The 72,089-nt window shown below is 45.8% G+C and overlaps 1 long non-coding RNA gene across 1 annotated transcript; it reads right to left on the bottom strand.

Moving 5' to 3' along the window:
- Nucleotides 1–39,919: 39,919 nt before the first annotated feature.
- Nucleotides 39,920–66,442, bottom strand: LOC123331417. Its single transcript, XR_006548047.2, has 2 exons — nt 65,830–66,442; nt 39,920–40,217 (listed from the first exon to the last, which is right to left on the bottom strand). It is a non-coding gene; the product is annotated as an uncharacterized LOC123331417 (long non-coding RNA).
- Nucleotides 66,443–72,089: the final 5,647 nt, after the last annotated feature.

Genomic DNA, 72,089 nt, shown 5'->3' with positions numbered 1-72,089 from the left:
CCAACCATCTCATCCTCTGTTGCCCCCTTCTCCTCCTGCCTTCAATCTTTCCCAGCATCAGGGTCTTTTCCCATGAATTGGAATTTGCTCACAAACAAATCACAAGGGGAAAAAAATGAGACAGGGAGGAACCTATAGATTAACAAAAACTTAAAAGATATATCAAAAATGAGACAAAACTAAATGAGATTCTAGGATGCACACTCAAGTAATAAAGCAAAGAAGGAGGAATACTAAAAACAAGGAAGAGATGCATCAATGTTAAGAGGCAGGAGGCACCCTCTGCAGAGCATCAGGGTTGGCTGGCAACATTCTATTCCTTGAGCTGAGTGGTGCTGTCAATGTTATTCATCTTACAATCATCCTTGAAACTACACTTTGTGTGTAGTTTTATGCATCTACATTTTACAGAGCAAAAAAATTTTAAAAGCTTAACTATATACATTTTTTAAACATCCCAATTGATATAAATGGTCCAAGGAGAAGTTTCAGGGACTGAAAGACTTTTCCTAGTATGGCAGAGACAGCTAAGCAAGGAGATAAAAGAAGACTTTCACGCAGACCAGACGGCAAGAGCAAAGGCCCTGAGGTGGGAAGGGGCATTGATAAACACAGTACCTGCTATAGAACTGGAGATAAATGGTAGGTCTTTCAGCAAATGCTTATTACACTGAGGTTCATACACAAGGGACATGCACATCTAGTGTTAATGGGAGAGTTCACCACAATCTTAGTCACTCAAAGCAACACAAATTTATTACCTTATGGTCCTATAAGGTTAGAAGTTCAACCCAGGCCCCACGAGGTTAAAATTAAGGCACTGGCAGGGCTCTGCTCCTTCTGAAAGTTTTAGCAGACAGTGCATTCCCTTGCCTTTCCTGGCTTCTGGGGGTCCCTACATTCCTTGACCCTCTTCCTCTGTCTCCAAAGTGAGCAGAAGAGGATTGAGGCCTCTTCACACAGCATCAGAGGAGAGGACCTTCTCCTCCACCTCTGTCTTCCACGTTGGAAGACACTTGTGATCACACGGGGCCCATTCAGATAATCCAGGGTAATCTCTCTGGTTTGAGGTCAGCGGTCTAGCAAAGCTAATTACCATGTGGAACTGTAGGTCCCCTTGGCCATGTCACAGAATACAGTCACAGGTTCTCGGGATTAGGACTTAGACATTTTTTATTATTCTGCCACCACACTGAGCCAACGTTTATTGGGAAACTATTATGTAAGAAGAGCTTCCCCAATGGCTCAGTAGGTAAAGAATCCACCTGTAATGCAGGAGATGCAGGAGACACAGGTTCAATCCCTGGGTCAGGAAGATGTTCCCTGGAGGAGAAAATGGCAACCCACTCCAGTATTCTTGCCTGAAAAATCCCATGGACAGAGGAGCCTGGTGGGTTACAGTCCAAAGGGACACAAAGAGTCAGACACACACTGAACAACTGCGCACTGATATTATGTACCAAACTCTCCCTGGGTGCTGAAGATGTGGAAGAGGAGGAATGGATAAGCTTAGAGAGCTTGCAACTCAGAATTACAAGCATATACAGATTATCCCCAGTGACTTGAATACAAATGGGAAGAAGAGGGATAAAACCAATCCTGCTGTTGCCTTTAAAAATGTGAGTGCGTGCTAAGTCACTTCAGCCATGTCTGACTCTGGGACTCTATGGCCTGTAGCCCAACAGACTCCTCTGTCCATGGGATTCTCCAGGCAACAATACTAGAGTGGGTTGCCATGCTGTCCTCCAGAGGATCTTCCCAACCCAGGGAGCGAACCGGAGTCTCTTATGTCTCCTGCATTGGTTGGTAGATTGGTTCTCTGCCACTAGTGCCACCGAGATACTGTTTGTTAACTTTCAACCTTGCAACAATTGGAACCAAAGCCCAGTATCTCCATTTATCTGACCCATAGCATTATTCTGTTTCTAGTGGGGTTTTTTTCATTAAAAAAAAAAAATCTAAAAATTAAGAGGTTTTTTTTTAATCCCCTTATGCTTATCTCTGGAATCCAATTTGGTCTGAGTTTAAAAACATATTCTAAAGCATTCCTAATGTAAAACTTTTCTGCTTCTGGATTCCAATGGAAATTTATTATTTGAGGGCAGACTTTTAAACATGTCACTCTTTGCCAGCATGCCTCAGGGTACAAGCACAGTGAATAAAGGGTATATTGAAATAGAATATTTCACATAACCAGCAGCATCATTAAAACATCAAATTAAGTGAACAAAAAACAAGCAGATTCTAGTTTCCTCGTATAATCAAATAGTCTTCATTAAAGGATCTCAAGTGGATTGCAGTACCAGCTATGCCAGCTGTGACTTCCCAGTTAAGTACTCATCTTACTGGGCAAAAAAGAAATAGTGGAGGAAAAGGAAAAACACTTCAGCCCCACCAGACACCCAAAATGTATGTTAGTTTGTCCAAGGTTTTACAAAATCTCTGAAGGTGAAGGTGAATCTTCAACCCAAATGCTAAATCAGGAATCGTGTGGTGAGCACCGTCAACAGTCATCAATACTTTCTGGCCTCTTTTAAGAAAAGAAGTGCTTCCCACTCAGTATCTGGAGTTCAGAGACTCACCCAGTGGTCCAAGGTCTCAATAGCACTCTTGACATTCCCAGTGGGACAGTTCATCTCTGCATGCCAGGAACTCTAGCATTCTTGCTCCCTCTCCTCATGCATGCACATGCTAAATGTCAGGCACTGCGTTAAGCAAAAATGCCTCCAAACATTTTCAAATTCTCTGCTGGAGTGAGACATCCAACCCTATTTCTAGCAAAAGACTTTCCCAGCAACCTCCATTCATAGTGAATTCTCCTTGACCTTGTCACACCGTAGTACACTCTGTTCATGAGAGACTGAGCATAAGCATCGCTGTAGATGGTCAACATGGTGGAGATGCCTCTGGCTGCCTGTGATCAGACTTTATGATGACAGTCTTAGCCTAGCCCTGGCCCTGAGTGGGATCTCAGCCAATGGTCCAAAGGGAAACAAAGAGTGAGGCCCTTAGGAGAACAGGCCAGAAATCAAGGGACCTGGATTTAAATCCAGGCTCTGCCACTTCCTTCTATGACCTTGAGCCCTTACTTTATCCCCATGCCTCAATTTGTCCATCTGTAAGTAGAGTAAAACCTCCATCTTACCTCCTAGGTCATGAGAAAACTGAATGGCATAATATGTGTAAAGCACTTGGAACCACACCTAATGCTTAGCAAACACACTGAAGAACATCACTGTTTTTATTGTCAGTGACGATGAAAGTAAAACGGTGCTTCAAAAGTGCATCTTAGGCAAGTTCCTGTTCATTCTACACATGGTACTCAATGTGTTGGGTTTTTTTCTTGGTGTTACTTTCTTCCTAGGAAGGAAGTCATTTCTGAGTCCCTAGTCATTGCTTCTTATTGTTTACTGGAATTTTGTTCCCATGCTGATGAATGTGAGACAAAAAGGATCACGTATCATTGGCCAGGAAAAGCAACATACGGAGGTAGCAGCAGTGCCCAGAGACATGATGCACACAGCAGGTTCTCTGTGGTCCCCCGAATCTCTGTGGATGGCAATGCCATTCACCGCTTTCTTCAAGCCGAAAACCTGAGACTCAGTCTTGATTTTTCCCTTGCCCCTTCTCCTAGCCATACACCCAGAATATGATCCATCAGCAACTGCTGCCTCCCAAATATATCTTGTGTCTGTCAACTGGTCTCCTGCTCTACTGCCACGGATCCAAACCACCATCATTTCTCACCTAGACTTTTATAGTATTTCTCTATAAAAGTCTACCTTTGTTGCCCTACAACCCATTCTTCCATAAGGTAACCAGAGTAATCCTTTAAAAATCCAGAGAGGCCCTTCATTCTATTCGGACATTTTTAGTGCCTCGTCACTAGGAGAAGGCAATGGCACCCCACTCCAATACTCTTGCCTGGAAAATCCCATGGACAGAGGAGCCTGGTGTGCTGCAGTCCATGGGGTCACTAAGAGTCGGACACGACTGAGTGACTTCACTTTGACTTTTCACTTTCATGCATTGGAGGAGGAAATGGCAACCCACTCCAGTGTTCTTGCCTGGAGAATCCCAGGGATAGGGGAGCCTGGGGGGCTGCCATCTATGTGGTCACACAGAGTTGGACACAACTGAAGTGACTTAGCAGCTTAGCAGCACTAAGGACAAAGTGCCTCGTCACTAAGGACAAGGAATAAACTTGTCCTTAGAATAAACTCCCCAAGTCATCTAGTTCCTGTCTGTCTCTCTGGACCTCATCATTACATACCGCGTCCCCCCATGCTTACTGTGTTCCAGTCACACTGTCCTTCTCTTTGATCCTCAGACAGCCAAGCTCTTTGTCTCCTTAGGGGCTTGTGCTGGCTGTTCCCTCTCCCTGGAACATTCTGCACCCAGACCCTTGTGTGTCTGGCACCTTCATATCACTTGGATCTCCACTCAAATGTCACCTCCTCAGAATGGCTTGTTCCCTGCTGTCTTCCCAGCATTTAGAAGGGTGCCTGGCACATAGTAAGGCCTCCATTGATGTTTATGGAAGAATGAATGAATGAAGAGCCAAAACAACTGGACCCAGTTTTTTATGGATGACAAACACCCCACCCTAAGCAAAGGGTGACAAAGATCTTTCTCTCTATGAGGCTTTGCATGTACTTTAGGAGTGATCAATCCCCCTCAAAACACCCATCCAACTATGCCAGAGAAAAACCAGAAAGCATGACTCCTGAGAAAAACAATGAGCTGAGAGGCATGCTTCTTCGAGCAGATGAGGATCCACGCCAAATGCCTTAGATAGCTTTTAAAGTTAAGCAACCACACCATTGACAACAGCCAAAGAAAATGCTAAAGCTCATACCAAAAGAGCTTGGGCTGACATTTCAACACAAATCAGATTACTTTGTACTTCCTGGAAGTGCATGATCTGGTCACATAATGGGACACTATTCGATTAGCAAGGTTCCTGGCTGTTCTGAAATGTATAAGAAAAGGGACTGACTTTTAGAGAGAGCCTTGTGACACAGTGGAATCTGGCTCCTGCCACCCAAACTCACCCTAAGCTCATCTGGCCCAAAAAAGCAATTAGATGACAGTCTTGACAACCAGACAGAAACTCTTCTCTCTTCAGTCAACATAGTACCCCCTGCAGGAGGAATTTTCCTGGGAAATCTATTTGGGATCAGAATGTTTCTCACTGAATATACATAATTTGTTGTCGTTGAGTCACTAAGTCCTGTCCAACTCTTTGCGATCCCGTGGACTGTAGGCTGCCAGACTCCTCTGTCCATGAGATTTCCCAGGCAAGAAAACTGGAGTGGGTTGCCATTTCCTTCTCCAGGGGAATCTTTTCAACCCAGGGATCAAACACGTGTCTCCTGCATTGGCAGGCAAGTTTTTACCACTGAGCCACCAGGGAAGCCCATATACATAACTGGCATTCAATTAATCTAGTTCTTTTAACCATGGCTTTAATACATGGCTCTGTATAGAGGTGATAATTGCAGACATGGAAGACAGTTAGGTCAGAGTGGGAAGAAAAAATGGCAGAAAAGGAGGTGGAGGATGCATGGGGAGATGGGCAGGCGGTAGCAGAGGAATTAAAAGAGAAAGCAAAGGCAGGGGTGAAGTGGGTATACTGTAAAGACCCAAGACCCAAGTAGGTCATTGTTTTCCTAATGTCCCTTCAACCTCATGAGCACCACCAGACCATCAGCTCTTCAAAAGCCAGACAATACCTAATTTACCATTTTATCTTTTCTTGGAGAAAGCAATGGCACCCCCTTCAGTACTCTTGCCTGGAAAATCCCATGGACGGAGGAGCCTGGTAGGCTGCAGACCATGGGGTCGCTAGAGTCGGACACGACTGAGCGACTTCACTTTCACTTTTCACTTTCATGCATTGGAGAAGGAAATGGCGACCCACTCCAGTGTTCTTGCCTGGAGAATCCCAGGGACGGGGGAGCCTGGTGGGCTGCCATCTATGGGGTCACGCAGAGTCGGACACGACTGAAGTGACTTAGCAGCAGCAGCTCTGAGTGTAGTGAATGAATCAGAAATCTAAAGAATGGAGATAAGAATTTAACAGTTTCTGAACTTGAGATTGCAACAGCATAGTCATTATGCAGCAGAAAATCGAATGCATGAAAATCACCAGCATGAAGGTGCTGTGTGCACTGGGACTGCTTTTATCCTACTCATTTTAGGGTGGAGGATGGGTACAGGTCTGAGACATGGAATGGCAGAAGGGTGATCAACTCATCCCATTTGCCTGAGACAGTCTTAGCTTTAAAAGTAAAAACCCCATGTCCTGGGAACCCCCTCAGTTACCCTAGACAGAGCTTTCAGCCAGTATGTGTTCAATGATTGAAAGATGTAACTACCTCACAGAGCTGTCAGAGGATCAAAGAAATTATGCCTGAAAAATGATTTGAGAATTCTAGTGATAGTCGCTCAATCGTGTCCGACTCTTTATGAGCCCATGGACTATACAGTCCATGGAATTCTCCAGGCCAGAATACTGGAGTGGGTAGCCTTTCCCTTCTCCAGGGGATCTTCCCAACTCAGGGACTGAACCCAGGTCTCCCACATTGCAGGTGGGTTCTTTACCATTGAGTCTCCAGGGAATCCCTATAGTGTTGGTAGTGTGGCTTAATTGATCCCCTCACTGCCCCTTTACAAAACCCTTCTCAGAGATTATTCCTTGAGGTCTTTGGATTAGAAATCGTGCTTCTTCTGACTGCCCAGCCAGGGTTAAGTGCAGGGAAACATGGCACAGTTTGATTTGGGAGACACTTTCCTTACACTTGGCCAGTGCGAGAGAGAGAGCTGGGATTCCTCCTCGGATAGATGACAGACTGCGGCCAAAGGAGGAGAGAGACAGGAAGAACTCAGGAATTGGGTCTGCAGCCTTCAAGAGGAGGAAAAAGAGCCCATGATGGGAACTGAACATGTTCCAAGACCTCAAGCAGGGAGTGCAACGTGGAGCACGCCACTGGGAGCACGGTGGCAAATTGTCCTTTTCAGGGAACACACTGTGGGCATGCATGTGTCCTCCAAATCTGATCCCTGTTTTATTTTCTTCTACCCATAAGCCCTCTGAGCACACTGATGCAGACACAGAAATTGACTGAAAGCCATCAGCATGCCTAACTGCAGGGCCTCTCATCAATAACATAAGAGCTGAAATTCTGAGTGTGCCTTTGTGTTCCCTGGCATTCCAAGGGCTCCAAGCACATGATCCTACTGTTTGTGACTGTAGCCTAGCAAAAGGAGGCAGATAGGATCCTCCCCATTCAGCTGATGAAGAACATGAACCCCAAAGAAATCAGCCTGAAGTGACCCAAGCTGACCTGCGCAAAGCTGAGATGAAATCTCAGCCTCCTGATGGCCCCTTTCTGCAAACCAATGCCTCTGGTTTCCAGATAGAAGGAACCAAGGCAAAGGGCGTGGCCACAGGGTCTGGGAATCTGGCTGGGCTCCTGGAGCCGATCTCAGCTCAAGGTGGACACTGATTCCAAACAGGCTAGTAAATATGACCTTGGGGCTTGATTTCTCCTGGTAGTCTAATCAGAAGTTTCCATCAACTCTTTCAACCACAGTTTTTGTGAGTGTGAAGGTTGGAATCTGGCCCTTCAGAGGGTTACTGGTGAACTGTCAGCAGGGTCCTTTGGAGCCTTCTGTGCAAAAGCCCAAAATACCTTACCATAATACCCCAAATTCCTCAGGGGCACAGGAGAATCAAAAGGCTGACAACCAGCCAACTGAGGAGCCTGGTGAAAACCGCTAGGTCATATTTTTGTATAGGCATTGTCACCTACTTAAAAGTCTGAGTCATTTTGCTGGTCCTGGGGGGTGCGGGTGTGTGTGTGTGTGTGTGTGGATGAGTCACATTGATGAGAAGGATACCTTTTTTTCTTTAACCTAGTTCTCTAACCTTTTACATGAACACTCATTGGTTCTGCCCTGCTCTTAAAATATCCAGATGGGTTGTGTAAGATCCAGCATCAGGATTGTTTGTGCAAGGTCACTTCATTTGTGAATTTGAGCCTTTTATTGCTCAGAACTTATGTTCTTATTTTTAAAAAGCTCAACCCACGTTATAATAGCAAAAATAATTTTATATCCTCCCACAGAGCTGGAAACTTAAACTCAATTATGGAGGAATTGGGCCTCGGAATCAGAACTGAAAATGACTAGTTTAGTTTCCCAGTCCAAACTAAGCAAAGAATTGGAAGAAAGAATAGGAAAAAATGAATGAAATTTAAGGCGTTCTATCATTTCCAGAAAACAAAAGTTACCCGAGTGATTTAGGCTAGGGTTGTGCTTTCTCAAATTTTATTTTTAATTGAAGAAATCCTTTGGAATTTGTTGACACAGTTTAGAGGAGAGACCTCAAATTCTTTTCCTTTTTGTGAAGTACAAACACCAGCTGAAAGAGGAATAAGGAAGCCCAAGAGGAAGTAAAGACTTCCCTGTGAAGGTCATCCTGAGTCACATGATGCTTTGACACCAGGGTGACTGAATTCAAGATGCTGCTTGGGGAGTCTTTCATAGGTTGATAGCTTGATAGACTATCTTTATTCCTTCAACACTGAAATCTTTGAGCCATCCATGTTAAATTCCCAGAGTTTACAGAGTTGTCCAAAATTCCATAACAAGAATATATTTTCAGCCTGTAAAAGGTCTTTAACATGTTTTTGCCCTTTTAATAAGAACAAATAGGGTGAGGAATCAGGATAGTGTCTGCATAATTCTAACTTAAAACCTTCCCATTTGGAAAAGAGTATTTATTCACTTGATCAGAATTATACAAATGTATGAGTTACGTGGATCATATGTATCAGTTTTTGCTGCAGTAACAAACATCCTCAGCATCTCAGTGACTCAAACAACACTTATTTCTTGCTCAGAGACACTGAGTGCTGTGGATTAACTGTGGCTCTGCTGAGTTCTGTTGGGTTTTGCTGCCATTAGCTTAGCTCGGCAACTTGAGTCTTCTCATTCAGCAACCTTGGTGGAAAGAGCCTCAGGGCTTTATGGTGGAGAGCAAAAGCACAAAGAGACAAGCAGAAACTTGTGATACCTTTTAAAGTCTCTACTCAGAACCAGAACACTGTCACTTCTGCTCATATCCATTGATCAAAGCAAGCCAAATGGCCAGGACCAAAGACAATGAGACAGGGATACAGGATGCAAAGAGTGAAAAAGAGTGAATATAATTGAGTTGTTGTTGTTCGGTTGCCCAGTCGTGTCGGACTCTTTGCGACCCCATGGACTGCAGCACCCCAGGCCGCTCTGTCCCTCACCATCTCCTATAGTTTGCCCAAGTTCATGTCCATTGCATTGGTGATGCCATCCAGCCATCTCATCCTCTGATACCCTCTTCTTCTGCCCTCCCTCTTTCCCAGCATCAGGGACTTTTCCAATGAGTCAGGTGTTTGCATCAGATGACCAAAATACTGGAGTTTCAGCTTCAATATCAGTCCTTCCAATGAGTATTTAGGGTTGATTTCCCTTAAGATTGTCTGGTTTGATCTTTTTGCTGTCCAAAGGACTCTCAGAAGTCTTCTCCAGCACCATAGAGTGAAGGCATAAATTCTTCAGCACTCTGCCTTTTTTGACGGTCCGGCACTCTATAGTTGAGTATCATCATCCAATCTACTACAGTCTGCCCTCTTGGCCACAGATACTTACTTTCCTACCTCTTCTCCCTAAGACAGCCCAAAACCCTCACTCAGTCAAACTTAAAAGCCAAGGACCTCATGACCTATATCAGATTCAGATGTGGCTCTTCCTGCTTTGGAGACCTATGAACTGAAAGACAAATTATTGATACCCCATCACCTACACACACACACACACACACACACACACACTCACTCACACACACACACACTCCAATACAACAAACACTCCCAGTTGGAAAGGGAAGAAGAGAAACACATAGTCAGTGAGTAGTTGCAATGGTTAATTTGATGTGTCAACTTGTCTGGGCTGTGGTGCCCAAATATTTGGGCAGAATCCACCTGCAATGCAGGAGGCACAGGAGATGTGAGTTTGATCCTGGGTCAGGAAGACTCCCTAGAGGTGGAAATAGTGACCCATTCCAGTATTCTTGCTGGGAAAATCCCAGGGACATAGGAGCCTGGCCAGCTACAGTCCATAGGGTTGCAAAAGTCAGACATGACTGAATGTGCACGTTTTAGACCCTTTAACCTGAAATATGTGTGGAAATGCAAGAACCTGAAGGGGGAACACAGCCAATCAGAGGTCATAACAAACACGTGATGGCCAGGCTTCCACTTTGGTCTTTGTCCTCAGGTTGTATCTCAATTTGAAAGTATCTTGCTGGCTGGAAAGACATCCTTTAACTCTACAAGTCTGAAAACTTCTGGATTCTCCTGTGTCTCTTTCATCCCTGCAGGGAGGGAGGGCTTTGTTATAGATGCCTTCCAGGGCAGACAACCCTAAGTTGAGTGTGAAGAATGAGTAAGTGTTCAGCCACTGAATACAGCAGGAGGGCAGGCATCTCCGCCAAGAACCCACCAGGAAGAAGGCATGAGTGAGTCAGCCAGGAGGGCATCGTGACTCAAACTGGGCACATAAGAGCTGGGCAGGTGAGGAAAGATGAGGCTAAGAGTCTGCAGGCTGTTCTGAAAGGTCCAGAGGCAACTTGGATGTATCCATAGGGCATCTGAGTCTCCCTGTAAATACTCATGTTGCCTGGTCAGACGCAGCTCAAGGCAGGCTGCCTTGCCTTTGCACAGTGCGTGTGTACAAGACAGAGTCGTGCCTCATCAGAACTCTACAAGACCTTTTCATTCTATTTTTAAACCTTTAAAACAAAGTGCATGGAGCTGGCTGGAAAGGACAATCTGCTGTTGCAGGCAGCAAGCAAGGACGACTTTTCATGTGAAGGCAAGCAAACCAAGGCCCCCGCAGTGGCCTGCTACTCATTTTTATGTTTTCCAAAGACCACGCTTTCCTCTAAAAGCTTCCATCTTTCTTAGGCATTTCCACAGGCCCTGCGTTCAGACCAGCAGGCACAGGCAGGCTGCTTCTAAAAAAACCTTGTGATGCTATCTCCAAGCAATCGCCACAACTTTGCAGTTCTGCCTTGAGTGTCAGGAGCAGGCTGTGTCTAATTCATCCTGGGGATTAGGAACTGTGTGAGGCAGTGGGATTCTCTTGTTTGTTTCTCTCTGTTCTTTGTGTTTCTTCTTCCACTGCACACCTAGAAGCCTGGGGAAGAATGCCCCCACCTGGCTTCCCAGCCCTAGTCTCAGCACAACAGAACTGGCCCAGTTGGATTTTAGCCACAAACACAGAACTGAGCACAGGGGTGAAGTCAGGTCCTGGGTCCTGCAAACCAGGGTTCTGGTCTCAGCTTTGCTATTTTCTTGCTGTGCATCCTAAGGACACTCTCTTAATCTCTCATGAGGAAAATGAGGTAGGCTTCATGCCCCCTGGAAATGCTGAGATTTCCAAAGTCTGTTTCTTCTTATTTTTTCAATATAATATAAACTCTTAATTTTTCATTGAGGTGTAACCAATTAACAATATTGTGATAGTTTCAGGTGGCCAGTGAAGGGACTCAGGCATACATACACATGGATCCATTCTCCCCCAAATTCCCCGCCATCCAGGCTGCCACATAACATCGAGCAGTGTTCCCTGTGCCATGCAGTAGGTCCTTCGCCATCTTTCCAATGATGTCCACTCAGGGTCCTTCAGACAGCGGCTCTGAGCTGTCTACATTGATTGCCCCTTGCTTCAAGTTCTGCCTTGTATTTTTTAAATCGATGTATAGTTGAGTTACAATATGATAGTAGCTTCATGTGTGCAATATAGTAATTCCACATTTTCATAGATTATACTCCATGTAAATTAATCACGGTATAATGGCTATATTCGCCTGTGCTCGTACAGCCTTGCTGCTTGTTATTTGTACGTGGTAGTTCATATGTCTTAATCCTATACACCTATCTTGCCCCTCCTCTCTCTCCTCTCCCTTCTGGTAACTGCTAGTTTGATCTCTGCATCTGTCAGTCTGTTTCGTTATATGCATATTCGAGTATTTTATTTTTTAGATTCCACATATAAGTGATAACATAGAGTATTTGTCTTTCTCTGACTTATTTCACTATGCCTAATATCCTTCACGTCCACCCATGTTGCTGCAAATGGCAGAATTTCATTCTTTTTTATAGCTGAATAATATTCCATTTTGCATATATGTCATATCTTCTTTTTCCATTCATCTGTTGAGGGACACTTGGGTTGCATCCATACCTTGGCTATTGTGAATAGTGCTGCTGTTGAACACTGGGGTGCATATATCTTTTTGAGTTAGAGTTTTTGTTTTCTTTTGATATATACCTGGCAGTGGAATTGATGGATCAAATGGTAGTTCTACTTTTTGCCTTTTATTTTTAAAGAGTAGCTCTTGATTCCTGAAAATGTCAACCCAGAGAAAAAAGCATGGGGACACTGGAATGCTGCTATGGCTGGAGAAATGGGTTGGATTGGCAAAAACCCTAATGAGGTGTCATATAACAATCTGGAGAACCTAAGAAAAAGGTGTTCAGTGACTTTTTTGTCAAATGCAGCCATATATGCATATGGAAACTCTAATGGTGACAAAAAACATACATCACAGAAAATACATACCTCGGCCAAAAAAAAAAAATGAAGCATTATAAGGCTTCAAAATAATAACTGCCAGATTTCCTAGAGATTTGCTATTAGTTTATTTATAATAGCCATTGCCTGTTGAAAATTTAACATAATGTGAATCATTGTCACAGCTTAAAAAAAATAACAATTTTCTTTTCTTTTCTTTTCCCTTGGAATGACATCTGTTAATGTTGAAGAGTCAGCCTTTGAAACTCTAACAATCGCGCTGCTGCAAAAATAGAATTCATGTGTCCTCAGTTATGAAATTAAAGGTTATTCAAGACTTGATTTGTCAGGATGTTGTCTTTTAGGAGAGGAAGGTGTAAACATATAATTATTAATTCAATTTCACTTTCGTAATATACAAATAATTCTAGCCTCAGAGTTTTTCTTGACTTTAGTCAAGCAATATGGTCTTGTCATCAATATATTTTATCTTAGTAATTACCTTGGTTTTTTTTAATACCAAATGAAAAATGAAAGTAGTTATCATCACTTGTAGGAAGTGAAACTTTTGATGGACTTGCTGAATTTTCTAACTTCTCTTTTATTACTGTCCCCTCCGTGCCATCCTGAAAGGAAAGTCAAAACCAGTGATACCAAAGAGTCTAAAGTTCTATCCAGAGGAATACAGAGAACAAGGATGCTGAGTGAGACTGAGTGGCAGATGTCAGTGATTTAATTTCATTCTCTTCACTTAAAAAAAAAAACAAACCTTCATGGGTGACCTGGGGGACAGAAAGGCAAAATGAAAAAAACAGACAGCAACAAAGGAACTGCTGTGAGTTTTAATTACATATACAATCATAGTCGATGGTAAGAACCTGTCAGCTTTAACAAGGAGAAGAATTCAGCAGTAGTTGGTATTATTATGAGTCTTGATGCCTCCAGCACATCAGGATCTAGCCTGATGTTTTCCTCTATAAAAGACTGGGAAGATGAAATGATGGAGAAGCCAACAGCTTGGTTAATCCCAGAGCAAGGGGAAGAGACCCAGAATGAGAGTCCTGCCTCTTTTACCAACTAACCACATGCCCGAGGTTTGGGGTGCAAATAAAACAAACCAATCAATGAACTTCCAGGCTGGGAACAAGATGACCTTTGATTGCCATGAAGCAACCCTCAGCTCAACTGCCCTCCACAGCTCTTCTGAAAGTGGTTCAGCACTCAACCATGGAACTTCAAGATGCTTGTCCACCACAGGCTTGAACCACAAGACTCATTGCAAATGGCAAATGCAACATTTTTTTACTTGCTCTCTGGGCTGTCTGTGGTCTTGCCTACTATGCTGTTGGCCTTGGTAGGTTAGATGGATAGTCAGCCAGTCAGCAACCTCTTAGCTCACATGCACATGCACCCTACATGCAACAGGCTCCCCAGAGGCAGATATTATAGCTCAGGGCATCACCTCCCCTGCTACTTCCCAGACTCAAAGACAGGTGGGCGGCTTGCAGGAGCCAGTGAAGAACATGGTGCGCCAAAGAAAGGATGCATGATACAGGATGCTCGGGGCTGGTGCACTGGGATGACCCAGAGGGATGGTTTGGGGAGGGAGGTGGGAGGGGGATTCAGGATGGAGAACACATGTACACCCGTGGCGGATTTGTGTTGATGTGTGGCAAAACCAATACAATATTGTATAGTAATTAGCCCCCAATTAAAATAAATACATTTATATTAAAATAAAAAATGAAAAAAAAAAAAAAGGAAAGGAAGTCCGAAGAGGCTCTTCCCAAAGACCCAGCTGGAGAAGCAGCATTGTCCCTCTGACACAGCGCGGTTTGTCTGCTGTGTTAGCACAGCGTCCCATGCTGCGAACAATGGCTGTGACAGCGCTGTGGAGTGGAGGGCAATCCGACCCAGCGACCCCTGCAGCCAGCAGCTCAGGGCTGAGCCAGCCCTGCAAGGTGGAGGGCAATCCGACCCAGCGACCCCTGCAGCCAGCAGCTCAGGGCTGAGCCAGCCCTGCAAGGTGGAGGGCAATCCGACCCAGCGACCCCTGCAGCCAGCAGCTCAGGGCTGAGCCAGCCCTGCAAGGTGGAGGGCAATCCGACCCAGCGACCCCTGCAGCCAGCAGCTCAGGGCTGAGCCAGCCCTGCAAGGTGGAGGGCAATCCGACCCAGCGACCCCTGCAGCCAGCAGCTCAGGGCTGAGCCAGCCCTGCAAGGTGGAGGGCAATCCGACCCAGCGACCCCTGCAGCCAGCAGCTCAGGGCTGAGCCAGCCCTGCAAGGTGGAGGGCAATCCGACCCAGCGACCCCTGCAGCCAGCAGCTCAGGGCTGAGCCAGCCCTGCAAGGTGGAGGGCAATCCGACCCAGCGACCCCTGCAGCCAGCAGCTCAGGGCTGAGCCAGCCCTGCAAGGTGGAGGGCAATCCGACCCAGCGACCCCTGCAGCCAGCAGCTCAGGGCTGAGCCAGCCCTGCAAGGTGGAGGGCAATCCGACCCAGCGACCCCTGCAGCCAGCAGCTCAGGGCTGAGCCAGCCCTGCAAGGTGGAGGGCAATCCGACCCAGCGACCCCTGCAGCCAGCAGCTCAGGGCTGAGCCAGCCCTGCAAGGTGGAGGGCAATCCGACCCAGCGACCCCTGCAGCCAGCAGCTCAGGGCTGAGCCAGCCCTGCAAGGTGGAGGGCAATCCGACCCAGCGACCCCTGCAGCCAGCAGCTCAGGGCTGAGCCAGCCCTGCAAGGTGGAGGGCAATCCGACCCAGCGACCCCTGCAGCCAGCAGCTCAGGGCTGAGCCAGCCCTGCAAGGTGGAGGGCAATCCGACCCAGCGACCCCTGCAGCCAGCAGCTCAGGGCTGAGCCAGCCCTGCAAGGTGGAGGGCAATCCGACCCAGCGACCCCTGCAGCCAGCAGCTCAGGGCTGAGCCAGCCCTGCAAGGTGGAGGGCAATCCGACCCAGCGACCCCTGCAGCCAGCAGCTCAGGGCTGAGCCAGCCCTGCAAGGTGGAGGGCAATCCGACCCAGCGACCCCTGCAGCCAGCAGCTCAGGGCTGAGCCAGCCCTGCAAGGTGGAGGGCAATCCGACCCAGCGACCCCTGCAGCCAGCAGCTCAGGGCTGAGCCAGCCCTGCAAGGTGGAGGGCAATCCGACCCAGCGACCCCTGCAGCCAGCAGCTCAGGGCTGAGCCAGCCCTGCAAGGTGGAGGGCAATCCGACCCAGCGACCCCTGCAGCCAGCAGCTCAGGGCTGAGCCAGCCCTGCAAGGTGGAGGGCAATCCGACCCAGCGACCCCTGCAGCCAGCAGCTCAGGGCTGAGCCAGCCCTGCAAGGTGGAGGGCAATCCGACCCAGCGACCCCTGCAGCCAGCAGCTCAGGGCTGAGCCAGCCCTGCAAGGTGCAGCGCAGGCTGCCTGGTGGGCATTGATGGCGATGCCCCTGTGCAACGCAAGTCACTGTCTGCTCGACAGGCTACTGTGTCCTCAGTCTCGCGGGAGTCCAGCTCCACAAAAATGTGCTTTACTTTTGTTTTATAGATGATGAGGTGGAGGGAAAAATAAAGATGAGACATTGAGTAGACCCCAGCAATAGTGGAAGCTCTTAATTTTCTTCCAAGTAATAGCATGCATTTGGAATCCTTTTATAAGAATTCCAGATCAGTAAGGTGCGAACAAGGAGCTAACATGTGGAGCCACCTACCGTGCCCCCAGTAACATGCTAAATCCTTCAGGTAGTATTTGATTTATTTTCCAGGGCCTATTAGGGGAACACTGACATCCTCCTGTGTTTAGAGGGAAACCCCTCAGCATCGGGTACCATTTCTAGCCTCCTTCCCCGTCTTTTCCACTCCACGGGAAGAAGAGTTACTTAACTACTGGAGGAGGGGGAGGACAGGGCATGCATGGCTCCACCACTTCCCAACCTCTGTTTGGGGTCCACCTGCTTGTATTCTCCTTTAACTCTGTCCTTCCACTCCCTGAGTTTAACTACTAGCCTCTGATCCTGGGCGACCACAAAGTGGACCACACTTCAGGCTTGTCTCTGTCTGCAATGGTAAGTCTGACTCCATCTAGTTTTCACTACCTGGTAGCTGCCTGTTGCCAGCTTGCCGTGGGACCCAAATCACATCTTCCCACCTCCCTATGGAGGGAATAAAGATGGTGTTTTCATCTCCATTTGCCTATTCTTGTATCTATTTCTCAATTGCTGTGAAACTCAATTAGTGCCAAACTTCCTGTGTGGCCTTCCTGAATTCATCCATTCTGCAAGTGTTAAGCATCTATTCTGTGAGATTTGTGGGGGATAAAGAAGAGACTGAACTTAGTCAGCACTCTCCAAGGGCCCATCACCTTGTGGAAGAGTCGCACACAGAAATGAATATCAGGTTGGGGAATAAGAGTGCTAGGATGGATTAGTGATGTCTGCTCTGGGCATGGAATATGAAAGTGGTATTTGCCAGCCCTGCTGCATGGGATTAGAAGGTTTAAACAGAGCGTCTGTTTTCTGGGTTCTGTTAAATCTGGTGGCAAAACCTCCCTGCCTTCTTGCTTCATGTGATTTAATTCAACAGACTTTTGTTGGTTGCTTTCTGTGTGCCAGGCATTTATATTCAATTTTTTAAAATTCCTATGACATGCCCGTCTGGCCATTATGAATGTCAATCTTGCCTCAGTTGAGAGCTGCTTTTTGGAGGATTTCAACTTACATGTCTTCTTTTAACCTCTAAAAATTCAACACAGAGACAAATGGCAACACATGACAAGATAGGGCATTAATTTCTCTCTGAGACTGTTGACTGTTGACTCTATTTATGAAATCTTAATTAGTTAAGATATGGCTGACAATAAACTCTGGAAAATTCTGAAAGAGATGGGAATACCAGACCACCTGACCTGCCTCTTGATAAATCTGTATGCAGGTCAGGAAGCAACAGTTAGAACTGGACATGGAACAACAGACTGGTTCTAAATAGGAAAAGGAGTACGCCAAGGCTGTATATTGTCACCCTGCTTATTTAACTTATGTGCAGAGTACATCATGAGAAACGCTGGGCTGGATGAAGCACAAGCTGGAATCAAGATTGCTGGGAGAAATATCAGTAACCTCAGATATGCAGATGACACCACCCTTATGGCAGAAAGTGAAGAAGAACTAAAGAGCCTCTTGATGAAAGTGAAAGAGGAGAGTGAAAAAGTTGGCTTAAAGCTCAACATTCAGAAAACTAAGATCATGGCATCTGGTCCCATCACTTCATGGGAAATAGATGGAGTAACAGTGGAAACAGTGGCAGACTTTATTTTGGGGGGCTCCAAAATCACTGCAGATGATGACTATAGCCCTGAAATTAAAAGATGCTTACTCCTTGGAAGAAAAGTTATGACCAACCTAGACAACATATTTGGAGAAAGCAATGGCACCCCATTCCAGCACTCTTGCCTGGAAAATCCCATGGACGGAGGAGCCTGGTGGGCTGCAGTCCATGGGGTCTCGAAGAGTCGGACACGACTGAGTGACTTCACTTTCACTTTTCACTTTCATGCATTGGAGAAGGAAATGGCAACCCACTCCAGTGTTCTTGCCTGGAGAATCCCAGGGATGGGGGAGGCTGGTGGGCTACTGTCTATGGGGTCGCACAGAGTCAAACACGACTGAAGTGACTCAGCAGCAGCAGATAGCATATTAAAAAGCAGAGACATTACTTTGCCAACAAAGGTCCATCTAGTCAAAGCTATGGTTTTTCCAGTAGTCATGTATGGATGTGAGAGTTGGACTATAAAGAAAGCTGAGCGCCAAAGAATTGATGCTTTTGAACTGTGGTGTTGGAGAAGACTCTTGAGAGTCCCTTGGACAGCAAGGAGATCTAACCAGTCCATCCTAAAGGAGATCAGTCCTGGGTGTTCATTGGAAGGACTGATACTGAAGCTGAAACTCCAGTACTTTGGCCACCGGATACGAAGAGCTGACTCATTTGAAAAGACCCTGATGCTGGGAAAGATTGAAGGCAGGAGGAGAAGGGGATGACGGAGGATGAGATGGTTAGATGGCATCACCAACTCAATGGACATGAGTTTGAGTAAACTCTGGGAGTTGGTGATGGACAGGGAGGCCTGGTGTGCTGCAGTCCATGGGGTCGAAAAGAGTCAGACACGACTGAGCTACTGAACTGAACTGAACTGAACTGATGGCTGAGAAGCACACTATCAGTGGTTCCACAAATTCATCATGTGCCCTACCGCGCATGAAGCTAAGCTTGACTACTCTGTTTCACTGAATCATCACCACTACCCATGAAGCAGCTTCTATCGTCATTCCCATCATTTCCACTTTACAGGTGAGAAAATTAAAGTTTAGAAAGATTAGGGGTTTTCCTAATTAGGTCTGTAGAATGGAAGAGGTAAAGAATCTGCCTGCAATGCAGGATACTTGCAGGAGACACGGAATCGATCCCTGGGTTAGGAAGATCCCCTGGAGTAGGAAATGGCAACCCACTCCAGTATCCTTGCCTGGAAAAATTCCCTGGACAAAGAAGCCTGATGGGCTACAGTCCATGGGGTTGCAAAAAGTCGGATGCAACTGAGCACACATCTACACACACATAAGTGAAAGAGCTGAACCTTAGACCTATGATTGCAACTCCAGAGCTTACATCTCTCCTATCTCACCATAATACAGTCCTTCATTACTGGAAAAAAAAAATCTCCTGGGTTAAAACTTTCCTTCTGGAGAGTACTAAACATCACACTCATTGAAGTCCAGTTTCACCAGTTTGAGCAGGACATTCCCAATGGGTGACCTTGGACAGGTCACTGGCCTCATGGAGCCTGGTTTGCACATCTGTAAAATGTGAATACTTAAGAACACCAAGTTCCTGCCAGCTCAAAACCTTAGGATGTATATTTTGAAATCAAGATAGTGGGGTCCTAAGAAAATTCATGTGTAATTTACCTGTGTCATATATTAATTTCATAACACTCCTAAGTTGATAATTAGGTTACCATTTTCTCCCAGTGCCAAGTGGGGAAATGATTCACTTTCCACGTCATTGAAAGTAGAGACTGAAAGAATCATATTTTCAAGCTGCCATTCCAAGCTGCTGCCTTCATCAGCGCTAATGCATTCTAAAAGCAGTATTTGGCATCTGTATGTTGAGGAGCTAGAGCTGGATCACATTTCTAAGTCAAAATGCAGTAAAGTTCACATTCAGAAGGATTTCCCCATAATCCAATAGTACCTTAATGGGGCTTTAAGCCTCAAACCACATTTTAACCCCTGAATTCTCAGGGAAGGCTTGGTCATATCATTTTTCAATAGAGATATTTCATGGTCTATTGTTTTTATCCAAGAATAAGAAAAGGCACTTATGGATGGAAAAAAAAAAAAAAAAGGCTTTGGCTTATTTTGTAAAACTAAATGGATCCTGATCTAGGAGGTTTAGAGGAGTCTTATATGCTAAACACCACACTGAATGAATGGCATATAAACAGCTGGTCCTGTATGAACAGCAGCCATTGTTTCTTTTACCCCAAATTACAATAGCTTCACTTCACCGAGGACAGGAGTGTTTCTCCTTTATGTGTCGCTAAACTGCAAGATGGACCATAACCTGGCTTTCTTAGGTTTTTGCCAAAGCACTTGAGTTGATTCTGAAATGCCTGGGGGCTAAGTCATAGATCATACAAGTCCTTAATGGAAGAGTTGAGTCTTAAGAAGAAGAAATCAAAGAGGTAGAGAGAGGAGAGGGAGACAAAGAAAGAAAGAAAGAAAGAAGAAAGGAAAGGTGTATCATGGGTGGAGATGAGTCACTTCAGGAGCTTTAGTCTCTCTGTTGTTGTTGTTTAGTCAATAAGTCATGTCTGACTCTGTGACCCCATGGATTGCAGCCCACCAGGCTCCTCTGTCCATGGGATTCTCCAGGCAAGAATACCAGAGTATTCCACGTATTCTTGTATTCATGCCATGCCCTCCTCCAGGGGATCTTCCCAACCCAGGGATCAAACCTGCATCTCCTGCATTGCAGGTGAATTCTTTACCGCTGAGCCGTGAGGGAAATCCACTATAGAGGGTACCGGCTTATAATGGTTGGACTTATGATTTTTTTTGTTGTTTGACCTTATGATGATGTGAAAGTGATACACATTCAGTAGAAACCGTACTTCATATTTTGAATTTTGACCTTTACTCTCTTGTGCTAATAGGCAGAAGCCACAGCTCCCACTCAGCCACGAGATCACAAGGATAAGCACTCGATACACCTTCAGCCAGTCTGCACCCGGATAACCATTCTGGTTCTCTCTTTCAGTATAGTTTTGTAAATTACATAGCTATTCAACACTTTGTTATAAAATAGGCTCTGTGTTAGATGATTTTGCTCAACTGTAGGCTCATGTAAGTGTTCTGAGTACATTTAAGGCAGGTGAGGCTAAGCTCTGCTGTTCTGTAGGTCAGGTGTACTGTGTTAAATGCATTTCTGACTTAATATTTTTAGCCTGTGATGGGTTTATCAGGATGAAACCCTGTTGTAGTCAAAGAGGGTCTTTACAGGGGAAACCACAGAGGAAAATCCAGAATCTCTGCTGACAAAAGACAGAGTGTACAGCCCCCAAGTTATATATTCAGAGATGCTTTTGTATGTTGTTCGTATGTAAAAGCAGAAATCCAAATAGAGGTCAAATCTAAATGGTAAAGGCATAGGAAAAAAATGTCCACTTAGTGATCCAATGAATACACCTCTCAGCCTGCTCTTCACTGGGTTTCTGCCGGGTTCTGTGGGCAGAGAAGTGAACAAGGCTGACCCACTCCATGTCTAGCCTGGTGGGAAAGAAATCAGTGCAGAGTCCAAGAGAGAAATTTGGTGGTGGGAGGTGGGAGGTGGGTGGGGAAATTTGGCCTAGTTTAGGCCAAGAAAGGCTTTTCTAAGGAGATGACATTTCCTGGGAGACCTGAAGCAGGAGCGGGAGCCGTACTGGGGAGAGGAAGACGCGTCCCCAGCAGCAGATCCAGCTGGTGGAAAGGTCTGGAAGTGGAACCAGCTTGGTGTGTGAGGTGCTAACGAAGGCGAGTGAGGAGGAGAGGGAGGCGAATGGTACAAGATGCAGCCGGAGCCCCGTGGGCCTGGGTGGGGGGTTTGGGTTTCTTCTGAGTATAATGGGGGCCCATTGAGGGCTTAGGAGCAGTCAATAGAGAGGTGCACAAAGGCCTCCGGGAGGGCTTGGAGCCGTAAGCCCCGCAGTGAGGCCTCGCTAAGCACTCTCTGCATTGTCGCCATAGACTTCTTTCACAACAGACTCTCGGCCCCTGATTTTCTCAGCTCTTTCTCTCCACGGCTCTCTTACAGCTTCGGAATGCACCAAACAAGGGAGGAAGAAGAAAAGCCCCCGGCCCCAGGGGCCCCATGTCTGCCCCACTTGGTGTGCAGAGGCGGGGAGCACAGCCAGACGTTGCACGCTGAGAGCGGCCCTCCCCTAGCAGAGGCAGAGAGAGGATGAGAAGAGGGAGCCAGAGACTAGAGCAGGCACCTGTGCAGACCCCCGTCTTCCCGGGACCCCCAGGGGGTGGGGCAAGGGAACGGCAGAGGAGGGGAAATACAGGAATCTGGGTAACTCATCGAGATGGGCCAGGGGCACTTGTCTTTAAGACCCAAAAGAATGTGCGATCTGGGTCCTAAGACCCTGGTTCAAGTCCCGACTCCAACCATGAGACAAAAGCTATGCTTTATAGGTTCTGTTTGCCCTCCAGACTATCTCCGTCCTTCCCTACTCTGTTCTATGCCCAGAGGGTGGGCTCTCTTGTCCTCGGCTTCCACTTGGGTTTGGCCAGTGGAGGTAGGAGCTTGGAGGACAGTGCTGGTATTTATGCCCCGAGCTCCCTCCCTGCCCCCAGGCTGCAGATTGTTAGCTGATGGGTTTCTTTTCTGCTGGCCTTGGTCTGGACCAGGCAGTCCTGTCACACGACCCTCTCAAGAGCCCAGCGACAGCTTCTCCCTCAGCCCCTGCAGGCCTGGAAGGAGGCATGGCTTCCAGCTGTGGCCACCCCTGGGCGCTGCCTCATCCCTGTCGGTTTCCTTGCCCCCAGTGGCAATGGTCATCAGTGGCACCTTCATCAACCTTTCTGCATCCCCCCTCCCCTTGGAATGGACCATCCATTTCCTCCTTGCTCCTTCACTGATGCAAAGGGATCGGTTCAACCTCTCCAACAGGATCACTGTATTAGTTTCTGGCAGTTGCTGTAATAAATTATCCTAAACTGGTTGACTTAAAACAACAAAATATACCATCCTAGTTCTGAAGGCCACAAGTCCAAAAAATCATGATGTTGACAAGGTCATTTGCTCTTTGAAGCCTTCAGGGGATAATCCTTCCTGGCCTTCCTTCCCGGCTCCTGGCTGTTGGAGCCTCGCTGGCATTCTTGGCCTGCAGCTGCATCAGTGCCATCTCTGCGTCTGTCATCACACAGCGTTCTCTCCCTTCCCTTCACATCCCTTCCCTCCATGTGTGTGTCTGGCTCTGTGCCTCGCCTCATCTCACCACTCACAGTGGATGAGGGAGCCACGCCACTCCAGGATGTCATCTCACCTAATTAAATCTACAACAACCTTATTCCCAAATAAGATCACATTCTGAGCTTCTGGGAAGGTTATGAATTCTTGGGGGATGCTAATCAACCCAGCACAATCACTTTCAGAACAATTACAGCAAACTCCTAATAGCACTTCCCATGAGTCAGGCACTGCTTTATGTGTTTCATACACATTGACATTTAATTCTCGGAATGGCTCTAAAATGTAGGTGTTATGATAACCTCCACCCTACAAATGGGGAAGTTGGGACACAGAGAGATTAAGTAACTTGCCTAAGGTTATATGGCTAATACATAGTAGAGCGAGCATTCAAACTCAGGTAGAAGCTTCCAGAGTCTGTCCTCTCAATGTCACACTGATTATTGCTCAGAAGAGTGGGCTGGTCCACTGCTTAAAAGCTACCTTCTTATAGAGACCAGGAAGTCATGATATAAATAGTAGCAACAGGGACTTCCCTGGTGGTCCAGTGATTAAGACCCCATGCTTCCATTGCAGGGGGAAGTCCTGGTGGTCCAGTGATTAAGACTCCATGCTTCCATTGCAGGGGACGTGGGTTCCATCCGGGGTTGGGCAACTAAGATCCCACGTGCCATATGCCACACCCAAAGGATTAAAAAAAAAAGTAGCAACCAAAAGTACAATAAGAAAAGGTAACACAAGAAGTGCTTTAAGGGTGGGAGGTAGATTCTGTCAATACCCTCATTTTCATAGAGAAAGATACAAAGACCTGGAGACGGTAAGTGAACTGCCTGTCTGTGAACACAGCTGGTAAGCTCTAGAGCCGATTCCTCAAGTACGACCATAATTACTATTTTATGTTGGTGGCCAGATCCTCCCATCCACCTTGGGCATTGGTAGATATTGTAATATACTACCTGAAATATCATTTGCAATGGATCTGCATAGGTGGGAAGACTGACTTTCTGGAGAAACAAACACAGAGCCCCAAGTTGTCGGAAGTTTGTTGACTTCCACCATGTAAATGCTCTCACCACCGCCAATTTCAAGCCCCATTGTGATGTCTCAGGCCCAGACTTGGGAAGAGGTCCAACACATTTGGCCCCTGTCAGCCTGACAAGCTGGCTCAGTCACATGCCTGCCCCAGGGATCTTCTGTAAAATGTTGATATGGACTCTTGAAAACAAAGCTCCAGGTCTTCTGGATCAAGAGACAAAGATTTCTTTAGCTTTCAGAGGTACAGCCAGGGTGAGCAGGATCAGGGGGCCAATTTCCCGAGCAGGCATGGAATGTGCTTGGTATGATCTCAGGAGGTCTGTGACACTTCTGAGAATTAAGAGGTAATATTTGTAGTTTGTATGTGGAAGATGGGCTTCCCAGGTGGTAAAGAATCCACCTGCAAGTCAGGAGCCACAGGAGACACAGGTTTGATCCCTGGGTTGGGAAGATCCCCTAGAGGAGGGCATGGCAACCTATTCCAGTATTTCTTGCCTGGAGAATTCCATGGATAGAGGAGCCTGGCAGGCTACAGTTCCTGGAATTGCAAAGAGTCAGACACGACTGAGCAAATAACACACACACACACACACACACACACACGGCTTCCCAGGTGGTGCTAGTCGTTGATATAAGAAGCTGGGGTCCCAACATAGGACCTTTCTGAAAATCTAGAAAATCAAGTCCTAGGTAGAAGTCCTATTGTTGTTTAGTCACTAAGTCATGTCCAACTCTTTTGGGACCCCATGGACTGTAGACCACCAGGCTCTTCTGTCCATGGGATTTCCCAGGCAAGAATACTGAAGTGGGTTGCCATTTCCTCCTCCAGGGGTTCTTTCTGATCCACGGATGGAACCTGAGTCTCCTATATTGGCAGGTGGGTTCTTTACCGCTGAGCCACCAGGGAAGCCCAGATAAAGTCTTGACTTTGCTGTTATTCAGTCACATAGTTGTGTTGACTCTTTGCAACCCCATGGACTGCAGCATGCCAGGATTCCCTGTCCTTCACCATCTCCCGGAGTCCATTGAGTCAGTGATGCCATCCAACCATCTCATCCTCTGTCATCCCCTTCTCCTGCCTTCAATCTTGCCCAGCATCAGGGTCTTTTCTGAGTCAGCTCTTCACATCAGGTGGCCAAAATATTGGAGCTTCAGCCTCAGTATCAATCCTTCCAATGAATATTCAGGATTGATTTCCTTTAGGATTGACTGGTTTGATCTCCTTGCAGTCCAAGGGACTCCCAAGAGTCTTCTTCAACACCACAGTTCAAAAGCATCAAATCTTCAATGCTCAGCTGAAGTCTGCTGCTGCTGCTAAGTCGCTTCAGTCGTGTCCGACTCTGTGCGGCCGCATAGACAGCAGCCCACCAGGCTCCCCTGTCCCTGGGATTCTCCAGGCAAGAACGCTGGAGTGGGTTGCCATTTCCTTCTCCAATGCATGAAAGTGAAAGTGAAGCCGCTGAAGTCTATTTGTGGTCTGGCCTCTGCGCTTGGCTACACATCTCACCTAAACAGAGCTCCTTATTTTGTTCTAGAGGAGAGTGGTGTGACTGCAAATGTTATAGAATTTAGGAGGCAAAGAGCCTTTTTAGGAGCGTATGAGGAGAAACTTATTTTTCTGTAGGAGCAGCAAGATATTGCAATTTATTTATTTATTTATTTATATTTTGGATGGGGTATCACCTCACACCAGTCAGAATGCCACCATCAAAAAAATCTACAAATAACAAATGCTGGAGGGGATGTGGAGAAAAGGGAATGCCCCTACATTGTTGGTGGAAACGTTAACTGGTATAGCCATTATGAAGAACAGTATGGAGAGTCCTTAAAAACCTAGGAATGAATCTACTCTATGACCCAGCAACCCCACTACCGGGCATTTACCCTGAAAAAACTTCTAAAAGACACATGTGCCCTCAATGTTGATTGCATCACTATTTACAATAGCCAGGACATGGAAGTAACCTATATGTCCATGGACAGATAAATGGATAAAGAAGATGTAGGACATTTACATAAAGGAGAAAAATTTTAATGCAATCTATGCCACTCTCTCATGCTCTCACCCCCCATCTACCAACATAGCAATATTTTTACATTTTTGTAACTTTTTATTTTGAAATGATTGCAGACTCCCAGGAAGTTGTAAGTATAGTACATAGAATAGTCCCATGAAGCCTTCACCTAGCTTCCCCCAGTGGTGGCATCTTGGGTAACTAATACAATATCGAAGCCAGAAAATTGACTCTGATACAATACTGTTAACTAGACTACCAACCTTGTTCAATTTTTACCAGTTTTTATATGCATCCCTGTGTCTTGGGAGAAGGAGGTGTAGTCCGGTGCAACTTGATTCCTCATATAGAGCCATATGCTGTGCTGTGCTTAGTCGCTCAGTCATGTCTGACTCTTTGCAACCCTGTGGACTGTAGTTAGCCAGGCTCCCTGTCCATGGGGATTCTCCAGGCAAGAATACTGGAGTGAGTTGCCATGCCCTCCTCCAGGAGATCTCCCCAAACCAGGGATTGAACCCAGGTCTCCTGCATTGCAGGTGGATACTTTACTGACTGAGCCACCAGGGAAGCCCATAGAGTCATGTAACCACCACCAAATAGGATCCAGATTATTTTATCACCATCCTTTATAGACTCACCCCCACCCACCCCTGTCCCTGTCTCCTGGCAACCACCCATCTGTCCTCCATCTCTATAGTTTTGCCATTTGGTGCATGTTACATGTATGGAATCATACAGCATGAAGTCTTTTGAGATTGGCTTTTTTCACTTGGGGCTTCTCTGGTGGCTCCAATGGTAAAGAATCAGCCTGCAATGCAGGAGACCTGGGTTTGATCCCTGAGTCAGGAAGAGCCCATGGAGAAGGGAATGGCAACCGATTCCAGTATGCTTGCCTGGAGAATTCTGCGGACAGAGGAACCTGGCGGGTTACAGTCCATGGAGTTGGACAAAGAGTTGGACGTGACTGAGCAATTAACCAGAGAAGGCAATGGCACCCCACTCCAGTACTCTTGCCCGGAAAATCCCATGGACGGAGGAGCCTGGTAGGCTGCTGTCCATGGGGTCACTAGGAGTCGGACAGGACTGAGCAGCTTCACTTTGACTTTTCACTTTCATGCACTGGAGAAGGAAATGGCAACCCACTCCAGTGTTCTTGCCTAGAGAATCCCAGGGATGGGGGAGCCTGTTGGGCTGCCATCTATGGGGTCGCACAGAGTCGGACAAGACTGAAGCAACTTAGCAGCAGCAGCAGCAGAGCAATTAACACTTTCACTTTTTTCACTTAGCATAATGCCCTTATCTATGTTTTTGCATGTTATGAGTTAAACTGTGTCCCACTCAAACTCACTCAGTGTTGGAGTTCTAGCTCCTACTACTCCTACTAACTCCAAATAGGACTTTATTTGGAAACAGGGTGACTGCAGATTTAATTAGTTAAGATGAAGTCATACTAGGGTAGGATGGATCCCTAACCACGCACACCAGGCCATCACCATGTCAAGGTTGGAGTTATACTGTCGCAAGCCAGGAAACTGCCCAAAATTAGGAGAGAGGCCGAGAACATTGCTCCCCCAGCACCTACAGAGCAAGCATGGCCATTCTGACACCTTGGACTTCTCGCCTCCAGAGGTGTAAGACAAGAAATTTCTCGTTTGAACCACTCAGTGGCATGATATTTGTTACAGCGACTCTAGCTAACTAATGGACTGTAAAGCTCCGAAGTTTGCTCCTTTTTATGGCTGAGGAGTATGACACTGTGTGGTTGTATGCAGGTGTCATGTAACCACTGGAGAACATTCGGATTGTTCCTACTTTTAGACTATTACAAATAAAGATGCTGTGAACAATCATGTACAGGTTTTTGTCTGAACATAAGTCTTTATTTCTCTGGGATAAATTTCCAAGAGTGTGACTGCTGGGTCTTAAGGTAAATATATGCTTGCTGTTGTTTAGTCACTCAGTTGTGTCTGACTCTTTGGGACCCCATGGACCGTAGCCCACCAGGCTCCTCTGTCCATAGGAAATCTGTCCATAGGATTTCCCAGGCAAGAATACTAGAGTGGGTTGCCATTTTATTCTCCAGGGGATCTTCCTGATCCAGGGATCAAACCCATGTCTCTTGCATTGGCAGGCAGATTCTTTAGCACTGAGCCACCAAGGAAGCCCGAGTATATGTTTAGTTGATAAGAAATTACCTAACAATTTCCCCATATCATTAATTTTTATGGTGCGTAGATTCTTTCAGCCTCGGATAAGCACACCTTCCTTTTTTTAAAGACGGCAATGGACTCTTAGAGGGAAAGTGGAAGGAAGAGGAAGGTGGTTCACAGGCAAATAAGATAGAAATATGGCATTCTGATGACTTATGCTGCAACCAGTGGCCAAGTGGATTAACTAAAAAGAGCCACAGTCAACCCTGGTTTATCTGAATAAAGTCAGCAATTTAACAAACACCAATTCAGTACTTACCATGCATCAGACACTAACCCAGATACTGGGAAGGCTGCACACACTAGGGTGGACACTTGTTCCTCAAAACCTCTCAACCTGGTGTAAGAGGTGGTAGACGTGTTCACAAATCACTTTCATGTTATCCAGTATGACTAGGAGGGTGGGGAATTGTGAGATATGTATAATACCAAACAGAAGCTAAACCAAAATTACAAGCACTGAGATCTGGAGTGTTTGAAGTGATCTTGCTCCTGTCTTAATTTCTTCTTACTTAGTCTTTTATCGGGGCCTCCCTGGTGGCTCAGCTGGTAAAGAGTCTTTTATTATCTAAAATACAAGTAGACAGCTTGGAGATAGGACTGAGACGAAATTTTAATCCTGCACAAACCAGAAAGTGAACTTTAAGGCTCACAGGCACTTTTCGATGATTTGAGCTCCTGGAAATGGAGTATGACAGTTGGATTAGTTACAAAAACAGGAAGTGTTTTATTGGATTATCTGGATCATCTGTCAGGTTGAAGCCCTTCACTCAGGGATGGCCCACCTCTCATGCTTCCAACGCCTTCTTCTGGGAGACGCATTCACCACCTGCCAGTTCTCCTCATAAACCCCTCACTTTTTCCTTCCTTGCCCTTCAATGAAACAATCTGAGGAATTCAGTCTGAGCCTTGATTAAGGGCTTATGGGCAAGTCTGTGGCTTCATCATCTCTTCTCAATGGAGAGCTTTTAAGGCCCAAAAGAGGACTAACCCAGCATTAAATCTAACCAACAAAGCTCTTTTAAATAAAGTGAGTAGACCTTGCCTTGTCCTTAGAAGAGGAATTTTTATTGACTTAAAACATCCCATAAATGTTTTTCCCCTTGACTTGTCTTTTGTAAGTTTTAGCTGAGTGCAAGATGATATTTTGCTTTCCAGCATTGATGTTCCCTGACTTTCTAGTGTCTACTTGAGGGATGGAGAGCCCACGGCTGAACCAAATAGGAGAGCCATGACTGTGATATTGTCTGTCAAGACAGATCTCCAAGATCGCAAACCAGAAATAGAGTATAATGGAGTTGCTGGTTGTCTGAATCTCCATTTACTTCTGAGCTTTCACTGGGCATGGGCGCCAGTTGGACCACATGTCTCAGGCTTCCCTGTATCTAGGTGCGGTCACTGGACCAAGCTCTGGCCAATGGGATGTGAGCAGAAAGGATGGGTACAATTTCCATGCCATGAACCTTTAAAGAAAGGAGAGTGTGTTCCTCTGTCTCTTTCTATCTTACCTCATGGAAAGTTGACAGAGTGGAGAATCACTTTGGAGCATGCACTTAAGAATAATGCCTCAGGGATGGTGAAAGAACAAGATAAGATTCTGGGTCTTCACATCTATGGAACCATCTCAACAACCAACTGCTTATTCTTGGGTAATCTTATGAAAGTGAGGTTAACTTCCATCTTTCTCTCTTAAGTCAGTATTATTTTGATCTTTGAAACAACAGTTGAATCTGCATTCTGCTAATATTAATACATGGAAGAGAGAGCCAATCCACGTATGAGATGGAAAGAGGCAGGAAAATAGAAAAACAGGAAAGAGTCCACAATGGGAAAATCTAGTGATGGAGAATGGCACAGTCGAGTGTATCGTGTGGCTCTCCAGCCCTGAACAGGTAGTAGCCACTCAACTAACATATGTTGAGGGAAAGGTCTCTCCTAGAATCAGTGTTCATCTCTCAAATGCAACACCCTCCTTCTTACTTCCTGGCCTTTGCCCATGGTTTCCTTTAACCTGGATCCCCTTGTCACCCTCACCATTCCCAACACTTGGATAAATCCTACTTATCCTTCAGATTTCTGTATGAATGTGGCTTTCTCGGGGAGAGCCCTTTTTAAGGTGAGGCCTTACTCCACTGTGCTCCGCCCAACACTCTCCCTGCCTGTCCACCTGCCTGATCATTCTTCTGGCTCCACTTCCAGACTGAGAATTCTAGGAGGGCAGGGACCACACCTGACTGTAGGCCATTGAATCCCCAAGGCTGGCCCCCAGACTACCCACAGGATGCTCGATGACCGTGGTAAAGTCACAAAGTCACAGAGTCACAAAGAATTAGGCTTTTGAAGCTTGAAATAAAACCCTTCCTCCTGGGGAGACCCAGCCAAGTGCCCAAATGCCTCTGTTCTTGGGGAAAACAATTGTGGGGTTTCATCTACCATCAGAGGCTGCTGTGCTATGCTTAGTCGCTCAGTCATGTCTGACTCTTCGCAACCCCATGGATTGTAACCAGCCAGGCTCCTCTGTCCATGGGGATTCTCCAGGCAAGAATACTGGACTGGGTTGCCATGACCCTCCTCCAGGAGATCTTCCCAACCCAGGGATTAGAACCAGGTCTCCCACATTGTGGGCGGATTCTTTACCATCTGAGCCACCAGGGAAGCCCAAGAATACTGGAGTGGGTAGCCTATCCCTTCTCCAGGGGATCGTCCCCACCCAGGAAACGAACTGGGGTCTCCTGCATTGCAGGCAGATTCTTTACCAGCTTGAGCTACCAGGGAAGCCCTCAGAGGCTGTTATCCACTTCCAATACCTATTAGCCATTTCCTCTCTCAACTTCCGCTGGTTTCAGCTGTAGTTGAGTTGAGGGTTTGTTTTGCTCTATTTCCTTCTCACTTTTCACCTGGGCTTTTATATTCTGATTGTCATTTTGCTGTCTGGAGCTGGAGCACTGTCCCTCACAGTTCTCGGGCTGTATCCGCACCCCCCCCCCCCCCCCCGCCCCACCACGTAGGCTCTGTCCCACACCGCCCCCCTGCCCCTGTTAAGTGCACAGCACCAGGCTCCTCCGCTCCTGTCGCCTGCAGTGCCAAATGGAAGCTCCCCTTTCATCACCAGGCCCCCTTGGCCTGTGATTTTTTCATATCTTAATAAGGCTCAAATCGGTTCAAGCAACTTTTTCAAAAGCCACACAGATTATTCAAAACAACAGCAATAGGGGAGGAATAAAAGCAGTTAAACTACAAAAATTATCTGGTACACATAATCCTTGGGTCTCTTACTTCCTTTGACGATCATGCCTCATTACAAAAGAGCAGGGAGAGCAGACTTGCTGGAAAACAGCCCGGTTTCCTCCAGCACCAGGTCACCCCCATGGCCCAGGCTTCTCCCAGGAGCAAGGTGACTTGTCCAGGCTGCCAGTTCATGGGCCTACCACCCACACAGAGCCTAGAACTCACAAGGATCTATGCCTGGTTTCACACTCCACTGTCTCCGTTTTATATGCTTAATAACTTCTGAATAAGGGCTCGTGTTTCCATTTTGCACTGAATCCTGCAAATTAAGCAGCTCCCACTGCCCTTTGGGGTCAAGTCTTGGGAGTCACAGATGCCTTCCCACAGGCCAGGCTCAGAGTATCATTAGAACTTCAGAATTCTGGGCCATTGGAACCAGAAAGGGTTACGGGATGAGAGTGCTGTAAGACAAAAGTCCAAGCTGGGTTCGAATCCCACCCTCCCCATTGCCACCCATAGGCTAATTATCACAGAGTTCTGAGCCTCAGTTTCTTATTTGTAAAACAAAGGAAACCTTACTTTTCCTCCTAAAGTTGTTGGGAGGATCAAAGGAGATAATTTATTAGAACAAGGCACCTGGAAGAGACTGGGACTTTAAATATTTGAGGCTGGAAAGCAGCCATTTGGGGAATTTCAGACAGTCTCTGCAGTTTATGAGAGGAAAAAATAAATAAATTTGTCTTTGGAACAGACATTCCCTTTGTTTAAGGAGAGGCCACATCACTGAGTCATTTTGGTCCTACTGGTAAAGCCAGTTCCCATCCAAATGTATACCATTTACAAATGTCAATTGGAGACTTTCCAGATGAATCCTAAAATAAAAAAATTCTTTTATATAAAACTTGGAACTTCAGTGTCCAATGCCTGAAAAATATCATTGTATACTCTTGGGAGATGAGTTTGTTGTTTTGACCAAAAATGAGCTCATGAGTAATCCAGTGCCAAGACCTACCCCCACGAGGAGGGAGGTGCAGGCTTGGCCCCCAGTACTGTAGGCTGAGGCTGTTGAGCTGTCCTGGCAAGACTATTTAAGCTAAGGAAGCAGACTTGGTGAACCCAGAAAGGTCTTCAGTGATGGTAAGTGGGTCAAATGGCAACCTGACAGATGGGGGTGGGCATTTCCCCCAAAGGGATCAGGGGTTCCCACTGTCAGGCTTCCTTCAACTGAGCTGAATCCTGGGGAAGAGGAGAAGGTGGCCTTTGTATTGGAAGGGATGACACTTTTTCTTCTCTCTGAGAGTGGCCTGAACTCCTCAGCAGAAATGTTCTGTGAATATCTTTTGGGAGGAGCCTGGTAGGCTGCAGTCCATGGGGTTGCTAAGAGTCAGACACCTGAGCGACTTCACTTTCACTTTTCACTTTCATGCATTGGAGAAGGAAATGGCAACCCACTCCAGTGTTCTTGCCTAGAGAATCCCAGGGAAAGGGGAGCCTGGTGGGTTGCCATCTATGGGGTCGCACAGAGTCGGACATGACTGAAGTGACTTAGTAGCAGCAGCAGCAGTCTTTTGAAGGCCCAGTGGCAAGGCTGAGCTCAGTCTTGTTGTTAAACTCTGTTGTCCCCAGACATTCAGTAAAGTCATGTCATTTCCTTTTTTTTTTTTAAATCACACTGTACAACTTCAGTTCAGTCTAGTTCAGTCACTCAGTTGTGTCTGACTCTTTGCGACCCCATGAACTGCAGCACGCCAGGCCTCCCAGTCCATCACCAACTCCCAGAGTTTACCCAAACTCATGTCCACTGAGTCAGTGATATCATCCAACCATCTCATCCTCTGTCGTCCCCTCCTCCTCCTACCTTCAATCTTGCCCAGCATCAGGGTCTTTTCAAATGAGTCATCTCTTCACATCAGGTGGCCAAAGTATTGGAGTTTCAGCTTCAACATCAGTCCTTCCAATGAACACCCAGGAGTGATCTCACTTAGGGTGGACTGGTTGTATCTTCTTGCAGTCTAAGGGACTCTCAAGAGTCTTCTCCAACACCATAGTTCAAAAGCATCAATTCTTTGGCACTCAGCCTTCTTTATAGTCCAACTCTCACATCCATACATGACTACTGGAAAAACCAGAGCCTTAACTAGATGGATCTTTGTTGACAAAGTAATGTCTCTGCTTTTTAATATGCTGTCTAGGTTGGTCATAACTTTCCAAGGAGTCAGCGTCTCTTAATTTCATGGCTGCAATCACCATCTGCAGTGATTTTGGAGCCCCCCAAAATAAAGTCAGCCACTGCTTCCCCATCTATTTGCCATGAAGTGATGGGACCGGATGCCATGATCTTAGTTTTCTGAATGTTGAAGATATACAATTTTTATTTGTCAATTGTAACTGAATAAAACTGGAAAGGGCAGTTATACCATTTCCATCCTCTCTTAGCTGAGCTTTGAGGACTGAAGGAAGGCGCTCACATCCATGTTAGGGATGTAGATAATCAAGGGTTAAGTATCAATAGCCTGGGAAACAGGCTGCTAGAGTTGCCAGTGGGGCCAAGGGGAGCAATAATGAAAGAGCAAGGAGGCTGGCAGGGATGCCAAGGCACCGCCTGGGTTGACTTGTGGAACACTCACACATTCCTCAGGGGTCCCGGAAATACCCAAGAGGAGGGAACTTTCTTGAAGAATGGGCTTCTTTTATCCTATGAGATGAGGGTTTGGATTATTGTTATGTGGCCCCAGATGACTGAAAGGGTATAGGAGTCGGAAGGGAAGAGAGGCGGTCAGTTGGGTTCCATAAGTTAAATGATTTAATCTGACATTCAGTGGCTAATACAGGGCTTCCCTGGTGGCTCAGTGGTAAAGAATCCATCTGCCGATGCAGGAGACACGGGTTTGATCCCTGGGCTGGGAAGATCCCCTGGAGAAGGAAATGGCAACCCACTCCAGTATTCTGGCCTAGGAAGTCCCATGAACAGAGGAACCTGGCAGGCTATAGTCCATGGGGTCGCAAAAGAGTCAGGATACCACTCAGCAACTAAATAACAATAGCAATGGTAATATAATAATAATTATTATTATTCTGCAGTTGAAGACAATATGACCCAGAAAGTTGAAGCGAGTGTCTCAAATGTCCACAATTGCTTTGCTCCATTCCCTGACTGAAGCACCTGCTCGGTCCACAGCTCCAGGAGGAGCTGCCCACAACCTCACAGGACCACCAGCTCTGATCACAGCTGACCTGACCAGGAGCCACCATCTGATCCAAATTAAGCCAATCAATTTTTCTCTCCTTGGTATTAAAACAAAGTGATCGTCGGTCCCAACTGTGTCAGTGAGCTGTGAAAATTCAAGAGTGACAAGTCCGGAATCACGGCCCAGGTTAGCCAAAGCCATGGACAGAGATGTAAGGAAGAGTAGAAAGGAGGCCTGGCAGGGAAAGTCATCCACGGAAGAGAGTTGAACCAGTGTCTCGGATGTGGTGGAAACAGGCTTTCTGGGTGCTCGGGAAGGGTGGTGATTTCCCACTGGCTGCGAGGTCAGGCCGGACTTCCAACAGCGGGCTCCCAGGAGCTTACGAGAAGGTCACTGTTTTTTGTTTGAACTAAACTGAAGGAGTTGCTTTTCTCCACAACCAGCAATCCCTGGGCCAACTCATCAGAGAGGGTGGAGGCCGGCTGGTGGACTCCCAGCCTAGAGTTCTTCCTATGGTTCTACATCGCCTGCCTTCTCTTTTAGGATAATTTAGATTATCCTAAATTACCTTAGCAGATTTCTTTAATATTAAGTCGACCTTCCCGTGCATTTTTGTAGTAAAATATAGTTTTTCTTACATCCTCACAAAGTTGTGGATAGGACACAATGCTCAGAAACAGCCCAAGTCTATCTGAAGATCTAAGTAGGAATAGTCAGGTGACGCCTGAAAGCCCCTCAGTGGACATCTGGCCAAGGCAGTGGCTAACGCCAGCTCGGAGACCAAAGGGGCCTTTGTCTGTGGCCTGGCAGAGCTCCTTGTTCTGGACCAGCCACTCAGGTTGCAAGTCCTGACATGAGGTGATTCCCAGAAAACAGTGAGACTCCAGCCTACGGTGGCCAAGTTCCATGTATTATTTCCCTGCTAGAAAACTAATAACTTGGCAAGCAAAGCCCCTGGGGAACTTACCACCATGAGTGAGAAAGCCGGAACCATTCTGTCTGGGGTTCTCGTAACATAATGGTCCACTTAACTTCTCCATCAGCCCATTGTTCTGCTGCTGTTTATCTGTGACCCTCACTCAAAAAGTAAACTTCCTCAGGATAAAAATATGAATAATAATAGCTGAGTCCCTGTTAGTGCCACACCTTTTGCATACATTCTTGTTAGCCCCCAAAATCACCCTTGAAATAGGTGGCATCACTGCATTTTACAGATAAACAAGCTTCAGCTCAGAGAGTTATTAACTGTTTCACCTAAGTCGCTGGGCTGGTAAGGAACAGTGCTGGGGTCCACTCCATTCTGCCACTCACAAAACCTAACACTTGTCATGTCGTAAACTAAGCTCTGGACACTGTCTAAATTCCTCCATTTCCTTTTGACAAACAATCCTATGATACAGTTACATAGGGATTAAAAAACTGAATCAGAAGAGGCTAAGTGGGACTTCCCTGGTGGTGCAGTGGCTAGGACTCCACTCTCCCAGTAAAGGGGGGCCCAGGTTCAATCCCCGGTTGGGAAGCTGGATCCCACATGCTGCAACTAAAAATCCTGCATGCCGTAGCTAAGCCAATTAAATAAATAAATGTGTGCTCGGTCGCTTCAATTGTGTCTGAGTCTTTGCAACCCCACGGGCTGTAGCCTGCCAGGCTTCTCTGTCCATGAGATTCTCCAGGCAAGAATACTGGAATGGGTTGCCATTTCCTCCTCCAGGGAATCTTCCCAACCCAGGGATCGAACCCAGGTCTCTTATGTCTCCTGTATTGGCAGGTGCATTCTTTACCACCAGGGCCACCTGCGAAGCCCCACATAAATAAATAAATATTTAAAAAAAAAAAAAAAACCCACACACGAAACTGGTCTGCAGGCCAAATCTGGCCAACCACGTTTCATTGTTTAAAAAAAAAAAAAAAAGGCTAAGTTCAGTTCAGTCGCTCAGTCCTGTCTGACTCTTTGCAACCCCATGGATTGCAACATGCCAGGCTTCCCTGTCCATCACCAACTCCCAGAGTTTACCCAAATTCATGTCCATTGAGTCAGTGATGCCATCCAATCATCTCATCCTCCATCATCCTCTTCTCCTGCCTTCAATCTTTCCCAGCATCAGAGTCTTTTCTAATGAGTCAGTTCTTGGAATCAGGGGGCCTAAGTATTTGAAGTTTCAGCTTCAGCATCAGTCCTTCAAATGAATATTCAGGACTGATTTCCTTTAGGATTGACTGGTTTGATCTCTTCGCAGTCCAAGGGACTCTCAAGAATCTCAACACCACAGTTCAAAAGCATCAGTTCTTTGGCTCTCAGCTTTCTTTATAGTCCAACTCTCACATCCATACATGACCACTGGAAAAACCATAGCTTTGACTAGACAGACCTTTGTTGGCAAAGAACGTCTCTGCTTTTTAATATGCTGTCTAGGTTGGTCATAGCTTTTCTTCCAAGGAGCAACCATCTTTTAATTTCATGTCTGCAGTCACAGTCTGCAGTGGTTTTGGAGCTCAAGACAATAAAATCTGTCACTGTTTCCATTGTTTCCCCATCTATTTGCCGTGAAGTGATGGGACCGGATGCCATGATCTTAGTTTTTTGAATGTTGAATTTTAAGACAACTTTTTCACTCTTCTCTTTCACTTTCATCTAAGGCACTTTAGTTCCTCTTCACTTTCTACCATAAGGATTGTGTAATCTTTGTTTCTGAGGTTATTAATATTTCTCCTGGCAATCTTGATTCCAGCTTGTACTTCATTAGTAGTTTGCCCAAATGGATGGTAAAGGTGAGATGTGAACTCAATTTTGCCTTGTTCCCAAATCAGAGGTTCTACCCAGAGCCCCCGCTTAGTTCTTTTCTGAGCCCTTCTCTGGCAGGGTCTGGCTGGAGCTGGTTGTTTAGATCCAGCTAAGATGCTAACTGATTTGTGCGTGGAGGCATTGTCCCTTCCCTGTGTGGTACACAGCATCTCCTTGACTTCACAGCTGCTCTGTAAGGTGGGCTCATCCTTGAAGCCCCACCTTTTGAGGCCCAGACAGGAACTCACAGTTGGTAAGTGGCAGAGCTGGGCCTCAGATAAGGTCCTTCTGCAGAACCACAGTGCATCTTTAAGTGATTTACAACGGGAAAATCTGGTGCAAAGAAACGAGGCAAAAGGTGGCATTTGAGGCAGGATAACAGGTCACACAAGAGGAGACGCCCCAACATCATGAACCCCCGGAAGCTGCTCCACCACTGTCAGTGATCTCAGGGGTCCCCAGGAGCCCTGTTTTCAGAAACACAGTGGATAAAGCTGCCTTTGTGATTACACACAGCAGATCTGCCAGTTCTCATCCACCACCCACCTGAAATGAAGACGAGAAGGCAATTAGTCAGTAGGCAGCTTCCCTGGAGAGCAACCCGAGACCTGGAGGTTTACACGCAGGGGAGGTGTATTGGGGTGTGCCCCTTCATCCACATCTGTAAGTGGAGGGAGGGAAGGATGGAGGGAGGCGGGGTTGAGTCAAGGGAGAAGTTGGGCCACCATACAGTCACAGCAGAGGCCCCTGTGATCCCATGGGGAGCTCTGGAGCCTGGATAACCTCCTCTGTTGTCCTGAATCCGCACACAGGGTTGAGGGTGTGAGCCCTGACATGGTGTTGTTGGTGGTTTAGTCGCTAAGTTGTGTCCGACTCTTGCAACCCCATGGGCCGTAGCCCACCAGGTTCCTCTGTCCATGGGATTTTCCAGGCAAGAATACTGGAGTGGGTTGCCATGTTCTCCTCCAGGGGATCTTCTCAATCCAGGGATCAAACCCTGGTCTCCTGCATTGTGGGTGGATTCTTTACCACTGAGTTACTGGACCCCAACATGGACCAGTCATTAAACTCAGGATGCCACAGAGCTTGGGCATACAGTCAGACAAGCAGCTCCCTTTGGTGAGGGCAGCTTCTGACTGTGAGCCTCCAGCAGCCCAGCACTGCCTGCAGCTGGATGAATAAGCACCCCACTTCTAAAGAGGAAGCTGAGGGCCCACCACAGTGTCCACTATAAATAGGCTTTAGGATGTGCCTGGGTGCAGGCACTTGCCAGGGTGTACACACACACACACACACACACACACACACACACACACACACACCCTCTTACACACACATCCTCCCTGGTCATGCCTGAGCCCCTGCAACCTCACCCCATCCCCTAAGAATTCAAATTGGTGAGAAAGCACTGTGAGATACCACCCTCCGGAAGGAAAAAGAGAGACTTAACCCTCCCCCCACCAAACTGTTGCTTTTTTAAAAGCTAAAGTAGGAAGAATGAAACAGTCTCCTCAATTTACACTGGCTTTGGCCTGCCTCACCATTATGATGGATTATGTTGTTACTCAATTACATAATAGATGGTTGCCTAATTTACCCAACTGTATATAGATATAAAAAAAATTCATTTCCCCCATAAACAAGAGCATAATTTTAACCACCAAACCACTCAAAATCTTAACCCCAAGCCACCTTATTTGCATTTTTTCCCGACAGAGCTTACATTTTTATTTCTTTAATTGGACAATTTTGAGCATGAAGCCTGACCACCAGCCGTGCTGGGTGATAACAGCCTCCCTCTCCAGCCACATTCACCCCTCTCCCCTCCATTTCCAGAATTAAAGGAATGTTTAATGGCCTCGGGCCACTTCCAGAGTTGAAAGAACATTAAAAGAGTTGGGGCTCAGTCCATTGGGTCAGAAGAGGCTACAAACTGAGAGGACAGGTCCCCTGAGCCCCTTCTCGGTTTGGGCATCTCTAATAGTCGCTGCAAATGTTAGGGCTCTTAAACGTCCACGTGCTTTCTTGCTGGAGTTCTGAGAGCCTCAGAGAAACATTAGAAAAACGAAAAGAGAACAAAAGAAAAATGAGTAGATCATTTGCTTAAAAAAGATCCTTCAAGTGTCTACCCAACTGTATCCTTTCCCCAGTCTCTCTTTCTTTTAATTATTTCATCTTACAGAAAAAGGCAACGGTGACTCAAAGTTTCCAGACCCAACATCATCCGTTTCCCTATTCACAGAGATGTGCTTTTCCTAAAGAGCGCAGGTGGCAGATTTACAGTATAATAGCTTTAAAATCTCTCTACTGGATTCTCTGCTTGTTCACATTTTTTTTTTCTCTTTTGTGTATTTGTTTGTTTTTATTATCGTTGTTATTTTTAATCTTCCAAGTTCTCGAAGAATGCTTCTCCAAGGCAAGGTCTTTGGGGCCCTTTAATGCCAGGGTAACTCTGCACTTAACTTGTAGCCATGGTACCATTCAAGATCAAAGAGGCAAGGCGGGATTAATGGAAAAGAATTGCTGTTACTTTGTAAGAATTTCTGGATGTTAACCATCTCTGACCGTGTGTCAACTCCTTCCAACTTCATTCATCAGTAGACTCTCTTGAAACCTCATGGATCCCTGGCCCATAATCTTCTTTTGTTTCTGTAATGAGATGAAGGGAAATAACTTCCACTGAAATAAGTTCCAATTAATTATGCCTCTGAGTAAATCTTTTGGATCACGATAAATGGCTCACAGTGAGAAGCGCCAGCTCTCCTGGAATATGTGTGTGTGCATGCTCGCTTTTTGTTTCTTGTTTCGTTTAGGAAGTAAGGAAAAATCAAACCAGATTTCAAAACTGAAAAACCGATTGCCAAAAAAAAAATTGATTGCAATTAACTGCTTTGGAAGATAATCCACAGTTTAGAAGATGAGGCTGATAAACCCTCAAACCTTCTGGAAACACTCTTTGGGCAGGAGGAACTGGACTCACTCACTATTTTCCTGCTAAATTTAAACCCTATGAAATTATCTACATATAGAGATGTCTGTTGGGGTTTGGGGGATGTGGGTAGGGGGTAGTGAATGAGAGGGTGACTTTAAACAGAAATTGTGTGTTTTGAAGGCAAAAGTTTTATTATAAGCTTGGATTTTGCAAGGGGGGAGGTTAACAATTTTTTTTTGGTCAGTGGACGGCTTTGGATAAGAGTTTACATGAGTTTCTAAACTAGGATATTATTGGCCCCCAAGTAAGAATGTGAAATTTACAGATGTTTCATAGTCACAGCGTGTGCATGCTCAGTCGCTTCAGTCGTGTCTGACTCTTTGTGACCCCATGGGCTGTAGCCCGCCAGGCTCCTCTGTCCATGGAATTCTTCAGGCAAGAATGCTGGAATGGGTTGCCATGTCCTCCTCCAGGGGATCTTCCCAACCCAGGGTTCGAGCCTGCATCTCCTGCATTGCAGGCAGATTCTTTACCACTGAGCCACTGGGGAAGCCCTCTTATTCACAGATTATGTATGAAATTGGCATGGGGGTAGGGTTGGCACTTAGCCAGTTGAGTGCTAATTCTCAACCAAAGAGAGGTCAGAATAGAAACAAAAGAGAGCCCAGGGAACACCACTGTGTAAAAGGAAAGCAGACAAGGAAGAGATGTGGGACAGGTGACTGAGACGAAACAGCCATACTTGAAAAAATCCTTTTAAGAGATTTTTTAAAAAATTGAAGTATAGTTGATACACAATATTATATTAGTTTGTGATTCGAGTAAGTCTAATAACCACCTGTCATCATAGTTATGGCAATATTATTGACTATATTCCCTATGCTGTGTATTACATCCCTTTGATTTATTTATTTTGTAAATCAAAGTTTGTATCTCTTAATTCTTCTTCACCTATGTGGAACAATGCTTCGCCTTGATTCCCTCTGGCAGCCACCAGTTTATTCTCTGTATCTGCATCTGTTTCTGTTTTGTTTGCTTGTTTTGTTTTGATTTATTTTTTAGATTCCACACATAAGTAAAATCATATAGCATTTGACTTTCTGATTTATTTCGTTTAGCCTAATGCCCTCTGGGTCAATCCATGTTATCACAAATGGCAAGATTTCATTCTTTTTTTTTTTTTTTTTTTTTTTGTCTAGGTAATATTCCATTGTCTGTGAGTGTGCCTGCCCATGTGTGTGAGTGTGTGTGTGTGTGTACACGTACACACCACATCTTTTTTATGCATTCATCTATCAGTGGGCATTTAGGTTGCTTCCATATCTTGATTATTGTGAATAATGTTACAATGAACACAAGAGTACATATATTTTTCAAACTAGTATTTCTGTTTTTTTTGGTAAATACCCAGAGTGGAATTTTATTTTATTTTAATTTTTTAGAAAGGAAAGTTTTATTTATTTACTTATTCAATTTTATTTATTTCTCTATTTTTGGCTGTGCCGAGACTGCATCTCACTGCTGCACACGGGCTTTTTCTCTCAAGTTGTCGCAAGCACGGGCTACTCTTCTTTGCCATGTGTCATCTTCCCGTTGCTGTGGTTTCCACTGTTGTGGAGCATGGGCTCTAGCAAGGCAAGCTTAGCAGTTGTGGTGAATGGCTTTAGTACCTCCGAGGCACGCAGCAGCTTCCTAGACCAGGGATTGAACCTGGGTTCCTTGCCTTGCTAGGCAGATTCTTAACCACTGGACTACCAGGGAAGCCCAAGGAAGATTTTTATTTATTTTTTTATTTTCTTTTTGGCCACACTGCACAGCATGTAGAACTTCCCAGACCAGGGATCAAACCTAGGCACCCCCTGCAGTGGAAGCTCTAGTCTTAACCTCTGGACCATCAGAAAGTCTGCTAGTTCTTATTTTTAATTTTTAGAGAAACCTCCTCCATATTTTGTTCCATAAGTTGCTACACTCATTTATGAGGGTTCTCTTTTCTCCACATCTTCACCAACACTTGTTATTTATTGTCTTTTTAAAATAATAGCCATTCTGACAAGTGTGAGGTAATGTCTCATTGTAGTTTTGGTTTGCGTTGCCCTGATGATTAGTAATGCTGAGCATTTTTTCATGTATCCATCGGCCATCTTTTGGCTTTCTTGAGAAAAAGGTCTATTCAGGTCTTCTGCCTATTTTTCCATCAGGTTTTTTTTATACTGAGTTATATGAGTTCTCTCTAAATTTGGATGTTAATCTCTTATCAGATATATCATTTGCAAATATCCTCTCCCATTTCTTAAGTTGCCTTTTCATTTGTTAATGTTTTTTTTCTCCTTATCCAAAAGTTCTTTTAGTTTGATGTAGTCCCATTTGTTTATTTTTGCTTTTATCACCCTTACCTGAAGAGATAGATCCAAAAACATATTGCTAATACCAAAGTCAAAGAGCATTCCACCTATGTTTCTTGTAAGAACTTTATGTTTTCAAGTCATAGATTCAATTCTTTAACCCATTTTGAGTTTATTTTTTAATATGGGGTAGTTTGATCCTTTTGCACATCCAGGTTTCCCAACAACATTTATTGAAGAAACTGTCTTTTCCCCATTGTATATTTTCACCTCCTTCATCACAGATTCAGTCAGTTCAGTCGTTCAGTCATGTCTGACTTTTTGCAACCCCATGGACTGCAGCACGCCAGGCTTCCCTGTCCATCACCAACTCCCAGAGCTTGCTCAAACTCGTCCATAGAGTGGGTGATGCCACCCAGCCACCTCATGCTCTGTCATCCCTTTCTCCTCCTGCCTTCAATCTTTCCCAGCATCAGGGTCTTTTCCAAGGAGTCAGTTCTTCGCATGAGGTCGCCAAAGTATTGGAGTTTCAGCTTCAACATTAGTCCTTCCAATGAATATTTAAGACTGATTTCCTTTAGGATAGACTGGTTTGATGTCCTTGCACTCCAAGGGACTCAAGAGTCTTCTCCAACACCACAATTCAAAAGCATCAATTCTTCAGTGCTCAGCTTTCTTTATAGTCCAACTCTCACATCCATACATGACTACTGGAAAAACCATCGTTTTGACTAGACAGACCTTTGTTGGCAAAGTAATGTCTCTGCTTTTTAATATGCTGTCTAGATTGGTCATAGCTTTTCTTCCAAGGAGCAAGTGTTATTTCATGACTGCAGTCACCATCTGCCTTGATTCTGGAGCCCCAGAAATAAAGTCTGTCACTGTTTCCATTGTTTCCCCATCTATTTGCCATGAAGTGATGGGACCAAATGCCATGATCTTAGTTTTTTGAATGTTGAGATTTAAGCCAACTTTTTCACTCTCCTCCTTCACTTTCATCAAGAGGCTCTTTAGTTACTCTGTGCTTTCTATCATAAAGGTGGTGTCATATGCATATCTGACATTATTGATATTTTGACAGGCAATCTTGATTCCAGCTTGTGCTTCATCCAGTCCAGCATTTCCCATGGTGTATGTATTCTGCGTCTAAGTAAAGTAATCAGGGTGACAGTATACAGCCTTGAAGTACTCCTTTCCTGATTTGGAACCAGTCTGATGTTCCATGTCCAGTTCTAACTATTGCTTCTTGACCTGCATACAGATGTCTTAGGAGGCAGGTCAGGGGGTCTGGTATTCCTATCTCTTTAAGAATTTTCCACAGTTTGTTGTGATCTACACAGTCAAAGGCTTTGGCATAGTCAATAAAGCAGAAGTAGAAGTTTTTCTGGAATTGTCTTGCTTTTTCAATGATCCAACAGATGGCAATTTGATCTCTGGTTCCTCTGCCTTTTCTAAAACCAGCTTGAACATCTAGAAGTTCATGGTTCATGCACTGTTGAAGCCTGGCTTGGAGAATTTTGAGCATTACTTTGCTAGCATGTGAGATGAGTGCAATTGCGTGATAGTTTGAGCATTCTTTGGCATTGCCTTTCTTTGGGATTGGAATGAAAACTGACCTTTTCCAGTCCTGTGGCCACTGCTGAATTTTCCAAATTTGCTGACATATTGAGTGCAGCACTTTCATGTATCATCTTTCAGGATTTGAAATAGCTCACCTGGAATTCCATCACCTCCACTAGCTTTGTTTGTAGTGATGCTTCCTAAGGCCCACTTCACTTCACATTCCAGGATGTCTGGCTCTAGGTGAGTGATCACACCATCGTAATTATCTAGGTCATGAAGATCTTTTTTGTATAGTTCTTCTGTGTATTCTTGCCACCTCTTCTTAATAGCTTCTGCTTCTGTTTGGTCTATAGTCTTTCTGTCCTCTATTGTGCCCATCTTTGCCTGAAATGTTCCCTTGGTATCTCTAATTTTCTTGAAGAGATCTCTAGTGTTTCCCATTCTATTGTTTTCCTCTATTTCTTTGCATTGATCACTGAAGAAGGCTTTCTTATCTCTCCTTGCTATTCTTTGGAACTCTGCATTCAAATGGGTATTCAAATGGTTACATCATAGATTAATTGACCGTATATGTACAGGTTTATTTCTGGTCTCTCTATTCTGTGCCAGTGATTTTTGTGTCTGGTTTTGTGATAGTACCACATGGTTTTGATTACTGTAGCTTTACAATATAGTTTGAAATCAGGGAGCATGATGCCTTCAACTTTCTTTTTCTTTCTCAAGGTTGTTTTGGCTATTCAGGGTCTTCACATTTCTATGCCAATTTTAGAACTATTTTATTCTATTTATATGGAAAATTCCATTGGTATTTTGATAGGGACTGCCATGTGGATCTTTATTATTTCACTGTTTATAATAGAAAAGAATGGAAACAACCAAAATGAGGTTCACCAAATAAATCATGTTATGTGCACATAACAGGATATGTGGCAACCATTTAAAATGATATAGAAGACTATTTAATAACTTCTACTATGCTTAATGGGGCTTCGCAGATAGCTCAACTGGTAAAGAATCCATCTGCAATTCAAGAGACCCTGATTCAATTCCTGCTGCTGCTGCTAAGTTGCTTCAGTCGTGTCCGACTCTGTGCGACCCCATAGACGGCAGCCCACCAGGCTCCCCCGTCCCTGGGATTCTCCAGGCAAGAACACTGGAGTGGGTTGCCATTTCCTTCTCCAATGCATGAAAGTGAAAAGTGAAAGTGAAGTCACTCAGTCGTGTCCAACTCTTCGCGACCCCATGGACTTCAGCCTACCATGCTCCTCTGTCCATGGGATTTTCCAGGCAAGAGTACTGGAGTGGGGTGCCAGATTCAATTCCTAGGTTGGGAAATTCCCCTGGAGAAAGGATAGGCTATCCACTCCAGTTATTCTTGGCCTTCACTGGTGGCTCAGCTGGTAAAGAATCCACCTGCAATGCAGGAGACCTGGGTTTGATCCCTGGGTTGAGAAGATGCCCTGGAGGAGGGCATGGCAACCCACTCCAGTATTCTTGCCTGGAGAATCCCCATGGACAGAGGAGCTTGGAGGGCTACAGTCTATAGGGTCACAAAGAGTCAGACATGACTGAGCACCTAAGCACAAACACACATGCTGACAATATATTGTCAAGTGAACAAAGCAGCTTATAAAGCATTTTGAACAAAATTATCAATTTTTATTTATATATAATATTGAATTTATATGATATATTCATGCATACATACACACAATGTCAATGGAAAAAAACTGAAGAGATATAAACATTAGCAGTGGCTGGGATTATGGGTAATTTTAATTTTCTTCTTTATGTCTTTCCATACTTTATAAACTTTCTACAATGAGTAGCTCTTATTTTTATAGGAAAAAAGTATTAAAAATGTATGCACAACATACTTTCAGTGAATTTAAGAGTAAAAGAGGACCCACGTATTCCTCCTCGGGTCAATTATTTCCTATATAGGCCCCACCCAACCCTGAAGACTCGCCAAGAGATCCATAGACTTGTGAGTCCACATAATTGAAAGAGTCACAACATTCAGAATGAATGTGACGAGCATGCATCAGCACTTTCTGTGAGTCAAGCACCTTAGGCGGAAGCAGACTAAAACCAATATACATGCTGTCTACCTGAAACTATCACAACATTGCTAACTGACTACACTCCAAATACAAAAGTATTAAAAAAAAAAAAAGAACCAAGATACAGCGTCTGCTCTCATGTAGCTCACAGCCTTGTGGGGGAGGAGAAATGCATATAAAAGCAGCTCTCATGCAGGTCAGCTCTCAGAGGCCCCTTCAGAGGGTCTGCAGTATGTCAATGGTACAACACTGAGGTTGGGTGGAAGAAAACGAGGCCAGGGTTGAACTCAGTAAGCACAAAGAACCATAGCTCACGTTATCTTCCCAGCCACTCCTAGATGTTCTAACATGGGGAACATGCTTCAACATGGGGAAGCCAAGGCCCAGAGCACCAGGGACCTGCAGCAGCCTGAGGAGGAAGACACCCTCACCCAGGTCTCCTCTACTCTAGGGTTCTCATTTTTCTTCCACTCCAGTGGGTCTTACAGTGTGAGGAATGGACCACCACTCTCCGGAAACAGATGTTCTTAAAAAGGGTTCCAGGATCAAAGATTTTGAGGAAGTGATTTCAACTCTCTGTAGGAGAGTTATCCAACACATTAGCATGTCAGAAGGTCCTTTGGCAAGATCCTTGCAAGAGCATTTTCCACTCTTACTGGACCACCAAACCATATTTTCAGGTACCATCCGTGAATCCTCTTGGAACCTGGGAGGATTCATGCTCTGTCACAGCACTGCATTCTGACCAGGAGAGGCAGATATGACAGAGAGCAGCTCAGGAGAAGAGAGCTTCTGGGCCCTGAAAGGTGAGGGGTCTTTGGCAGGTGCAGAAGAGGGGACGGTTATTATTATCCTTTGTGGAAACAGCCCAAGTGGCAGCCAGCGAGACACCCTAGATGCAACCCTGTCACCCCTGATGCCAGTGATGGAGCGAGAGGACTGATCCATCTGCATCTTCCTGCAGCTGCGATGATGCTGAAACCCAGGAGGCCATGAAGAGAGCATGACTGACAGCCGAGTCAGTGACGAGTTAATCTCCCTGATGAGGATTTGGGCCTGCACGGCCTTAACGGGCACGCAATTTGCCTAATTTTCCCTCAAGGGATGTGTCTTCCCTCCTCAAGAAAGTCACTAAGGACTTCTTCACTCTCACTTGTAAACAGCCGTGGATAATGTCTTCCCATGATCTCTCTGCTGCGCTGGCCTTTGGATGCTCATTTAACCTAAATGGCTGCGGGCTTCACTGGGGTCCCTGGAGGCCCATGCCTGCCTGAAAGGTAGCCTCTCCCAGCCCCCTCCAGATTCCTGATCATAGCTCTCCCAGTGCCCAGGGAAAGGGCAGGCAGAGGGGGCCGCACATTTCATATGGATACAGGGTTTCTCGGAGGAGGCCACTGGCTAAGCAAAATTAGAGAAGGTACATGTTTGTGCTTATCATTCAAACACTTGGGAGTTAGCCCTGGGTTTGAATCCCGCCTCTGATCTGTACCCACTATGGGACTTTTGACAAGAGACACAAGGTCGCTTGGTCCAAGATCCTCAGCGGTAAACAGGAAAGAAACAGAGGAATGTCCCAGTGTGAAGCACCAGGGACAAAGGCTGGCCAGTGGCAGGTCTCAATGATAGCCCTGATGATGGTGCCAACTGAGGCATAGACCCTAGCCCAAATGAGCTCCTGTGGGGTAAAAGAGGAACAAATACAACTCCAGGAGAAATTTTACTCCTAAAGTTCCAGTGCTAACTAGAGATGAGTCCTAAGACGAAAGACCCAGGGCACCAGCACAGACAGAAAGCTTCATCAAGGATATTGAGTCTTGAAATAAGAGGGTGATCAAGCAAGAAGAAGGGAAAGGGGAACCACATGAGAAAAGGTCCAGAGGCTGACCCCATGGGGTAGGTTTAAGCTGCTCCAGAAGATTAGAGCGGGGCCAGAGACAGGAGGACCAGGTAGGGAGACAGGAAGGGGCAAGAGAGACAGGCTGGGACCAGTGTTGAAAGCCAGGTTTGCCCTGATGCCATAGGACATAGAACCTTCGAGGGCACCTGAACTCAGACACAAAGGATTAAATGGTCTTTGGAAGACACTTACTGAGCCTTGTGCAGATGGTTTGAGCCGAGGAAGAGGACAAAAGAGAGTAGTCACAAGACCAAATCACAGTAGACTTCACCTGAAAACCAGAGCAGCATTTTGGGGGAAAGAGCATCAGAAACAAATTTAAGAACCTCAGTGCTCCTCTCTGGGATCATTTGCTGTGATGCTGCCAGTACTAACTGGTGATGGGAGTGCATGAGGACCCGGGAGAGGAGTGAGAAAGCTGCTCTAGCCTTATGTGTAATGATTTAATTTTTACAAAATTGGATTAATGCTTTACTTGTGTAATGAAAAATTAATTGGAAAAAAAAAAAACTAAGAAATCCATCTTTCCAGCATTCTAAAAGAGAATTCCTCTTAGGGATTAATTTTTGATTTTTGTGCAGAAGTTTTCACAAATTAGCCAAATGAAACACCGATATTTCTGGGAGGATTTCTTTCCGAGGCCTAAAAGCTGCCTGCGCACAACCTCCTCAGTGTCCTGGGCTAACAGGCAAGGGTGCCTTTATCGAATGTTTGCTGAAAATGAACAAACCCAGAGGCAAAGCCAGTGGTCTCCTGTGTCTGTTAGCTCAGGACTTATCAACCGCTTCTCCAAGGTTCATGTCTCCCGAGCTGGCTCCTCTGAAACCATCTTTCCTTCAAGAAACTGCACTCTCTCCTTACTGTGAATGCTCCCAAGTCAAACTAGCAGAGGGACAAGGTTTCCACTGCAGATGGAATTTCAGGGTGCTGTGGTCCTTGGCATTGGATAGAGACATGAGTGCTCCCAAGTAGAAACCTAGAAAGCCAGTTGGATCCCCATTTTGTGCTCATGTCCCTCACCACCTTGTCAAAGGTCCCTTCTGTCTCCTATCATCATAGGAGAAAAAAGACAGAAGGCTGCTCTGGCTGGGCAGTGAGCAGCCGCATAGAAGGTGCCAAGGGAGAGGGAAATATGCATCATTAATATTTAATGCCCTTTTTCCATTTTCCCCTAATAAGCTGAGCGCTACAGCGGGGAGAGCTGATTTATTTTGTCAGCAGTGGAAATATTTCAAGTATGATGCATGTCACTGGGTCACACAGAACCCATCACACAGAAACACACACTGCAGAAGCATGCGGGAAGAATCTTCCGAACTTGATCTCAAAGCCTTTAGGCTTCGGGAAGTCTTGCAAATAGCACAGGATTTCAGTATGAACTGGTTGTAGGACAGGCAGTGAGGTGGGTATTGGGCCACAAGGCTGTCCCCCACAGTTGGTGCAAGGCACTGGGGACCATGGCAGAACAAGCGGTGACTTTGGAGGCAAACAGCATCAGTGTCCTGCCCTTACCCACTCCCACCCCCTGCCCAGCTTCTGTCCATTTCCCTTGGCATCAAAGGCTTCTCATCACAAGTCCCTGAAACTTGTTGAGGACTTCTCTGGCCACCAACGCTTGTTCTGCTGCTGCTGCTGCTGCTGCTAAGTCGCTTCAGTCGTGTCTGACTCTGTGCGACCCCAGAGACGGCAGCCCACCAGGCTCCCCCGTCCCTGGGATTCTCAAGGCAAGAACACTGGAGTGGGTTGCCATTTCCTTCTCCAACGCTTGTTCTACCTGTTAGCTAATCAGGTTGGAAAGAGCCAGGCAGTTAAAGCTTTTGGAAATAGCCTTGGAAAGACATCAGGTGGGGCCCGATGAATGATTAGTACAGCTTCTTCATCCTTCTGAGATGGGCTCTACTCTGTCTCCTAGACTCCTCGGTTGAATTCAACCCCGAGTGCCTGCAGCCATAACTTGCCCATTAGCACACCTTGTACTGCCTTCCTTCCTGCCCCACCCTGACCCCCATCTCACTTCTCCAATCCCTCCCCAGTTCTTTTTGGAATCACTGCCCAAATAAACTTACATTCAGACTGTTGACTTAGGCTCTGCTAGCCAAACTATTTCATTCTTGATTTTCTCATGTGGACAAATGGTGAAAGCAGCAACCATCCAGCTGGCGGTCTTGGGAGCCAAGTGGAATAAGACCTATGACAGCACCAGCAAGCATGGCGGGAAGCCAGTAAATGCAAGATTCACTCATTCTTAATAGGAACGTGGGCTTCTTGTAAGCCAGGCATCAAACCATGCTGTGGGCTATAAAATAAGTTCTCCCTGTCTCTCTGTGAATATTAATGTCTACTCCAACCTTTGTAGGGTCCTTCATGTTCTCCTTGCCATGAGAGGTTAGCATGTGGATGAGAAGCAAGAGATTAGAATAAGTGCTAAAGAGATGAGGGATTCCCTGGTGGTGCAGTAGTAAAGAATCTGCTTTCCAATGCAGGAGACACCGGTTCGATCCCTGGGTCGGGAAGATCTCCTGGAGGAGGAAATAGCAAATAGCAACCCACTCCGGTATGCTAGCCTGGAAAATCCTGTAGACCAAGGAGCCTGGAGGGCTACAGTCCATGGGGTTGCAAAGCATTAGGCACAACTGAGCATGAGATGATGGTAGAAGGGCACGTGCCTGAAGGTCAGAGGTTCTGGGTGTGTCAGGGGTTGGACTGTGGTTCCAGAAGATTTGTCCAAGTCCTAACCCCCAGCACCAGCAAACACGACTCAACTTGGAAAGGGGCCTTTGCAAACATAATGAAGGATCTTAAGATGAGATCATCCTAGAGTGGGTCTCCAATCCAATGGCGAGTGTCTTTAGAAGAAGAAGAGGAAACACAAAGAGGAGAAAGGCAGGGGAGAAGGCCAGTCATGTGGAGATGGAGCAGATTCAAGTGATGCTACTGTTAGTCAGGGAGCCCCTGGAGCCCCCATTAGCTGGAAGAGGAAAGGAAGAACTCTCCTTCAGACCCTTCAGAGGGAGCATGGCCCTGCTGACATCTAGATTTCAGACTTCTGGTCTCCAGAGCTGTCAACAAATTTCCGTTGTTTGAAGTCCCCAAGTTTGTGGTAGTGTTTAAGAATCAGCCTTGCAATGCAGGGGACACAGGTTCGATCGCTGATGAGGGGAACTGAGATCTCACATACCGAGGAGAAACTAAGCTGGCGAGCTGCATCTACCAAAACCCAAGCGCTCTGGAGCCACAGCCCACAACTAGAGATTTTGTGCACCCCAAGGAAAAATCCTGCAGCGCACAACAAAGATCTCTCATGCTGCAACTAAGACCTGACACAGCCAAAGAAATAAATAATATTCTTTTAAATTATAGAAGCTTAGTTTCAATAGGCTGGTTTGGGCAGAAGGTAAATCTATTGGAAGGATGTCAAAGTTTGCTGTGTAAGTCAGGATGGACTAACTGCTGTAAGAACTGACTCACAGTCACAGGGGCTGAGGACGTGAAGCTTTCTCCATGCTTTACAGGTGACTGGTCATGCAGGGACCCAGGCCCTCACATCCTGTGACTCTGCCCTCCTCTAAGACCTCATAGGACTCTCTATTCAGCCAGCCCCCGGGGTGGGGAAGAGAGAGCATCAGAAGACAACAAATGAGGGATTATTGGTTTGTTCTGTTTTACTTTGGGGTTTAATGGGTTGAATAGTGTTTCTCAGCCCCCACTCTGCAAAAAAAAAAAAAAAAATATATATATATATATATATATATATATATATATATATACACACACATACATCCAAGTCCTAACCCCTGGTGCCTGGGTGTGTGACCTTATTTGGAAATACAGTTTTGCAGATGTAATGAAGTTAAGGATCTTTGGATGAAATCATCTTGGATCTCAAGATGATGATCAGTGTCCTTATAATAGAAAAGAGGAGGAGTTAAGACCCAGGGACACAGCGGGAAGCCACATAAAGACCCAGGTAGAGATTGGATGATGCATGTACAAGCCAGAAGGCCAAGGGTTTCTGGAGCCATTGGAAGCCAGAAGAGAATGGATTCTCCCTCAGAACCCTGAGAAGGAACCAATCCCTCCAACACCTTGATTTCAGACCTCTGACCTCCAGAACCTTGAGAAAATACATTTATATTGTTTCAGCTCCTGTTTCCGGTAATTTGTTACGGCAGCCCAGGGAAACTGGTCCATCGGGTAAGGCCAAGAGAAAGCAGTGCTCACATCCATTGGTCCAAACGTGCTCACGTGGCCCCATGTAACTGCAAGTCTGGGAAGCAAAGCCTGGCTGTGTGTCAGGAAAGCACATGTATTCATGAGCCTGAAGACTCACTGCCAAGTTCAAAGAACCAACTGCCAAGAGACTGGGCAGCCAGAACAAGCCAAACTCGTGCAACAGGATGAATCCGCTTAGGACAGCCACTGCGGCCGCCACGGAAACCTGGAAGGTGCCACTCCCATTCCCAATGGGAAGTTCTTGCCCCTCCCAGCCGTGGACACAGCTGTCCTCTCTAGGCACCTCTGGCCTCAACATCTAGCTAGTGTGATTCTAACTGCAGACTAGAATCACCAGAAGGGGTTGCCCTTTTAAAACTACCATTGGTCTCATTCCCCAACAATTCTGATTTAACTGGTCTTCAGTAGGACCCAGGCTTCAGTGCTTGTTAAAAGCCCCTGGGGATGATTCTAAAGTGTAGGCAAGGATGAGAACAACTGTCCTAAGCTGTCTTAATATCTGTCTTAATACAATTTTTTCTTGTAGATTATATCATTTGAAACTCAACCCCAGGAATGATGATGGATTGATAGCACTGGCCCCATTCCACAGATGAGGAAACTAAGTCTCTGAGAAGTGAAATGACTTTTTGATGCTGCACGGTTATGTGGAGCACAGCCAGGATGTGAATTCAGGTCTGTAATGTTAAGTCTGCCGTCCCCAGACCAGAGCTCTCCTATAACAAGACACTGGTTATGAAGCTTACCATGCCTTATTAATGCGGCTCTGGACTGATGGAAAGGCATTGGTGAAACCTGAATTCAAAGCATAAGGACTATTTCCTTCTTTCCACATCAGATCTCTGACAACTAAAGAGACATTTGTCCAGCTCTCCATATGTGAGGCCACAGAGCATTCTAGGCACTGTGCCCAGGGCCTGCACTCTTGGCAAAGGCTCACAAAGATGCTTGAGATCTGAAATCTTTGCTTTCAAAATACAAAATGCAAAAGTGCAAACTAAAAACAAGCAACTGCTTAATTAATATATACGAATGTCATTACTTGTTAAACTTTGTATGCATTAAAATTTTACCACATTTGAATGCAATTTGAGGTTATGTTTTCTTGCTTTGCTGTGCACAATTAGCGGTGAAACCTGAGAAACCATGACTAATTACAAAATAAATGAGTTACTTGGAGCCATACCATTTCCAAAGCAAAGTCATAAAAATTCTTTGAAGTTTTTTTTATAGCAAAAAGTAAATTTTGCTATAACGTGGGTGCTTTTAATGTCTTTGACAAGATGGAAGGTGGGATTATCAAAATCAGAGCATGCCTGAGACATCTGATGGCTCTGGCTGTACGTGAAACTATGGTGTTCATCACCCCCACCCTAGAGAATGCAGTTCAAGCCTGGTGACAATATGGATACAGCCATGCCCACAGGCCTGGTCTCCCCTGTCCCTGAGCAGCAACCCCAGGACCACCATGACTCAGGGAGCAATAGAATGATGTTGTCGGTAAAAAATGGGACATTTTTTGTGGGTAAAAATGTGGGACTTTTTCATCTTCATCATAACTGATTGAGAAGTCTCCTTTGGGCATTTTTTTTTTAATTTACAAACTTGGTATGTTAAAAAAAAATAAATACCCAATGGAGACTTTCATCAATCATGATGAAGATGTGTGCTTGCGTGCTCAGTCACTTCCCTCATGTCTGACTCTTTGTTACCTTATGGATTGCCAGGCTCTTCTGTCCATGGGATTCTGCAGGCAAGACTATGGAGTGGGTTGCCAAGCTCTACTTCAAGGGATCTTCCCAACCCAGGGATCGAACCTGAGTTATGGTCTCTTATGTCTCCTGCATTCTCAGGCAGGTTCTTACCACTAGCGCCACTTGGGAAGCCCCCATGATAAAGATGAGAAAGTCCCATTTTTACTCACAACATCTTTCTATTGCTCCCTAAGAGTCATTGTAGTCCCTGGAATTGCTGCTCAGGGACAGAGGAGGCCAGGCCTGTGGGCGTGGCTGTGTCCCTCTTGCCACCAGGCTTGAACTGTATCCTCTGGGCTGGGGGCAATAAACGCTATGGTTTCACATACAACCAGAGCCATCGAATGTCTCAGCATGCTCTGATGTTGGTAGTCCTATTTTCCATCATGTCAAAGATATTTAAAAAACACCCACATTATAGCAAAATTTACTTTTTGCTATAAAAAAGCCTCGAAGGATTTTTATGACTTTGCTTCAGAAATGGCATGGCTCCAAGTAACTCAAAAGTTTTTAGTGTCTTCTTAAAATGAAGCAAACTTTCATTTACTCTTCTCATTGGCTCCTCACACATCCCTAAATGGCCTTCCTACACTGAGGACACTTGATTAGACCAAACCTGCCTCTTTTAGCTCAAATTTGGGATTTTTCTGATTGGTTTCCTTTCCTTCCCATCCTTGAAGAGACACTCTTCTCCTCTCCCTTTTTCCTTCTCCCTTTTTCCTTTCTTTCTCCCCTTTTCCCTTCCTTCCTCCCTTCCTTCTTCCTTCCTCCATCCTTCCCATTCCCACAGCACTCACTCTCTTACTCAAATACAGTGATAGATACTAGAAACACAGAATTTGTAAAGGTATGAGGCCTGGCTTAAGTAACTGAAATCTAGTGAGAAGGGAAGATGAGCAGAATAAGTGTGTGGATAGATAATCAGGATTCCAGATTATGCAGATAAGCAGGTGGAACCACAGGTATCTAGAACAGGATATAGAAACAACAAAAAGCAAAACCAAACCTCTATTTGAAGAAGTTGGAAAAGACTTTTCTAAAAGCATTTCTTCCATAGAAATGTGATGTCATTCCGATTCCATGCTGCTTGAAGTAGATCTGGGGAGAAGTTTGAGGGGGCCAAGCACGAAATGCTGCTGCCTGAAATACTTGTGTGGGGCCCCTGGTCATTTTGTCAGGTTAGAAGATAATGATTTTATGATGTTACCCAATATATTATATATATATATGGGCCCATTTAATAAATTCCTCCAAGTACTTGGACCCAAGAAAAGGTTTGCCTTTCCAAACTGAATTGGCACCAGTGAAAGTGAGGTCATTAAACAGATTTTCCTTTTTGCCTTAGCTGCCAGGAAGCTCAGAGATAAATTGCATACCTATTAGCAGGGATTACCTCATCCTTGGTCTCTGGTGGAAAATATTATTCATGATAAAAGCTGCTAACATCTGAATTCTTAGCATGGCCCAACTTACTGGTTTTTGCTCAGTATCCTTTGTAAGAACAAGGCTGCGTTATCTTTTTTTTTAGAAAAGAACATTTTTGAGAAGTTTATATAACTAAACTATTAGCTCTGTGAAGTCAGAGACTACATCTGTTTCATGTATCACAGTAATAATTATGTAGGAAAGTTTGGCAAAAGAATTAGTATTCAACAAGTATTTGTCACATGAAAAAGTGGATGAATAAATGAATTAGGTAACCATGAAGAGAGAACCATATATCTAAAAGTATAGTCACCTATTATTTCTCCTTGTCACAAGTCAGTTGCTGCTCCCTACCACCCAGTAATACCAGATCCATCTTTCTCCAACACAGCAACAATTTTACACCTCTCTCATCCTGTGCTACCACATATGCACCGCTAAGCCTCACTTGAAAGCTTTCCACCCTTTGCCCTCCTAGTTGAAGTAGGGGATGCATATTACTTGTGGTCCACGCTGCTTCCCTTCCCTTCAGCTACTGACCTTCCTTTAATCCATACATTTTCTGATAGGAATCTCAGGCTCAGGATTCTGTATCCTCTGCTATAGTATGGCCTAGAACTCAGACTGGTCCTTTGGTAGGCTTGTAACCCAACCATGGCCCATTAAAATCCTTTGGGGGAATTTATATAAACACTGGGAGGCAGAGGGTATCTCTCAACCTGAGACAAGAATCATGTAAGTCCAGAGTTTCTGGGATCCATTCTCTCCAACAGAAAGAGTTTGCCAGAAAACAAAGCCAACATAGAGAACACAGAAAAAAATGATGGGGGGTGGGAGGGAGATGCCCTTGAACACCTGAATCAAGCCATCCCTGCGTCTATTGCACTTCTGAGGGTTGATATATTCCTTTTCTTCTTGAACTAGCTTGAATTGGGCATCTTATCCTTGCAACTTTAATACTCCTGAGTGAGGATATTAAGTGTAAATTCCTATCTCCTCTCTCTGATCTTTGGAAAGAAATCTGCAATATATTGTCATGGATAGGACAAACAGTGTTAATTCTCATGGTCTTGCTTCTCAAGCTATCTGGGTGAAGGACTTAAAAAAAATTTTTTTTTCTATCAACATATATCCAACAAGAGTGATAGTCAGAATATGAAAGTAACTCCTACTCTTCAATAGGTAGAGATTGAAAATCCAATAGAAAAATGGGCAAAACACTTGAACAGTCACTTAAAAAAATTAAACCTTAAAAATGACCTTAAAAAGGTCATTAAACATAAGCAAAGGAACTCAACTTCAATAGTCATCAGGGAAATGCCAAAGAAATTCACAACAAAGGACCATGCATTCTGGTTAAGATATACAAATGGGAAAGATCAGTTGAGTTTAATTCACAGACTGACATGTGGTCCAACAATACAGCACTCGTCCACGGCTCAACCACAGGCAACAGTCCACCTGCGTCAGTGATCCTGCATCAGTGATGCCTAAATTGGCCAATGCCCATCCCAACAGGCTGGGAATCCTGCCAGTGAGGAAGCCAATGCATGCGAACTCCATGTAGGAATCAATCTTGGGAGAGAGAAGGTCACCCCATAAATGACTGTGAAAGTGTCGGTCTCTTGGTCATGTCTGTCTCTTTGGGATCCCATGGACTGTAGCTCTCCAGCTCCTCTGTCCATGGATTTCCAGGCAAGAATACTGGAGAGGGTTGCCATTTCCTTCTCTAGGGGATCTTCTCAACCCAGGGATTGACCTCAGGTCTCCTGCATTGCAAGCAGATTCTTTACCAGCTGAGCCACCAGGGAAGCCCCACGCCCCATAAATGGGGAGGAACAATTCCACTCCATCAAGCCATGTGATTCACGGGTTCAAATTCTGCTACTGATACGATAGTCACGGCTGCAAAACCCTCCAGGTGACCCCCAGAGCTGGCAGCTTCCCTTAAGAGAACAACTGGCTCCCTGAACCCTTGGCTGGATGCTGTGGGATCCCTGCTCCTGAGAATTTTTTCAAAGACCCCTTGTGCTGGGTGTTTTCAAAGCAAATAACCCCAAGGCCCTTACTAGCTCCATCTAGTTCCCATTGTGAGGAGTGAGTCCTACACACCAGTGTGTTAAGAACTCCTCTGAAGGGAAGAAAAGAAACAGCCTCCCGCGAACACCAAGCTAGTTCTGCCCTGGCCCTGTGGCTTTATCACAGAGTGCAGGGCCAGGCATAGGAGGGCCGGGTGGTGTGCTGCTAACGAGAGCTCCTGTCAGTCACCAAGATGCCTGAGCCCTAGTGGGGGCCCCACCAGCCCCTGGGTGTTTATGGCATGGGCCACTGGCTGGGGCTGTTTCTTTATTTCTCAAAGCATCAGGGAGCCTCAGAGCTGGCTACTGGGGGAGGAGGGGTCAGATGCTTATACGGGGTGCTTGAGGATGGTTGGATGCGGGCAAAGGAGGTGCTAGCAGTGGAAGATCGTTTCTGCAGTGGATCTCTGGGTCGGATTGGAGCTACGGCTGCTGCTGGGGACTCAACAGAGAGGCTCTGTGTCTTTCATTGCCCAGGAATTTTCCCTAGTGCAGCTCACCATGGGGACAGCTCAATACACTGCAGAGATTTTTGGCAAGTGGGCCTCTGGGGCCGGGTTCACGTTCATTAATCTGCCCAATGGCGAGGCTCAGTGATAAGAGGAAATTGTTTCATGCTCACCAAAAGACAAGGGGAAACGGCTTGGAGTAGGAAGAAGGCCCAGGCTCAGGGTGCTGGGGGCATCACCTCCAGAGGGGCCAGGGAGAGCAACTTCTTTGGGGAGCAGGCCAGCCCTTCCTGGGGAGGACCTTGGAATTCTTGCTGCTAGGCTGTTAATTAGCGCAGTAAATGGGCCTGGCTGGAGCGGCTGGCCTGAAGCTTTGGGCCTGCAGCCATCAGGGCAGTGATGGGGAAGTGGTGGAAGAGAGGGCGTGGGGAGGTGAGCCTGAAGAAAAGCATGGACAAGAGGATATGCCAGGGGCAAATTGCATGAATTTTAAAGGTAGGCTCCTCAAGGTAGGGGAAAGCTGGAGTGTCACATAGCCTGTGCTGGGACCTTTCTGACAGTGCGTTTGGAAGAGACAACTGTTGAGGCTGCATACATGGACAGATGGCTCCACCTCCACAGAGACACCCCAGCAGCAAGCAGAGGCTGGGACTAGGGCGGAGTCCTTTCCGCATGCTTTTGGGAGGACTAGAGCTCAGAGCTGCATCGGGGGGTGCTCACCCTGGTTGATGTCTGGGTCCCAAACATCAGGAATAAAGGTGGGGGGCGGGGGAGGTGGTGAGTGAAAAGCGAAAGTGTTCGTTGCTCAGTCATGTCTGACTCTTCGAGATCCCACGGACTGTAGCCAGCCAGGCTCCTCTGTCTATGGGATTCTTCAGGCAAGAACACTGGAGTGGGGTGCCTTTCCCATCTCCAGGGGATCTTCCTCATCCAGGGATCGAACCTGGGTCTCCTGCACTGCAGGCAGATTCTTTAAGTCTGAGCCACCAAGGGGAAAAGTTGCTCTTTATAATACCAAAGAGATTCCTCATGAAAAGAAGGCCCTGGCTCTACTGAGTACCTAAGTTTGAGAGCTTCTATGGAAAGGAGCTGGGAAAATCCCAACTGTTCTTTTTTTTTTACTTTTTATTGCAGTTTCACTATGTACAGTCAAGTGTCCATATCTCAAGCGCATAGCTCTTTATAACAAAGGGGAAAATATTTGGAGCTCCCAGGAGCAAACCAGGTGGAGAGGATGAGGCAGAAATGGAAGAGGAGGTAGAAACGGCAGCAGAATGGCAGGGGCCCAGGCCTTCTCCCGTTTTCTAAGTCACCCAAGCCCTGAATGCCCAGTGGGGGTGGATTTGGGCCAGTAAAGAGGCCATTGCAGGCAGATGTGGGGTGAATGGACCACACATGGCAGGTGTTGGAGGTGAGGAGCACAGGAAGGAGCAGACATCACCTCCAGGGCTTTGCGGATTTGTAGCCCCGGCTCACCAAAGGACAGGGAAGCCCAAGGTGACCTGTGGGTCACAGGGGGGTCACCAGGTGGTGACACCCCGTTCCTTGCCCAGATACCTCTTCTCACCGCCTGTGCACCCACCTGAATGTCCGAATGCACTCCCCACGTCTTTTCCCTGCCCCGTTTCTTAACTTATAATTCATATACGATAAAATTCACCATTTTTAATGTACAGTTCTACAAGTTTTGATAAATATATACCACTGTGTAGTCATATCAAGATATGGAACAGTTCCATCATTCCGGAAAGTTCCTTTGAGTGTCTTTGAAAATCAAGCCCCTGGTCTGTTTTCCGTCTCTATGGTCTGGCTTTTTCCAGAATGCCATATAAGTGAACTCATACGGCATGTAGCCTTTTGGGCCTGGCTCCTTTCACTGAGCATAACGTATTCGAGATTCATCTAGGTTGAACAAATGAGGTGGTTTTTTTCTTTTGATTGCTGAGTAGTATTCCATTGTGTGGACAGATCATAGTTTGTAGGTTTATTCCCTAGTTGGGAATCATCTGGGTTGCTTTCTTGCATGTCCTTTTGATCTAGCCTTTTGTGGAACATTTTATTGGTGGGAATTACAAAAAAAAAGTAAGCCTAACCAGACTTTGATAATGTCTCTCCTTCTCAAGGGAATCTAAGTTAGTTTTCCAGGTGTGTTTCTTCATGTAATATCTGCCTCCCAAGCTCACTGTGAATATGTAATTGTGTAACTTACAAAGAGACTTTGTTAGTTTTCTTGTATAATAGTTTTATTGAGAGATGATTCACATACTATACAATTCACCCATTTAAATGAACAACTCAGTGGCTTTTAGAATATTGACAGAGTTGTGTACCCATTACCTGAATCAATTTTAGAACATTTTTATTACTGGATTTTTTAAAAAGCCTACACCCTTTAGCTGTTGCCTCCAGTCCTGATCTACATTCTGTCTCTATAGATTTATTTATTCTGAACATTTTATATAAATGTGGTCTTTGGTGTCAGGTTTCTTTCATTTACCATATTTGCACATTGTAGCATTATCAGCATTTCATTCTTTTCTATTGCTGAATAATATTCCATTTTGTAGAGGTACCACTGGTTTATCCATTCATCAGTTGAAGGACATTTGGATTCTTTCCACTTGGGACTATTATGAATCATGCTGCTATGAACATTCATGTACAAAATTTTGAGTGGTCATGTGTTTCCAATATGTAACTAGGCGTGAAACTGTTGGATTATATGGTAACTCTACATTTAACTCTTTGAGGAACTGCTAAACTGTTCTGCAAAATGGCTGCACCATTATATATTCCATAAAGGCACTTTGCAAGTGTAAAAGTACAAAGCAAATGGTTATGATTAAATATCACTCATTGAAGTAGCAAGAACAATATTTGATCATTGTAATAATTTAGATTGTACTAAAGTCCCTAAACGGAGAAGGCAATGGCACCCCACTCCAGTACTCTTGCCTGGAAAATCCCATGGACAGAGGAGCATGGTAGGCTGTAGTCCATGGGGTTGTGAAGAGTCAGACACAACTGAGCGACTTCACTTTCACTTTTCATGCATTGGAGAAGGAAATGGCAACCCACTCCAGTGTTCTTGCCTGGAGAATCCCAGGGATGGCGGAGCCTGGTGGGCTGCCGTCTATGGGGTCGCACAGTCGGACACGACTGAAGCGACTTAGCAGCAGCAGCAAAGTCCCTAAAGTACTGATTCATGTCAATGTATGACAAAAACCACTACAATATTGTAAAGTAATTAGCCTCCAACTAAAATAAATTAATTAATTTAAAAAAATAAAGTGCCTAAAGTAACCTGACCCCTCCAGTCCCACTAAACCCCACAGACAAAAAAGCACTGGAACAATTTGGTATATAGTCATCCTTTTTCTCTGCTCAACACACATATACCAAATTTTTATCTTTTTGCTAAAATGAAAATGCATTATTACTAGACATGACTCTAAGTTCCTTTTTAAAATAGTGGTAACAGACACAGAAAACAAACTTATGGTTACCAAAGGGGGAAAGGGAAAGAAGGGATAAATTAGGAGTTGTGCATTAACAGATACACACTACTATACATAAAATAAATAACAACAAGGGCCTACTATGCAGCATAGGGAACTCTATTCAATATCATGTAATTTAAAAAAAATCATGTAATAACCTATAATGGAAAAGAATCTGAAAAAGAATATATATATTCAGTGACTCACTGAATCACTTTGCTGTACATTTGAAACATTGTAAATCAACTAAATAAATACAATTGTGAAAAATAGATGTAATGCAAAATTTACCATTTTAGCCATTTTTAAGTGTATAGTTCAGTGGCATCAAGTATATTCACATAGTTTTCCAACCATTATCACCACCCACCACAGAACTTTTTTTTAATCTTCCAAAATGGAAACTGTACGTGTTAAACCATAACTCCCCATGACTGTCCCCCAAGAACTGGCAACCCCCATTCTACTTTATGTCTCCATGAATTTAATTAATCTAAATGCCTCATATAAATAGGATCATACTGTATTTGTCCTTTTGTGACTGAGTGACTTCACTTAACATTGCATCTTCAAGACTCATCCATGTTGCCACATAGGTCAGCATGTCCCTACTTTTTAATAATCTAAATCTCTATCTATCTATCTATCTGTGGGAAATTGGTTCCAGGACCCCCAGAGATACCAAAATCCAAAGATGCTGAAGTCTTTTATAAAAATTGCATTGTATTTGTATACAACCTATGCACATCTTCCCATATACTTTAAATCATCTCTAGATTACTTAACAATACCCAGTACAATGTAAATGCTACATAGATGTAAACACAATGTAAATGTTATCTAGGTAGTTAGAAGAGTGTGGCAAATTCAAGTTTTGCTTTTTGGAACTTTCTGGAATTTTTAAAAAATATTTTTCATGCACAGTTGGTTGATATGCAGGACTGCCTGGACACAGGGTGCGTATCCATTCTTCTGTGGATGGACACTTGGATTGCTTCCAGATTTTAGCCATTATGAATAATGCTGCTGTGGACTCAGAAGTACAGTTCTCTCTTCATGCCCTGGCTTTCAATTATTTTGAGCACATGCTCTCTTTTTATTGAAATTTATGTCACTTAAGAAAATCTTAATGGTGTCCGAGTGTGCTTCTCCCACATTCTAAATCACCTTCCTCCTTTAAACCGTTCTGTTTTCATCTATAGTGTGGGAGTCCTATGACCTACTTCACCATTGCCCACTCGAGAAATTGAGTAGCATTATTAGCAGGTGTTTCCCATGCAGTGGTCATGGTACACACTCTTTACATGCATTGGCTGATGGGGCTCTTCAGCAATTCTTTGAGATGGATATAATTATTAGACCCATTTTAGAGGCAAAGAAACTGAGGATAGACAGCTTAGGTAATCTCCTCAAGGCCGTTCTGCTAGTAAGGGCTAAAGTTAGAAATCAAAGTCTATCTAATGTCCAAGCTTCAAAACTTCAGCACCATAACTAATGATATTACTAAAGGGTCTCTTTTGGTTGACCCAAGAGTGGCCTGATGGAGGCAGGGGAGGGGACATGAATGTATGTGGATGCTCACATCCCAAGAGCCATGAGGCTGATCCCCCAAATAGACCAGATCAGCCTTTGACAATGAGTGTTCTTTCTCAGAAGCCAGGCTTCCTACTGCCTCAGAAAACTGAAGCAGATTCCCACCTCCCTAAAGAGGGCTGTGGGATCATGCTTCCTCCCCTCCCCTTCCTTTCTCTCTTTGGTTTCTTATTTGCTCAGTCCTGCCTTCACCCCTGACCCCACCCCAACCCCATCCTGACTACCCAGGTTCAGGTGACAGAAACCCAGCTCAAATTAGCTTTCAACCCAAATCAAATGTTTGGGTTCATTTAACTGGGAACGTAAGGGTGCATCTGGCCTCAATCATGATTGGATCCAGGGGCTCAAATGATGTCATTAGGCTCTTTCTCAGCTCTGCTTCTCTCTATACATTGATCAGTTCTTTCCTGCCGTGGACAGGATTTCTCCACAAAACTGGAAAGATATTCCGAAAGCTCCAAAACTACTGCATCAGAGCTTAGTTATCCCTCCAGAAGGAGGACCAGTTTCCTTCTCCTGTGTGTGTTAAGCTCACTGCAGTCGTGTCTGACTCTTCGCAACCCTATGGACTATAGCCTACCAGGCTTCTCTGTCCATGGGATTCTCCAGGCAAGAATACTGGAGTGGGTTTCTATTTCCTCCTCAAGGGAATCTTCCCAACCCAGGGATGGAACCTGCACCTGTTTTGTCTACCTGCATTGGCAGGCAGGTTTTTTTTTACCACTAGCGCCACCTGGGAAGCCTTCTTCTAGTATCCATAAACCAGTTTCAGGGAAGGACTTCAATTGGTCAGCCTTAGGCCATATGCTAATTCCTTAACCAATCATGTGGCCAGGAAGAGGCAGTGTTAGGACTGATGCAGACTCAATGGCATGGAAGGCAGTTTGTGTTCCCAAAGAGAGAGCAGGAAAAAGCACGTGTGCCCCAGACAGAAACTGGTCAAATGGTTCCTCCAGGCAGCCACAGACGCCCCACACACGGCTACTGCTGTTACCACCAGCCCCATCACTCAGGCCTGCCATCGCCAGAGAATGAATGATGCTGGACCACACTGCCTTAGAAAGAATGCAAACCTCTCATCTATGGAGAGATCCAAGCCATCCAGCCCTGTTGCCCTTGCTGGAGGAGACGCTGCACTATCTAAATATTTTCATCATCTGCTGCTTCTTCCAACTCTCTCCCCAGGCTTAGCTCATCTTTCAGAGGCCTTGTTTCTTCCCCACTCGAAGGTACAAGAACATGAGGTGCCCAGATGTCCTGGCTGTTTACACCACATGGAGCACGGGTCCCTGCATGTGGCTTCCCACTTGTCCGCAGATTCTTTCTCCCCAAGGTCCTAGGCTGTGCCGATCACTACAAGCCAAATGGTCACGGACAAGCTTGGTCATTACATAGCCTCTTCCTCTTGACTCACTGCAGACCTGACCAGATGAAACATTTGATTTTCTCATCATAAGGAGGCCTGATGTTGCTTTGCCATTTGATTGACTATAAAATGAAAGCCAGGCCCTTTTGTTTGGTGTGGCGTTCTTTTGTTTGTTTGGTTTTTTCCAGCATGTCATGATTAATTCATCCCTGGCCTGACTCCACAGACAAGCTACGCTACTTGGCACTTTCTTCCTCCTTTCTTATGTCTCCCTTTCCTTCCTGTACCCCAGGCCCACCTTGATGAAAAGCTTCTCTTCCCTCTGATGTCACTAAATACTCTTGCTGTAGGTGAACTTGGACCAACATTTCAAACTTCCAGAGACTAGGGCTTTGGGAAATAATAACAATATGTGTTTAAAATAGTTGGATGCTCCTGAACCATCTGCCCGTGCCAAATTGAGAAGTAAATCACAAAATGTAAACCAGATAAACAGAACCACAAAATTTTCATTTTCAAGCGAGTCACAAACTAAAGAAACTGTAGCAAAACGAGCAGTGGGTGCTATGGTCATTGTAACCAACTTTGTCTGAGTGAGACTTAATCTTAATCAAAGCACTTTCCTATCTACCAACTCATTTCATTTTCTACAGCCATAGCTAAGGGAAGTAGGCTAGGAATTGTTCCTGTTTCCATTTTGCAAGTGAAGACATGGTAATGGCAGATCCAGGTCTTCGGATAGGCCTTTTCAGGGAATGAAATCCCTAGTGTGCTCTCTGAGAAATTGAGTCAAGAAATGGAAGATCAGGTATGAAGCTGGAACAGAGAAGATGAGCACTGAAGTCTTGTCAACTCATTTTTTCTCCCCTGCACACATTCCCAGGGCACCATCCAAGATCAGCTGAAACAAGGCCAGTTCTTTTAAAACTCCTAGCCTGGAAGCCAGCTAAGCACACAGGATAGCCCCATTTTACAGCTGAATAAACTGAAACAGGAAGGGTCACTTGGTGCCTGGGATAAATCATACAAACAGCTGGCCAAGGGAGAAATAGAAACAAATTCTTACCCAGACACGGCATGTTATTCCGCTTTGTCGCTGGAGTATAGGATTATTTTCCATTTGCACGCTTGACAAGAATGTGACTCCCATGAAGAAGGAACAAGAATCACACATTCCATGCCCCTCAGTCTCTCTGGAAAGCTAAGAATATAAACACGCAGATTACTGTTTATATGCTAGGGTTTTGGGCTCGAGTTGAGAAATTCACAAAATCTACTCTTTGTACTCTGAGCTTTGGATTCTTGACTTCCTTTTAGACAACAGGGACATGAATGCAGTTCTTTCAGTGGATCCTCACAGTTAGGGGTCATTCTGAATGGATACCATAGGTTTAAGAAAACAGAAGTGGTGAAAGAACAGGATTCTACAGAGAGATGCAAAAGATACGGGCCGTGTATAAATGACTAAAAAGGAAGGCGTGCAATTAACAGTCATCCATTCAATCATTCATTCAATAGGCATCCATTACAATTCTCAAACGACCCTGAGGTTCTTGTGGGAGATAAGCGAGAACACTTAGGCACGTGAGGAACCCAGGGTGATGTCCATCACATGATGGGCCTCCAGTCAACACTAGGTCCTTTTGTTCCCAGGGTCCCAGCTCTGTGTTATCTTGAGCAAGTACCTAGAAACAAGAGTAAAAGTGGTGTCTTTGTAACTGAAGGCTAGAGATGGTCTAGAAGCAGGGGGAAGAAGGGGAGATAACTATGGTCATGAGGGTGGGCTGGGCAGGGTCTTCCTGCATGTCAGCCCCTCAAGAATCTCAGACATGGGCTGCTATGGAATTTCCAACAATTCCCATAAGACAGTCCCAAGCTGGGCAAGTTTAGAGTTAATCTCATGGTCAAGGGAGGCCCTGAGATGTAATAGAAAGTATACTGGGCTTTATCCTCTCTAGTCCCTTTTTCTCATCTGCAAAGCAAAGTGGGGAGGACCACAGGCTTCCTAAGGCCCTATTGGATGAAGCACGACTATGACTCAAGGTTTCCTTCATGTGGAGCCAATATCTTCATTGTAAATTTCAACTCACTTCCTTTCATGAAATCAGCTAACTCTAGTCTTCCTAACCAGAGAAGGCAATGGCAACCCACTCCAGTACTCTTGCCTGGAAAATCCCAGGCAAGATTTTCTCCTCCTGGATGGAGGAGCCAGGTGGGCTGCAGTCCATGGGGTCGCTAAAAGTCGGATATGACTGAGCAACTTCACTTGCACTTTTCACTTTCATGCATTGGAGAAGGAAATGGCAACCCACTCCAGTGTTCTTGCCTGGAGAATCCCAGGGACGGGGGAGCCTGGTGGGCTGCCGTCTATGGGGTCACACAGAGTTGGACACAACTGAAGCGACTTAGCAGCAGCAGCAGCAGCAGCAGCAGTCTTCCTAACATAATGAAAAGATCACTGGACTGAGTGGACCAAGACCCATAGGAAGGGACCAGCCTGAACAGGACCAGCTGGCTTTAGCCACTCCCATGGCCACACCTGGTTCCAGGAGCTGCTGAAGTTTGGGGAGCATCCTGCCCCATCCACCAGAGACGTCTACGTGGGGCCAATGACTCAAGGTCTCAGGAAGCACACTAGGGATTTTGTTCCAGAAGGATTGCTATAAAGGCCACCCTGAGAAATGGAACCTACAGAAGTGATCATGCAGGAACCCTTCACAGTGGATTCCAGGGACCACCATCTCCTCTGGTACAGACTCATTAAGCCTTCAGAAAGAACTTCTATGTCTAACACTGGCCTGGGCCTTGTAGATACACCTTCACAGAACCTCGCCACCTCTCCACTGTGCGGCTAAGGCAACTTTGCCTCAGTGACATTAAAACATCTTCCCAGGGGCTCACAGTGGGTAAGGGGTGAACCGTGATTGCAACCCAGGTCTGTGTGAACCAGAAGACTACTGTGAGCTCTCTAGCTAGAGACATCAAAGAGAGCCTCGATGGGGGTTAGATTTCCTAAGAGGACAGTGTAAAAGGGTGGGACAGAGGGAAAGTCCTAGAAGAGGACGTTGGACAAGGCTTCTGGGAGAGACTGCCCTCACGCAGACCTTAAGGGCTGGAGGGGCACTGCCCCCCAAAGGAGGACGCTGCCTTCTGGCCATCTCCTGCTTCCCCAAGAGACCATCACCCAGCATGACCCAGACCAGGATGTCTTAAAGTCTGGGGCCCGGGACATCAGCCCCCGTTCCTAAATCTAAGGATAACCACTGTTGTGTCTGTGCCTTGTAGCCAAGACAGAAGGGACTTCACCCATCCAGCCATGTGTCCACTGGGCAGATTCTGCCTTCAGGGGAGGTAGTTTTCCTAATTCATGCAAAGGCACCCGAAGAGTGAGCCCCACTTTAAACAGCCCCCTTTCTGGGTCTCTCCACTTATCTATTCCATGAATATTTGTTTCTAGCCAGGTCATACAGCCATGCAAAGAAGATGGAGACACAGCCCCTGCTCTTGAGGAGCTGGAGGTCGAGTGCAGGAAGCAGGCACGCAGACTGTGGAAAAGCACAGGTTCAGAGCACAGGGAGGCGAGGGGCCCCTCATCTGAATTCCAGAATCTCTCATGGCTGATCCCTCTCTATTACATGCTCCCCATCTCTCCCCCTTACTAGGCAAATCAGAACTCAGGAGGGGGACCCCTGGCCCCCAACTCCCCAGCTGTTCTCCTGCTCATCTGATCCCCAATTTCTTGTGACCTGAGCTGGCCACCCTTCACCCCCAGGTGTAGTCAAAAGGTCCTTTGTCTCTGGGGACTCTGGGAAATTCCTTCCTTCCTCCCAGCTTGGGGACCTGCCACTCTTAATAGGTTCAATATTTGATTGTCAACAGATGGAAGGTCAAGTCTCTAAAAACAAGGGGTTTGGGGTCTGAATTGTTTCTTTAAGTCCCTCCAACTCGCTACAGGATCTCAGGCCAAGATGTTAGACTGCACCTAGAATCAATCAGACCTCAGGATACAGAAAAAGTGGCTCAAAATATAAAACACGTTCTCTAAACACAGCACGAAGCCTCCCCCGCCAGAGAACGGATGCTCCTTGTCTCTGGGCAGTTTAAGGAACAGTGCAGGCATTGGGTCTGAGGGACCTGACAACAACAATAACAAAGGGTCATCCCACTTAGCATTTCCAGCCTGCCATCTATTGAACCCTCATTTTCCAGCAATTTCTCTCATTTACAGAGCCTGATTGTAGCTACATCGGCCCCAGTCTTCTCCTGCTTGCAATGTATCACAGAAAGGAGGCCAGGGACTTCAGAGAGAGTGAGAGAGAGAACAAGGGGCCCATGTGGAGCATGGACATGAGATTCTACTAGGGTAGCCTTTCCCGAGTAAGGGAACTGAGCCCACTGCCTTCCCATCAAGTAAGAGCAGACCAAGGTCTGCCAGGGCCATCCTGGGGATATGTGGGGATCCCCATGGTCAGAGGACCCAGGTGGACCAAGGAATTTGGGCAAGGGTGTTGCTGAGTCAGTAAGAAACAATTTCTCACTAAGAGGGGGTGTCAGCCATCCACTGTCCCTGGGACCACCTAACCCAGCCCCTGAAATTCCAGCTGTGACAATGAAGTCACCCAAAGAAGCTGTCCTCCATGGAACGGGAGGTCGCTTTGGATTTTAAAAAGGAATCACTGAACATGCTAAGAGTTTAGCTCCAAAAAGCCACATGTACTTCTCCCAGGGAGGACCCCTGGAGCTCCAGCAAGGAACCCCAGCCACAATCTGCCCTACCGTCCTCTGGTTCCCAGCCTCGCTCAGCACCAGGTTCTGGCACAAGGATGGAGTGGTTGAGGGCAGATGGCAGAGAAGATAAACATCCTCGGTAGGGAGACTTCCTTATACAAAAAGCAAGTGCCTGGCTACAAACAGCATACCGGGATATATGCAAATCGTAGGAAAGCCACTTGAGAGTGCTCACTCGATTCAATATTTCATGAGCACCAAACAACTCATGAAGAGGAAATATTAATAGTGGCCAACGTTTATTGAGCACTTACTGTATGCTCAAACTGCAAAACCAGGGCACCCAGGGAAAGCGTCAGACAGGAGGCTTTGCAAGAGAGCTGAGAAGTGGAAACGGTGTTCCTGGAGAGGAAGGCTAGGAGCAAAGGGCCTGGGGCAGGAATGGAGTCCAAAGCAGGCCTCCAACAAGACCTTGGTGAGGGCAGGCAGGTTGGCGGCAGGTGGGGGGCCTCACCTGGAAGGTGCCCACTACTCACCAGGAAAGGGGAGTGGGCAGTTGCTTCCTTCCTGGTCTCTTTACCAGGCTGTTGAGCCCAGGCCCCAGCGAGGCAGAAAGGTTTTGACAGTTTCATTTTATTTTGTTCTAAACAAGAGATAATATGAAATAGGCACCTGGGAGTGTTTTGAATTAACAACCCAAACCAAACGAACAGCTGCATCCCAGAGAGTGGGGGGAAAGTTTCCTGCCTTGGCCATATTTCCTTTCAGCAACATTACATTAACACTTATGAAATACAGCCGAAAAGTCAGGCGGAATTTAAGGGGAAGAGAAAGGTACTTCCATACAGCGTGCGGAACGCGCTGCCAACTAATTGGCCGTGTAAGCTGGGTTTTCAACTCATCTGCAGGAGTCTCGAGGTTAATGAAATCATTACGTATGCACGGATATTGTGGAGGGGGAGGGGCGGAACGGGGAAGAAATAATTGACAAGGCTCTCTACCTACCTTCGTGGAGTGGGCTATTCTTATCTGACAGTGCTTATCAAAGTCAGGGATGTGGGTGGAATGGGTCTCTCCGGGTGTGTGCATGAGTGTGTGTGTGTGTGTGTGTGCACGCGCACACAACCATGCTAATGAGAACAATTCTGTTTCTCCATCTGGAATCCATTAGTCGTGATTATGATGACGGCCTCTCCTTCCCTTCTTACTATCAGGGATTAGCTAACCCCATTACTACCCAGGCCGCTTTCTCAATCTGCTCCGCCGAGGGGAGGAGACGGTTTCCTGTCATCTAAGCCGGCTCCCTCTCTCCCACTCTGGAGCCATCGTAAACTCCCTCACCCCATCTCAATTACAAGCGCCCTAATCGACCCTCCCGTCCCAAGCGACAGGCCTCCGCAGGTGTCTAGGAGGCGGGGGCGGGAAGGCCGGCTGATCTCCAGCCTCACCCGGGCTCTTCCGTGCTCACGGCACCAGGCCTGCGCCTTGCAGGTGTTCAGCAATTATCTCGGCCGGGTTACCTCACCGTTTCTTGGGGTGGATGGAAAAAAATAAGAACTGCACATTCAAACGATGGTTATGACAAAATTGGAAAAGCCTAAGAGACAGGCAGGACCCCAAATGAAAGGCTTGATTCCTTTAATCAAGCCTGTGGCTTGGAGAAGTAGTCCTGCCCCAGCGGATACCTGGGATGGGAGACAGGGAGGTGATTTAAGGGTGATCTCGGATGGAAACATGAATAGAGTTAATAAGGCTCGTGGACTTTGGGCTCCCCTCTCCCTGCTTCCCAAGGGACCTTATTTCCCGGCCACCCCACCCCACCCCACCCCCAATGGTAGGCAGCAGGGACTTTAAAACCTGTGCAAGAATTTGCTATTTGCTGTTTCCCGAAAGGCCATCAGAGGAGTCGCTAGGAGCAAGCACAGGTGGATTATCTGGCCCTTATTTCCTGGTTTAGTCTAGTTTCTGTTTGTTTGGAATGTGGTTGGAGGTGGGCACCATTTTTCAGGACTTGGTCCCTTTCGTGTGCCTGAGAAAGCAGTGTCCCCACAGGGCTGTTACCGTATTATCTTCATGTGCGTTGGGAAGCACTGCCCTGAAGGTCTCCTTTTCTCCTGTCCTAATCTTCCCTCCTCCCTTTTTCCATGCTTAGACAGTCAACGCTGTCAGGACCCTTAAATTGGCCTGCAATGTCCTCTGTTGACCACTGACGATAATGAGGCCCCTAGGGTTCCAGGACTCACCTGAGGTCACACAGCATCTCCCCAGGGGTTGGAGCAGAGCTAAGATTAGAACTCAGGCCTCATGGCTCTGCACTGAGGTCTCCTCTGCCTACTTCCTGACTTGAAGCAGACAATTTTCCTGTTTTCTGCACTTTAGAACTTGCCCTCCCTCTCCCCAGGCCCTACCACCCACCGCCCAGTCTCATTCCTCTCTCCCCTGCTGACCCGTAGGTGCTGACTTGAATTTCCAGTCTACTAAGCAGAACAACTAGGCATCAGGAATATATTCAAGTAGGAGACTTGGATGATTGCTTGCTTTCAAGCGTCCAAAACCAGAGGGGAAAGCAGGACCCCTTCTGTGTTAATCTGCCACTCT

The sequence above is a fragment of the Bubalus bubalis genome, chromosome 23 (assembly GCF_019923935.1).
Source record: "Bubalus bubalis isolate 160015118507 breed Murrah chromosome 23, NDDB_SH_1, whole genome shotgun sequence".
NCBI classification, from domain to species: domain Eukaryota; kingdom Metazoa; phylum Chordata; class Mammalia; order Artiodactyla; family Bovidae; genus Bubalus; species Bubalus bubalis.
Note: the sequence above shows the minus strand (reverse complement) of the source record. Positions and strands in the feature narration are given on the sequence as shown.